At 33.7% G+C, this 72,089-nt stretch overlaps 6 protein-coding genes and 2 long non-coding RNA genes across 8 annotated transcripts in view; 3 read left to right on the forward strand and 5 right to left on the reverse strand.

Annotated features, from left to right (window-relative positions):
* Positions 1-8,934: 8,934 nt before the first annotated feature.
* On the reverse strand, positions 8,935-18,018 carry LOC148309946 (cytochrome P450 6j1-like). Its single transcript, XM_088259265.1, has 9 exons — positions 17,834-18,018; positions 15,678-15,842; positions 15,022-15,158; positions 13,868-13,998; positions 12,533-12,767; positions 10,478-10,699; positions 10,268-10,386; positions 10,052-10,178; positions 8,935-9,494 (listed from the first exon to the last, which is right to left on the reverse strand). The coding sequence occupies exons 1-9, from the start codon at positions 18,016-18,018 to the stop codon at positions 9,313-9,315; spliced, it is 1,503 nt and encodes a 500-aa protein (XP_088115391.1). The 3' UTR covers positions 8,935-9,312.
* A 5,580-nt stretch (positions 18,019-23,598) lies between these two features.
* On the reverse strand, positions 23,599-26,431 carry LOC148309947 (dolichyl-phosphate beta-glucosyltransferase-like). The gene is made up of 6 exons (XM_088259285.1): positions 26,298-26,431; positions 26,037-26,211; positions 25,746-25,954; positions 25,038-25,252; positions 24,450-24,587; positions 23,599-24,091 (listed from the first exon to the last, which is right to left on the reverse strand). The coding sequence occupies exons 1-6, from the start codon at positions 26,364-26,366 to the stop codon at positions 23,899-23,901; spliced, it is 999 nt and encodes a 332-aa protein (XP_088115411.1). The 5' UTR covers positions 26,367-26,431; the 3' UTR covers positions 23,599-23,898.
* Positions 26,432-27,750: 1,319 nt separating this feature from the next.
* On the forward strand, positions 27,751-30,082 carry LOC148309948 (uncharacterized). The gene is made up of 3 exons (XR_015837462.1): positions 27,751-27,911; positions 28,080-28,180; positions 29,700-30,082. It is a non-coding gene; the product is annotated as an uncharacterized LOC148309948 (long non-coding RNA).
* A 1,252-nt stretch (positions 30,083-31,334) lies between these two features.
* On the reverse strand, positions 31,335-33,305 carry LOC148309949 (small ribosomal subunit protein uS5-like). Its single transcript, XM_088259251.1, has 3 exons — positions 33,267-33,305; positions 32,423-32,945; positions 31,335-31,687 (listed from the first exon to the last, which is right to left on the reverse strand). The coding sequence occupies exons 2-3, from the start codon at positions 32,942-32,944 to the stop codon at positions 31,379-31,381; spliced, it is 831 nt and encodes a 276-aa protein (XP_088115377.1). The 5' UTR covers position 32,945; positions 33,267-33,305; the 3' UTR covers positions 31,335-31,378.
* A 1,275-nt stretch (positions 33,306-34,580) lies between these two features.
* Positions 34,581-37,298, forward strand: LOC148309950 (uncharacterized). Its single transcript, XR_015837460.1, has 3 exons — positions 34,581-34,943; positions 35,025-35,250; positions 35,953-37,298. It is a non-coding gene; the product is annotated as an uncharacterized LOC148309950 (long non-coding RNA).
* A 1,586-nt stretch (positions 37,299-38,884) lies between these two features.
* Positions 38,885-51,030, forward strand: LOC148309951 (leucine--tRNA ligase, cytoplasmic-like). The gene is made up of 12 exons (XM_088259281.1): positions 38,885-39,002; positions 40,078-40,290; positions 42,117-42,491; positions 43,495-43,739; positions 43,834-44,732; positions 45,363-45,621; positions 45,697-46,061; positions 46,762-47,033; positions 47,609-47,869; positions 48,440-48,652; positions 49,467-49,695; positions 50,682-51,030. Exons 1-12 carry the CDS (start codon positions 39,000-39,002, stop codon positions 50,885-50,887), a joined length of 3,540 nt encoding a protein of 1,179 aa, XP_088115407.1. The 5' UTR covers positions 38,885-38,999; the 3' UTR covers positions 50,888-51,030.
* Positions 51,031-51,195: 165 nt separating this feature from the next.
* On the reverse strand, positions 51,196-58,259 carry LOC148309952 (uncharacterized). The gene is made up of 5 exons (XM_088259291.1): positions 58,018-58,259; positions 57,235-57,931; positions 53,033-53,620; positions 52,760-52,940; positions 51,196-52,132 (listed from the first exon to the last, which is right to left on the reverse strand). Exons 1-5 carry the CDS (start codon positions 58,042-58,044, stop codon positions 51,985-51,987), a joined length of 1,641 nt encoding a protein of 546 aa, XP_088115417.1. The 5' UTR covers positions 58,045-58,259; the 3' UTR covers positions 51,196-51,984.
* Positions 58,260-63,732: 5,473 nt separating this feature from the next.
* The window catches only part of LOC148309953 (uncharacterized), a 72,926-nt gene continuing 64,569 nt past the window's right edge, over positions 63,733-72,089 (reverse strand). Inside the window, exon 3 of the mRNA XM_088259290.1 lies at positions 63,733-66,057. Coding sequence (XP_088115416.1) covers positions 64,618-66,036 — 1,419 coding nt within the window. The 5' untranslated portion in view covers positions 66,037-66,057 and the 3' untranslated portion in view covers positions 63,733-64,617. The remainder of the gene's footprint in view (positions 66,058-72,089) is intronic.

A 72,089-nucleotide genomic window follows, 5' to 3' on the forward strand; every position in this document is an offset into this window, starting at 1 on the left:
CGGGAGGGGATATATGATGCGTCGGTCCAAATTCCAATATTATTGGGCCATGAGATTTTTTAAAGCACTGTTTTTGTACTTTTGCTTCAACTATTTATTCATTGCTTCAAAACGATCCAAGGACAGAATGAAAATTATTTTAAAGAACCTAGCAAATTCGAAAATGCGTTGATCAATCTAGAAGAAGAAAAATGTTTGGAATGAAAATTAATCATCATTTGAGGTAGGTATTGGAGTCTAAATGAAATACTAAAGAATACACTGAGAAAATAATATTACAATCTAATTGTGAAAAAATAATGTAAGCCTAAGCTAGATAGAGTTGAAAAGATTAATAAAAGTTTTTAAAGGTGATTTGAATATGTTGAGAGAAAGGATAGCGAGAGAATGACTATGAAAGTATTTTTTGGCTAATGTGGTTAGGAGAACAGAACGAAGACGGTGGTAAGACTAGATCAAGTCGAAAGTCTACGTAATCTGAAGGGAAACGATAACGTGCTAATAGTAGCTGTAAAAATAGTATTTTCCCATTTGCGAAAATACCGTTTAAAAAACGTAAATATGTTTATGTACCATATGAAAAATATGAATAAATCATGGAACTAAACATTCGAATCCGGGATCCCGGGATCAATAATTAGCAGTGCCCAAATCCCGGGTCTAAAAAATGTGTTAATATAAAGCCCTGGCTGCAAGTGCCTGTCTCTAGCGGAATTAAGATTTCTCTAGCACCCGCCCACCGCCTAGCGTCTAGCGCCTAACGCCCAGCGCCGGCTCCAAGCACAGCATACCATGCCACCTAAGACCGCCGATTATCTCGCCTGAATACCATCCGTGATTGCTTCTGCATTATACCGCGGTGACCATGCGTTTGAAATTTGCCAAAATTTACATTACAATGTTTAAATGCGTCCAAATATTTGTTCACAAATCTGAATTATTTACAACATTTGGAGTTTGTCTAAATACTTGTTCACAAATCTGGATTATCTCCCATTAAAGGAGTTATTTTCATATTACTTTTTGACATCTCATCAAAGATGAAGAAGAATATGGAAGTCTGGGCATTAATCCAGGATTCGGATCTCACATACAAATATAAGAGTTTCTGCTCAATAAAAAGCTTCTCTTCATCTCACCAATAGATGTTTCTAGTGTAGCTCTAGTAATTCAAGAACAAGGTTTTTAAATTGGTTCATATATATATATATAGAACTTCCAAGAATTTGAGTAGTGTGGTTGTCAATAATGGGTAGAATTGGTGAATGTTACACGTATGTAAAGTGATCACTTAAACCAGCCTATGATGGTCGTCAGCCCCGTAAATGCCTGGGCATAGAATTCCAGAATATGGAAGTCTGGGACTTCCATATTCTTCTTCATGTTTGATGAGATGTCAAAAAATAATCTGAATTATCTCCACTAAGGAGTTATTTGTTACATTTTTTGGTATCTTAACAGATGAATAAGAATAAAGAAGTCTGGGGATTGACAGGGCATACGACCTTTCATAGGCTGGTTATGTGATCACTTTACACTCGTGTAACATTCACCATTCTACACATGATTGACAATCACATTACTCAAATTTTTGAACTCCTAGAAATATTGATCAATTTCGTAATACAGTACATGAGTTCACAGCATCCATCGATGTTCGATTGAGGGAAGCTTTTATTTAGCAGAGACCCTTTTATTTGTAGGCAAGATCCAAACCCCTGATTATTTTGTAATTATATAAAAACATTTGCGTTTTCGTATAGATTTTAGGCATTAAGCACAATGTATGTACAATGAAAGTGAGATTGTTATTGAGTAAGGAAAAGTCTTTAAAAAAAATATATTTTCATTAGTTAATTCGGTAGTCATTTCGTGGTAATATCTATCCATTTTTACGGTGTTTAAAAATGATGGGGGATGCATCGAAACACGTGTCACAATAGATTTTAAGAAATAGTGGTGTTTACCAAGTAAAAACTCAATTAAAAAATTATGGTCACTATCCCGATGCGGTGCAAGCCTCCACAAGGAGAAAGGTCTAAATTCAGAATAAATAAAAAAGTGCAAATACTTTCCTTGATTGAATTGAGATTCAACGGACTGCATAATGCATACAGTATCAGTGATTGGAATTCATGCTGGAACAACCGAAAAGGTTTGCATAGAAAATACACCTAAAAAAATGTAAATCTATACTTAGATGCTTTTTTTAAAAGATAAATATTTGTAATTTTACTATATCCAAAATACTTTCTTTTCATACTATTTAATACTACTATTAGAAATAGGTATCAAATTGTGGTAAAGTGGGTTCGAACCGAGAAGCTCTGACTCAAGAGTCTTCCATAGACTTCCATATTCCTCTTCATCTATGTTGAGATGTCAAAAAATAAATAATAAATATGATTTTATTTAATTATTTTATATTTTTTGCATTGCTTAAAAGTTTAAAATTATTTTCTATGATTCTATTTCATAAGTCAAAAAATTGTAAAAACTTGGGACAGTTTAATCGTAATCATGATTTATAAATGATTTTTGATTCCATTATCTTTATCGCAATTGTTTCCTTCGGCTGGGTGAACTGAACGTGTTCCAATTATTCTGTGGACGTTGATCATGGGCATCATTGTACTAGCTTGACTTTACTTTGTATGATATAATTAGTGTGTACGTGCACTCTGAATGCGCTTCCACATACATTGTCCCAATAACTATGCAAATGTTTGCAAATAATAATTGGTGCCATCACGCTTCGTCGTTAGATGCGGCAACCTTTGGTAGGTTGCATCTATTATTTACAAGCTAATAGGAGCTTTGAACTACCCATTCAATTCCTATAGGGTGTTTTTGATGATGGCTCCCGCCGTGTGGCATGTTGCGCCATCTTATTGAAATCACAGCTCTGTCACATCAATGCTATTCAACTAAGGTATAAAGAAGTCAGTAATCGTGGTACTTTAGTGCTCTCCATTGACCGTAACATCCTGGCCGGCATCGTCTTTAAAAAATATAGGCAAATTATTTCACCTGCTTATAAAACACACCAAACAGTGACTTGCAATGAATGCGGGGCATCTTAACAAAGGCTTCTGGGTTTTCTTCACTCCAAATTCGCCAATTCTGCTTATTGACATACTCATATATCCAAAAATGTGCCTCATCGGTGAACAAAATTTTGCGTTGAAAAAGAGAATTTGAGTAGTGTGGTTGTCAATAATGGGTAGAATTAGTGAACGTTACACGTGTGTAAAGTGATCACTCAAATGCCCGGACTTCCATATTCTACTTCATCTTTGATGAGATGTCAAAAAATAAAAGAAAATGTCTATGTAATCGATAGTCCATCATTCTTACATACCTGTATATTAAATGTGATTTCTAGAAGAGGATTGTGATCGGAATATATCAATCTTCTACGCCAGTCAATGTCATAGTAGTGTAGCATGTCAATATTAAACTAGTGGCATGTTGTTATTAAACTTACAATACCTCAATGTTCAGTAAGCTAGTATGTACTCGTACATATGTATGGTATGAATATGTCAAAGATAAACTAGCAACATGTCAATGTGTCTCCGAGTATTACACTACACAGTAAGATGTAAATTCATGTGAATAGGTATTTCTCGATTTACGAACAAGTTTGATATTTTTGCTCGTTTTTCGTCTACCATCAAAATCAAATTTATATATTTTTTATAATTAAAAAGCACCAATATTTTTTGTTATCTTAACATTTTTGTGGAAAAATTTTCCCATTTTTATTTTTATAATTTCAAATCGTTAAATGTTTTAAAATATTATTTTTGATAAAAAGCATATATATATACATATTATGTACAGCAGCCATCCATCGCGTCATTTTTAAGAAGCGAAAATGTATTTTTACTTCTTATTTTACATGCAAAAGTTTCTAATAAAAAGCTTCACGACGCTCGTTGACAAAGTTTTTATTTTCTTTCTTGGTGCGAATAAATTTTAATTTTAATTTACATTTTTTACAAGCTGGCTCTGACCACTCGCTTAGTAATTTATTTATGTATAAATTATTCATATAATTTTATATAGGTACTTGACGGTGTAGTTGTTCGCTCGTTGGGTAAAACGTAAAATATCTCACATGAAAATAAGTACGGTCAATTCTGCTTAATTTGACCACCGCACGTGTTAATTGTGGCAGCCGCTAATTTGGGCCAATTCTCAAATATATTTGAATACCAAATCTTAAGTACAATTTTCATAAAACACATATTCCTTCTTCTTCTTATTTTAACACTTATTCGCACTCAATGGTGCATAAGGCACTGCATAGTAATGACGCAATGTTTTCTTGATCCTACGCTTTAGGTACCAGTCCAGGGGAATAAATATTAAATAAATGTTAGAGTCTTATATCAGTAATATTTATTTATACCCATCCTGAGAATCGAAACGTATAAAATATGAAAGAAGTTAATATTATTAATATTTATAGCATTTAGGGGTTAAAATATAATGAATTCTTTTATATCAGGAAATTGGTTATACATATTAAAACGTTCAATTTGTCGCAAATAATCGCGAGATGCTGGCAAAACATAAATTTTCAAAATAATAAAACTACATTAAAAATATGAAGTTAATTTTTGTACATACTAGTGCACACTATTCTTTGTGTGCAGCATTCACTCGTGGTTCAGGTTTATACTGCCTTTGAGAAAAGCGAGTATAAAGAGGGTATACTTTCTATTACGAAATGATATCAATTCGAATCTCAGAATCAATTATCAGTCGAATCTTGATCTTTATAAGTCAAATCTCGTTATCAGCCATACGCGGCTAGCGCGTATTCCACACCAGGGGAAATGTGAGATGAACGCGCCTGGCATGTACGCCGCACCCAACGTGTCGAAATACGGGTTCGAGTTGAGTATCGGTTTGTGTGCACAGTTCAGTTCTTCTTGTATTATTTAGGTTCGAGATACATTTGAAGATATTTAGTGTGCCATTTTAGAAACTTCCTAGTTGTTTTAGCCCACAACTGCTAAAGTTTGGACAGATCATATTAATATAATGGCTCCAAGTTTAAGAAGCTTCGGCCATTCATCATTCGTTTAGTAAGTTCGATATTAATACAATAAATAAGAATAATGTTATTTAGGAATATTCTCACTTTATAAATGTTAGCGGCTTCGAAACAAAAGTAATTTAAAAGGCATTAATGAAAGTTTTCAAAGGGAGACAATTCTAAAGGGAAAATAATTGTTACGACGATGGTGGCTATATATTTTAACCGCCGCATCGAATATCGACATCGCTTTGGCTTTAAGTTACATCGAGTAGTCGTCACTTCTCGCAGAGGGAAGGACCAACTTTGCTCCTTATTAAAGGGGAAACCTGTCACCGTCGGAATAGAGTAATTACTTCAGTCAAGAAATAATAATAATTAAATTAAAAACATATTTGAGAGTACTTTATTCATCTCTAGCTATCGAATTTCGTGTATTAATACTATTATTCATTGCGTGATAAATTTACACACTCGTCAATTTACAATACAGTAAACATAAAAAGTAAACTTTACTTTCGACTAATTATGACAAATATAAAAACCTATAAATGTTTGCGGAATGAGATAGTTTCTCGTATTTTTTCAACATTATTATACCTTTTTTACTTGGGAAATGCCAGTATCTCTTAAAATCTATCGCGACACGTGTTTCGATGCATTCAGCATCATTTTCAAATACCATGTTTGCATTCAAACAATAAGAATGCATCGAAACTATGAAAAATCAAGGGAAAAATAATGTAATGAAAACATTTCAAATACTAAATGACAGCATCTGCAAAGAAGTTCGCTTTGTAAGCTTATCCATGAGCAATGTTTAGTATTGCGTATGTTGCTGTTACGTTCAGCAGATGGAGCTGCCATGGGGGTAAAAAACGTGTCATCTACTCTTCTGCCGTTATTAAGGATTTGCACAGTTTTTTTTTGTCATCACAAAGTATGCCGAAATTTCAGATTCAATCATCCGTCAGTCGATAATCCCATCCATTTTAAATTGATAAACTTTATTTTTAATAAAACATAATGAGTATCCATCGATAATAATCCTTTTTTAATTAAATTTCACTAGATAAATATCACCATTTCTTAAAATATACTATGACACGTATTTCGATACATTCCGCATTATTTTCAAACACCGTACAATGATGCAGAACGCAACAAAACACGTGTCACAAATAGATTTGAAGAAATTGTAGTGTTTACCAAGTAAAACTTAAAATAATAAATAGGGTTATTACCACTATGTGACTGTGGTATCAATTAATCCTACCTACGTTACGGTCACTGAAAAGTCTGTTAAGTTAAAATTTCTACATGTGTAGGTACCTAATGGTACATAGTAGGTACGTTGTTCAGGAATGAGGTTCCCCATCTCTATTCGGCTGACGATTTCATTTGAATTGTAAATTTCGAACAAGAGAATGCTTTCAAGAACTTTTTATTCGACCGCGCGAGCTTTTTGGTAGTCATTGCAACTGATGCATACAAAGAAACCACGTACTTTCCTATGTACATTCTGCAATCTCTAGGGGTCGGTATATAAATATGCTTCTTATGCCTATTTATTATACCTGTTTATTGTTTGCCATGTATTAGTTTTTGTTATTTTTTTTAAATCTTTTTTGTAACTTTATTATTTGTGTTCCAGTCTTGTTAACCTTTATTCCATGTCCCAAAATGAAAAAAAAGAAATCAATAATCGGGAATATTATATATATGACTTATGTACGTAATATATTTTGAAAAATAAATAAATAAAAGAATCTAGAGTAAATGCATTATTTGCTTATACCACCATTCGAAAATCTATGCATTATTATAGATAAAATTAAAAAAATGTGTGTTGAGATGGTTCGGACATGTGGAACAAATGAGTGTGGAAAGAACGGTAAAATAAATTTATCAGGCGAATGTATTTGGAAATAGAATAAGAGGAGACCGAGGAAAATTTGGCATGATCGGGCATGTCAAATACTTGAACACTTGGTCAGTAGTCGAGATGCATGAATGTGGAAGAGGCGAAGAAAATTTGCAAAGACAGAGTATTATCTCTGCCTACACCTACGGGGAAGCGGCGTGATGGTTAGTTAGTTAGTTAGCAAACATTTACTATACATTGTTTTGCCGCACATTAGTCTGAGAGATCGCATTTCGATCGCATTCCGTCTGCTTTCATCTTTAGATTAGATTCAGAAGAGTCTGCCTAGGGTTGCAGGGTCAAATCCTCTTGTTTTAATGTTGACAGTTTAATTTCGAAGAATGACCGCCGCGCGTTGATGTAAGGTATGTTCGTTCGGCCAAGATGAAATACGATACAGTCCGTTGTATGAAGCGAGGTTCGTTGTATGAGTTCAGAATGTTCGTTGTGCGCAGCGTTCGTTATGCGAGGCATCACTGTATTTGCAGTGTGGTTCCCCAATTGCATACAACTTACATTTAGACCGCAACAGTCGCATGCTGGTGACGTTCTGACGTTCATGCTGCCCGCCTACCTCATAAAGGTGAATTATTTTGGTAACACAACCGCAATTGCCAAAACCACAGAATACGAACAGCCCTTAATGAATGTTTAAATAAGTAGAAATTGTGAATATTTTACAATACAGCCTAGCAGAATAATTACACAAAATTACAGGGAACACTTCTCTGACGGTAAGAAACGATCTACAAACTAAATTTACTGCGTGTTTGATACCTTAATTTTTGAGTTTATACAAATTTTATAGAAAAAATATAATAAAAAGCCTTATCCGCACCCCAATGGTGCATAGGGCACTGCATCATATAAACGCAGTGTTATCTTGATCGTTTACACATGAAGGAAAGGTGATCAGCCCTCCGCTTCAGGTACCAGTCCAGGGTAATATTGAATAAATATTACAGTGAAAAAATCACTCATATTTATTTTAACCCCCCTGGGAATCGAACCCGGGTCCTCCAGAACGGTAGCCGAGAGTGCTGACCATTACACTACGGAGGCGGACAAAAAAAATAAGAATCATAATAATTATAATAATTTTGGATAATTCATATAGCGCCATTTTCGTAAAATACTACCTCAAAGGCGCTAACACATACGTGAATTATGATATGAAAATGATAATAATAGAGAAAAAAAAATTAAAAAAACGTCGTATCAGTTAAGTCTGGGGTGGGAAATTAGAGTCGCCATTTTATTAAGCCTTCTTCTTGGTCTTCGTGACCTGGAGCTTGGCCAAGATGCTGGACAGGGATAATACAAGTAATTAAAAATACTTATGCGTGGAAGTGAAGCAAAGATTTGACAAAATAATGATGAAAGTAGACTGAATACAGCCGGAATGCGACCACTTCTGCAACAAAACGATGTATGATGTTTGACAGATCAGCTTCGATCAGGTTCACACCGCACGAATCCAGTACAGTGCCCGATTAACCATCTTGATGTATAATGGGGGGTTAAAGAAGAAGTTTTTTTATCGAATATAATTCTTTCATTTAACGTAAGGAAAAGTACTCGAAATTTGTCAATTTTTCGTTTGTCCAGATTAAACCCCTATGTCATAACCACACATCCCAACAAAATCAAGCATAATAGTCGAGTTGAAGATTCGAATGCATTAAATTTGTACAAGCAATTCACAGTTTTTTTAAATTTTTATTATGGTCACATCCTTGTTCATAAATACAGGATTTCCTCCACTTTGGTTATATATTATTCCAATATATCGTATATTAAGGCAATTTATCAATGATTTTCTCAACATATATAAATAATTTTTTATTGAATATGAAATAAGCCAATAATTACAACTCTTACATTGACTAGTTAAAGTGAACATTTTATACAATGTGTAATATTCACCATTTATTCATGATTGGCCACCATATTACTCAAATTTCGGAATGACGCTTCATGTGACGAAACGATTCACATTTTCTTAAAATCCATTGTGATACATGTTTCGATAAATACAGTGTTGAAAATTAATGCTGAACGCATCGAAAACGTGCCTCAATGGATTTTAAGAAATAGTAGTATTTACCAAGTAAAATTCTAATTTTAAAAAATATTTTAGTTATTATTCTTATTATTAAAATTTCGTATAATTTGATTAGTTGTCAAGACCGACGCCGAATGGATTTGCGCCGCCTCATACCGAAGCGAAAATCAGAAAGCCTAAACACAAACTGTCCACACAATGTATTGGGATACGTAAGGCATATTTCTTGGTAATTGTGGATGCGACATTGAATTTTTAACTGAATATTTGTTTTCAATTCCAATTATTATCAACGTCAAGATGAACGTCCAAAAGTACATCTGGTAAGGGGGTAGAACCAAATCTTCGAGGACTATTCTTTAGTTTCAATGGTGTTTTGTTATTCAACGTAAGGGTGTGATTTCTTAAACACCCTATCAGGGATAGTTTTAGTACTAACAAAGCGAACCGCATACCTGAAATGAAAAACGACGTTTAGAACATATTCGTTGTTTTATAATATTATTTATTTTATATCGCACTTGTGGAATAAAGACCATAAAAGTTTTGACTAAACAAGCATTTAAAAAAGAAATAAAACTTTTTACTGCCTCACTACATTAATATGGGGAAAATTGAAAGATGGGAGGAGGAAAATGTGAATCAGCATCACATGGAAAGGCTAAAAAATGCAGATGTGTCGTATTCAAATCTTAAATATTTTGCTTCGGACAGAGAGCAGTAAAAACTCCTACATAGAAAACCGTTTACTTCTTAAACATAATATAGAGGTGGTACACACTATTAGACAAGCACCCATGTTCACACTAATAGCAAGGAAAATGACCTGATCAAGGTAAATTTTTGATCACACCACCCCAAAAGCACCAACTTAAAGCATGCAAGCAAGACCAGAAAAGAGTGAAAATAAACTTATTTTACAAAAAGTAAAAATACATTTTGATTCTCTATCATGCAATTTTAAGCAAAAGAAAAATAATTACCAAACTTTTTTTCTCAAATGTGAACGTACCCAAACATTGGCGAGGTCCATTTCCAAATGGTAAATATGGTGTTTCAGTTTCTTTTTTTATATCATCGAATCTTTCCGGAATAATTTTATCAGGTTCTTCGTAGTATTTACTGTCGTTTTGTAATCCCTGTGGACGAAGAAGGCGAAATTACATATCCAATCAATCAATCCATTTATTTATTAAATAGTTATTAAGTTCTTCCAGAAAATACGTACCAACATAGGAATCATAAGTTTGGTTCCTTTTTGGATAACAACATTAGATCCGGGAATTGTGTAATCCATCGAACAGACTCGGTCTATAAATGGGAAAGGAGGGTGTTTCCTCAGGCATTCTAGAAATTGAAAACGACAAATAACAATGAATATCATCATTTTTTATGTCACATTCATAACAAAATATTACTGATATTCAGTTATATTTACCATCTATAAATTTTGTGATGAAAGTCATCTCATTTAGGGCTTCAAAGGTAAGATTTCCGTCACATTTGGCATAAGCATTTTTGATCTCATATTTTAATTTTATTTGTAAATCCATGTTTTTGGCAGCTTCAAAGAGGCAGAAAGTTATTCCACTTCCAGCGGTTTCAAATCCAGCCGTGTAAAACATAAACACTTGTCCAATTAATACCTCGTCATTGGGAACTAAACAAAACAAAGGTAACATTTTGAGTGTGTCCAAATACTTGTTCACAAAATCTGGATTATCTCCAATTACAGGAGTTATTTTCATATTATTTTTGACATCTCATCAAAGATGAAGAAGAATATGGAAGTCTGGGCAGAATTTGAGAATTTGAATAGTGTGGTTGTCAATAATGGGTAGAATTGGTGAATGTTACACGTGTGTAAATTGATCACTTAAACCAGCCTATGACGGTCGTCAGCCCCGTAAATGCCCAGACTTCCATATTCTTCTTCATCTTTGATGAGATGTCAAAAATAATATAAAACAAAGGTATATTAGCGCTGTGCATAAGTGTAAGTTCTCGCGTTTCCTGATGATAGCATTGGTTAGAGTGTTATATTGATTATTTCGACGGCCCCTACGTAAAATACTCTATCTGCAAATCTGTTACTTTAAAGGAGAGAATTAAGAAGATTTTTTCAACATATTTTTTTTATTAACTAACGGTTTTATCTGAAAATCTAAACTAGTATTATACATTAAAAACACGATAAAATAATGTATTAAATCGTTTTAAAACTTTATGCTTTGTCAAAATTAAGTAGTTAGCGTTTTAGGAGTTCAGTTCATTTCGAAAATTCGATGTGGATATCGACTTATACTCCTGAAAATTAGGCGTATTTTTTTTTGTTTGTTCATATTTGTAGATTTACGGTCAGTTGATAACATAAAATGTGGTTAGAGAACTTTACGTAGGGCACGTCGATTTCTTTAGGAGTGACTCAAGAATTAGTTCTTGGACCGACCTTATTTATTTATCGAACCTATTGCGTACGATTCAATATGCTGACATACTCTTTTCCCCACTGCTCTAGGCTTGCAGAGAATATAATATTTCAAGTCTTATGTACCTTGAATTACGTAAGTGAACTGTGGTATAAGTTCACATAGAGAAGTGCAAGAAATATAAACACAAATACAGGGCCCCAATGAAGTAATGCTGAAACTGTAGCGCGAGTGGTATATTTGCTTCAGCAAACATATACTATTCTGGGATAGGTTAACAAGGCATAGATTGGTAGACTCCCAAAAGAGGCAGACGAAGAACTCCAACCTCATCATAAACCTACTTGTGGAGCATAGATGGGCTGGACAAGTCGCTCACTCCTTTCAAGAACGTCATAAATCAAAAATCGTTAATTTTTAGTTGTGCATGTTTTCGGAATGCCCAGAAAATGTACTATATCCCAGCAAAAGAGGCATATTTTTGACTTAATATTTACCCGATACAGGGCAGAAAGTGTTGTTTTTGCATTTTGAAGAAAAGATATTATTTAATAATTTTTTTAAATACACTAAATATTTTTTGAATGTACAAAAAACCTTCAGGTTTTGCCTAAAAAGATCTGTAGCATATGAAAAAGTTTAATAAGTGGCTTGATATTTATTTTTAACACATTGTATTATATTTTGAAACTTTAAAAACGTTCTCCTGAAAAATCAAGTTTTTTGATTTATGACGTTCTTGAAAGGAGTGGGCGAAGTGGCAGCACTCGAGCGCCATGTTGCGATTGCCAATGAAACAGTCTTCTCACATCATCTCACCAGAATCACTTATTATTTTATATTATGTTATTTGCAATATTTCTCTCTTTTATATAATAATATACCATTTAGTTTTAAACCAAATATGGCTGACCACTTTAATTATGATTTTTCACCATTCCCGACCTTCACATTATTTACGATTACAATCGAATTTTCAAATGTCCTCATCTCTGAAAACAGTCGCTTGTAAATTCGCGGTTGAATAATCTGCGAAGATTTAGAAAATTTAGAATTTTCCTTACCAATAACTTCACCGTCATTCCCTTCCCAGGATCCCTTGTTCCTTAAATCCAAGAGAGAGTCCAAATAGTCTCCCGGCCTTTCGTTTGACCCCTTCTCAACGGCTTCCGTCACCTGTTTCGTGACGTACTTGTACACACTCTCCGGGAAGAGAGAAATATTGAGGGCATTCATTGCTTCGGGTGCCAAGAAGAGCATGTTGCTCCGTAATCCCTGGTTTATTGACTCTTCGAAAAGCTGAAAATATTTTTTAAATATATTCAAATTCTCAATATTATCTCAAAGTCTGGGTATTCACAGGGCTTACGACATGTCATAAGTTGGTTTAATTGTTCACTTTATACACGTGTAACATTCACCATTCTACCCATTATTGAGAACCACACTACTCAAAATTTCAAACATTCAAAGCTGATGAAACAACAACGTTCACGACAACGCTCTAGCCTATTCAGGTTTTAAAAAATTAAATATTGTAAAAAATAACTCCTGATTGGAGATAATCCAGATTTGTAAACAAGTATTTGGACACACTCAAAATGTAGTAAATTAATTAACTGGTCAAATTACAAGCTTAAATATTTTTTTAAAAAAAACGTAGATGTCTCTCACGAAGTCTATCGAATTCAAGAACTGTGTTATCTAGAAGTAAGTACCTAGAAGTTCCAAGAATTTGTATAGTATGATTGTCAATTGTGGGTAGAATTGGTGAATGTTACACGTGTGTAAAGTGATGCTTACACTTAAACCAGCCTATGACGGCCGTAAGTCCTGTCAATGCCCAGACTCCATATTTCTCTTCATCTTTGTTGAGATGTCAAATATTAATGTAAAAAATAATATTAATATTGTTAAACAATATTTTACTTTATGACAGAGGTTCCCAACCCCGTGCCCACGGGCACCATAGCGCCCGTGGAATTGAAATTGGTATGCGCCCGCCACTATTCGACAGGGACAGAGTTTTTTCCTAGACCTTTATGAAAAATGTTAATTATTTTTATTTATTTCTTAGTTTTAATTTTTTGAGTGCCTAGGTTTATAAAATACGTTTGTAGGTTTGCGATATTGTATGTATGAGTGGATCCTTTGCTGACTTGTCGCAACTTGTCTAGCTGCGAGCCAGACTGTCGATCAAAAATAGGTGATGCCCGCCAACCTACCGATATTTTATAATGTGCTCTAGAGTACAAAAAGGTTGGAAACCCCTGCTTTATGACGTCAGCCTATGTATTAATTGAACAGCCCTCGTATAGTGTTAAAGCATTATCAGTTTATTTGAATATCTGATATATCTGCCGGTTTTGAAAACTCTGAATATCCGTATTATTACTCACTCGGTTTCCCAGTTTCCGCATGGGATCTGTCATAGGTTCCGCAATGGCCTTCCCATCCATCCTGAACACTGCGTCAGATATCATATCCGACGCGATACAACTGGACAATTCTTTTATTTCAATCGTATTTTCTGAAAACCATGAAACACATCATTACAATTTCAACTGAAAATTAAATTTTCATTTGAAAATCAAATCAATAAATTTGAAAGTCATGGAGCATCAGAAATTCAACAAATGAGAACATATGAGCCACTTCAGTGTGAATACAGTCCCTAATGTGCACCCAGTAGACGCGAGAACCTCAAAACCATCTTGACTTCTGATTGCAGTCGAAATGCGAAGAAGAGAAACAAGAGATTTAGATAAAGAAAGAAAAAGGAGAGTGAATGCCGGGAACAAAGTAAATGGTGTAATAAAATCAGTAATAGCAAATAAAAACCTTTAACCGAAACCTAAACTGGCAGTACAAAACCTGTACTGTCTTGGTTCCAACTCTAATGTATGGAAGTGCAAAAGAAGGATGAAAGTAGACTGAATGCAGTCGAAATTCGATCTCTCAGACGATTTTTCGGAAAAACGATGTTTGATGTTCGAACAGTGATGGAAGGAAATAATTCAAGGCTGAAATAAGCATTATCGATAAAATTAAGAAAAATCTGTTTAGAAGATGTGGGCATGTAAATCCAACGAGTAAAGAAAGAACGGTAAAACAAATTTAAAAGACGGATGTACTTGGAAATAGAAGCGGAAGAGACCGAGGAAATTGGGCATGATCAAGTATTTCAAATAGCTGATGGTGGTAAGGTCAGCAGTTGGAATAATCGTCAGGCATGTATGATGAAATGTATAATGGTGGAAAAGGCGAAGATAGTTTGTAAAGACAGATTGGTGTGATAGATTTATATTATCCACTGACACTTCGTATTTATTTTCGACACTTTTAATCTAATAATAAATTAAGATTGGTGTGACATTCTATTCTTTCTGCCTACCCCTGCGAAGAAGCGGCATGATAATGAGTTAGAGTATTGAAAGAAAATATTAGCCATAATTTCTTCATCCACGTGAAGTATTGTTTTTTTTTTTTGAGAGTAAAAACAAAATTAGAGTAAGTTTTGCATAGTAATTTTATTTGAAATGATTTTTCATACCTTTGCCAACTTTATTTTCCAGTTTTTGAACCACGCCCAACATAGCGTCGAACACATTTTTTTGCTTTTTTGACGTAAATATCGGAGAAAGTTTCGCTCTCGTGTTTTTCCACTCTTTCCCGTGAATAGAAAACAAACTATAAAAATAATAAGACTGCATTATGATCAATGTAATCATTTTTAATTTAAGTTTTACTTGGTAAATACCACCATTTCATAAAATCTTTTGTGACACGTGTTTCGATCCATTCCGCATCATTTTCAAACACCGTAAATGGTGCGGAATGCATCAAAATACGCATATCAACAGATTTTAAGAAATTGTGGTATTTACTAAGTAAATTTTAAATTTAAAATGGATAGATATTATCACAAAGTGACTGCCGAATCAATTAATGAAATCAATGGCCTTCTCCATATATTTATATACAATATCATCTGTGGGGAGAATAAATCCGGTGTCATTTGTAAAAACGTATAGAGTACAAATGTATGAATTTTCTTAAAATTAAGACTCTTTAAACAACATTCTCTTATTCTCTTATTTTCTCATTCAAGATTCAGCATTCTCTTATTTTTTAATGGTAAATTATTTGGGAGAATCACAGATGAATTCAAATTTATAAACATTTTCTTTATATATATAATTGTGTTACCTTTTTGCTCCCAAGGGATCTGTCTTTTTGGATATGTTAACTATTCTGTTATTAAAATAGTTAAAATCTTGCTTCAAAATTCTGCTAACCAAATTGAAATCCCTCACGACCAAGCAGGGCTTATCAGCCAAAAATATCCCTACATACGGTTCACCCTCGTGATCTCTACAAAATGAAAATAAATTAAATTTACATGACGATTTACTGTATCACGATTACATTGATTTCTTCTTCTTCGTGGGTTCTCTTTTTAAAAAGAAAAAAAATTGTGTTTTAATTATTCTCACAAATATTTCAATTTCATAATATATGATTATCTTATATTATGGTCTATCCATTTGGTTCGCTTATGTGTTTCTTTATTTAGTAAGCATCTAGACTCCCCAGCCCTGCTTAGTACCTCGTTTTTCCCTATTTCTTCTGACCGATGAATCCCCAACATGCGCCAGTAGTACCACATCTCAAACACCTCTGACTACCTGCCCGATAGTCCACGTTTCCCTTCCATACAACTGTATGCTCCGGACTAAAGTTTTGATTAAGTTTTTTTCTTATTTTCAAACTTATATTGTTAGATTTTAAAAGTATATATTTCTTATTAATTTATTAATTCGACAGAGTATTTTTTTAAATAAGTATTTCGACCAGGGTTCGAAGTAACATTGCTCTTTACACTTGTATTAATTTTGGTAAGTGTAATAAATATAGAGCAAAACTGATAATGCAGGCAGGAATTATATATGTATATTCAATTAAATCTGTAATTATCTTCAAGGTTCTATTAGAATATTAGTATATATTATCAGTACACGGCAGTGTTTCCCAATTAGTGGCACGCGTATCCCCAGAGGTACCTACTACATACTAGTACGGGTATCGGTAGTACGAGTAGTACAGGTAGTACGAGTACGGGTATCACTGACGTTTACGGGGAAACACTGATGTTTATTTGGACTTCCTGGTAATAGAACCCCAGATATGGAATTTTGCACGAAAGCCAATCGTACCAACCACTTCTCTACGAGTGCGGAAGATACTGTTTTGTATACTGCGTTTTATAAAACTTTTTTAATTAATACATACTCTGATTTGTTTATGGTATGTACATGAATAATATTGACCTTTGAGATTATATTTATAAACATTGTTTGAGTATCCATCAGTATGACGTTAGATGACATTGATAAGATTTTCAATGGCGCAATAATATTAATTATAAAATAGATGTGGTAAATAGAGCATTGTTATTGACATCGTAAGGTGTTTTTTTGGGTTAAAAGTTATATATGTTATGTTTTACGCAATCCTACAGATATATTACGAAACTTATTGGCACATAAAAATGTACATTTTTTTTTAAATAAAACAAAAACTTTGTTTTTAACCACTTTAATTAGGTACTGTTTTTCCAACCTGTTTCGGGAAATACTTTGTCTTTTTCGGGTATTGATAGACACGTTATCCATATCCACAGCGTTTTCCATAACATGTAAACGGTTGGAAAAATAGTACCAAAGAGTTAAGTTATTAAAAACAAATATTGTGTTTAAACTTTGTAAAATATAAACCATTTTAAATTTTTTTTAAATATAAGTTACATTATTTAACAAAGTTAGAAAAAATACACGAAATCATTTTTCCTAATTTTTTTAATTGCTACACTGTTACTAATATGTTTTCATGACTAAAAAAAATACAATACTTAATTTGAGTAGTCCACTTGCAAACCACGTTATGTTGAAAAATTAAGTTTTTTGGCTAATGGCGCCTAATAAATTAAAAAATAACAACGTCCATATTTAACATAATCTGCCAAAACTCGTTAAGTTAGGTATAAAATGGTGTAGAAAAATCAATACTCTTTCAAAACTCCCTATGCCAATCGACAGTTCACTTTCTAAAATCTCTAAAAAAAAGCGCAAATCGGTAGAAGGTTAAATATTCTACCGATATCCGCCATTGGCTAAAAAGCTTGATTTTTGGCATAACGTGGTTTGCAACTGGAATACTCATATATTTTTTTTTTGAATTATAACATTCTCTCATTTAAATGTTACTGTTTATATACGAAATCAGTAGCGCCAACTATACGGTGTCAACAACATTCTTTTTTTTACCCTATTTATGTAGGTAGGTACTTAAATAAAAATACTTACTCGTATATTTTCCTCAAATAATCCCCGATGGAATATTTCAACGTTAATAACGGTCCCAGGTTTCCAATAAACGGAGTTGGCGTCAGGTACTTTATTCCACGATCTTTCCAATGATTAAAATGTCTCGTGACATACAAGTAGGCAGTGAAAAAGCACGACAAACTCAATATTATAAAAACGAACATTTTGAAATACAACGGTAGGGTTTTAGAGCATACGTATTTACTGTTACTGTTATTGAAAAGGAATGATCAAGATAGACTGAAGAATAAGGAAGAAACTCGATAAATATAAACCTATTTAAATATAAAATCATGTCATTGTTTATATTGCATGTGAGTTTAACAAAATACGTAGTTGATTGATACGGTTACCATAAATCTGAGAGTTGTGCGGAAACGGTCACTTCTGTATAAAAGTTGGATTCAATTCCAATACCGGAAGTAACTAACAAGCTAAAACTGCTGAAAGCATAGATTTTGGAAACCTTTTAATATAAAATAGTATTACTAAAGAAATTGTCCTTATCATATAAGTTAGTACGGTTTTATTATTAATCAAACAATATTGAGCGCCAAAATCTTCAATACATTAGTATTGAAGTCCTTTATGACTTTATGTTAGTTTATATTGATTTCCAGCTTAAGTTTTTGACATTAAATTATCAAATATATAGAAGCCAGAAACACTTGATACGGTACCAAATTTGTGCACTTATTGACGTGATTACATTTCTTCTCCGAACCCTTATCCGCACCCAAAGGTACAGAGGGCATTGCATCGTATTGAGTCAGTGTTCTCTTGATCACTACTTACACGAAGGCAAGATGATGACTCTTGCACTTCATGGACTAATCCAGGGTAATATTAAATAAATATTACAGTGAAAAATCAGAAATATTTAATTTCACCCCCCCCCCCCCTCACTGTTACACAACGGAGGCGGACTTTAAATTTGCTAGATTTAAGTGATCAAATCCAAAAACGAAATTAACTAACAACTTTTTTTAAAGAAGACGTTATTAGACTCTTTTTTTGTTATATAATTAATGTATGAAAACGGTGTCATAAATTTTTTTTAAATAACCTTATATTTCTGTTAAAAAAGCTATGAAAAAATCCAAAATTCAAGTAATTACTAATTTCATTACATTTAATTACATGTCATATTTTATTATGTTTTTTATTATTATTTATTTACACTATATATTTATTGTATTCAAATCCTAGATTTAACTCGTGGGAGCGAAATATATAGACGTCTTAACATGAAACACCTTTTTACAATAAGCGAATATAAAATCTGGTCATTCGCATGCCTTATGACCTGACGTTGACCGTCTTAAGTGATCACTTTACACACATTTTAACTGTATCCATTTCTAAAAAAAAGTCGTTGATATTTGACCCTTACAAAGTTTATACACTTTGTAAGGGTCAATTATCAACAATATTCAGTACTTTTTTTACAAAATGTTCACAGTTACAATCTCCTATGGTAGAGATTTTTATTTTGTTATGTGTGCACTCAATGTAAACGTCAAATAGGTTATAGAAATAAACTACACTCCATCCAATATTAAAATAAATATTAATATCGCACCCGTAGTCATAACGCTTGGTCACCCTGATAAACAGGAAACTTAAGAAGGTAAATAACAATATGTAATCAATGTAATCGTCGTTCTCTAGACAAACTATTGTATCTGCATTTTGCACAAACATTACATGAGGGCACTTTTATGTTTATATACAACAACAAAATCCCATATACGCATAGCCTATGCGTGAAATTTTGGTTGGTTGGAAGATATTGTTTTTTAGCAATAAGCCCGCCAATGTACTTATTTCTTTTCTGTACATGAAGTTTAAATAAATAAATAAATGAATATAAAATATATCGAAAATACAATTATCGTACGAAGATGATCGTAATAATTTTTTTCATAATATTTTGAGTGTGTCCAAATACTTGTTCAAAATTAATTCGGGTTACTAAAAAAAATTGTCAAAGTATAAACTGCATTAAAAAAAACAATGAAAATGAGGTTTTCAGGCATTTCCCAGTATGTGAAATAATCCATCCAAATAAATGGTTCTCTGCAAAATAAAACCTTTAACAAACCAACCATTAATGGCTGCTATGAACTCGAACATGAGAGCGTCATGAGAGCGTCATGAGATTTATGATATATGTATGAGTTCCAAAATATTGAGTAACGTGGTTGTCAATCACAAGTAGAATAGTGAATGTTACACGTGTGTAAAGTGATCACTTAACCAGCCTATGACAGGTCGTAAACCGTGTAAATGCCCAGACTTCGATATTCTTCTTCATGTTTGTTGAGATGTCACAAATGTTATACATTTAAACCAGAAAAAATGTTAATTTTTACTGAAATACAAAATAATAAACAAACTGTTAAATAGTGTAAGGTATGATACTTAAAAGCTTAGAAAATCTACATAAACAAACCATCTTAACTGAAATCACTTGTCAATGTCAGTAAATAGTAATAAACCTCCTCATGTAAAAACACACCATCTCCGATGCCTTTCAAGAAATGCCTGAAACATTACTAACTATCCTTGGGACCCTAACTGTCCCTCATATCGTTCTTCATTAAATTCCTCTACCTCACCCCCCTCAACTCATTACCTGTTTGTACTTCCTTTACCTTTCTTAATTTCATCAATTTACAGTTACAGTAATATAAAATATTGTAATTATTTGTTCATTCATACTGCGATATATTTTTTACGTTTATACATATAAATAGGGTCTTTTTTAGAGGTATTCAAATCAAATTTCCTACAATAAATTTATTGTGGCACCCGCCGTGTGGCATTTTGCGTGTTGCGCCAATGATTCCACCTGCCCATAAAGCACACCAAATAGTGACTTTTAATGGATGCAAGGGCGTCTCGACAAAGGCTTCTATACAAGCACTATCTGCCCTCTCATTTTGACCCGTATCACTAGTTTATTTTAGGTTGGTTGGAATATATTACGTCTCAGCAATTAGCCCGCCAATTGAAATATATTCTTTTACTACATTTTGAGTGTGTCCAAATACTTGTTCACAAAATCTGGATTATCTCTAATCATAGGAGTTATTTTCATATTATTTTTTGACATCTCATCAAAGATGAAGAAGAACATGGAAGTCTGGGCATTTACACCAAAATAATAAAAATGAGAATGATATTTTCTGGCGTTTCTCATGTATGTGATTATAATCCAGGGTTCGGATCTCACATAGGTACTAATAAAAGAGTTTCTGCTCAATAAAAAAGCTTCTTTTCATCTCACCAATAGATGTCTCTAGTGAAGTTCGGATGATTTAAGAACAACGTTTCGAAATTGGTTCATGTATATAGAACTTCCAAGAATTTGAGTAGTGTTGTTTTCAATAATGGGTGAATGTTACACGTGTGTAAAGTGATGACTTAAACCTGCCTATGACGGTCGTCAGCCCAGATCTCCAGGTTCTTCATCTTTGATGAGATGCCAAAAAATAATACGAAATATATTTTGTACAAGAAGTTTAAATAAGTAAATAAAATCAAGAAATGAGATCAATATAATTATGTACGATAATATGATAATAGATATTATTATATCTCTAATAGTATTTAGACATTGAAAACATTATATGACAATAAAAATCATTTGCATATTGCACGTAAGCAGATAATGCAAGTCATATAATTTATTTCATGTCATTAATGTATAATATTGACATTATAGTAAACATGTCTAACAGAAACATTTATTACAAGGACATGGAAATTAACTCTATTACCTTGCATCATTTATGAGTGGCATCTTAAGAAGTAAGGGGTAAAAACTGAGAATATTATTTGTTTTATAAATTTAATGATAATTGATACCTACCTACTTACAAGTAATGAACAGATCCAGCATTAGAGATATAACTATATTGTACATTCTTCTTCTGGTGTCATTATCAATAGTTAACAAAAATAGAAATAGTTAGCAATCCCATATGTTGCGGAATTGCTTTTGCAATATAGATGCTTTTTCGAAAACTACATCTCAGGATCTACAAGATATCACTACAACACTCGAAACGCACAAGCAAAAAAGATCACCTTTGTACAAGGGTTGGAATCGATTCTAACACCAGAATCCACCTAAGTAACTAACAAGCTTAAAATGCTGAAAGCGTGGATTTTAAAAACCTTTTAACACATACTTTGCAGGAGGTTTTCCCATGAACCCCGACCCTAACTATACTCAGACAGTTTGCCGTCCGACCCTCAGTATACTAATGACAAGTAACCTCAAACCCAATTTCCATCTGTACAATGTATTTTGTTGTCTCTCGCGCTCTACCAAGAGTAAGCAAATAAAACGCTTACAAGCGTCTCCCCCTTTTTACCAACAGTATGTAAAAGACGCTTTTAAGTGCATCCCGCAAACAATGTGTTAATATAAAACGGCATTGCTAAAGAAACTATCCTCATCATATAAGTTAGTACATTTTTTATTTTATTTAAACAATAAAATCTTCTAACACTAAAGGACAAATCTCCTGGCTCTGGAAAATATCAGGACAGTCGAGGCGCTATTTAGAGCTGCCCAAGACGAGGACAATTACTCTCAAGTGATAGTCAAAGTCAGGGGGACCCAATCGGGATAGTATTCGTAATTTGTTCTCAATTTATATGTATTTCATTCCAGCTTAAGTTTTTGATGTCAAATTGTCAAAAAATCATACATCCATATCCGCTCTCTACGTCGAGCATATAGTCTACAAACTGCCTCCAGTCTCTTCCGCTGACTGCCAGCTCTTTTGCATCCTCCCAAGTCAGGTCTGCATCACGAGGTTCAGACAGAACTGCTGACACACTGTCACTGGTGGACTGTCCTGGGCAGAAGGAATCAAGTTTGCCTCTTTTATATTTGCCTCTTTTATGCCTTATAAAAGAAGCAAACTTGATATCATAGTGTCATGGCCTAGCCAACCAAATTGTCTTTTTTTTATGACAGTTGTGAACATGAGTTGCTGCGTACTGCGCCGTTTTTCCTCGTTCCTCACAAAGTCAAACCACCACACTAAAAAACATTTCCAGCTCATGTTTTCAATGCCAAATTGTCAGATATGGAATACGCAATCAAATTTGTGCACTGATTGATTGTATTAAGATAATGATTGCTTTAAGTAATGATCAAATCAAAAAACTGACAGTCACTCACTGTTATAGATATGCCTTATAGCATATTATATATCAAATTGACAATCACTATACTGTCCAAATTATCCCAAAAGTACTTTTTATAATGACTTACTTATGGTGTACTTATAGTTTAGACCTTAACAAAAAAATTGGTAGATAATATTCATATGAAAACATAATATAATTCCTTCTTTTCTGACTTTGAAATGAGGCCGGCGCAGAAAGTAAAAATACCCTACGCATCCTTATGCATCAATCGATCTAACGGGTAGAAATACCTTTCCCTTAGTATGTTAATACAGCCATATTATTTAATTGAGTGGGCCTTATTGAAATGAGTTTAAGGGATGTAAAATGGGTGAAACATTAATAAAGTTGACAATTCATTTGTAATATATTTTAATATTTGGATATAAAGCATTTCCATCTACAATATTACAAAATTTTACCATAAACAGATCAACAAAAAAATATTGAAGTAAACTGTCATCAAAATATGATTTGTGCAATTATGTATTTATATCACAAACTACCTAGTTTTAAAAAAATCACGGTTAATAATTATTATATTCGTATTAAGCTAAGAAATGCATATTTTAAAAGAAATATAATACGTAGTATAGTATAATTATAAAAATTAATGTTGTAAAAATTTTCGAGACAATGTCTTTATTAATGTATTTTTTCTTATTCTTTGTTTCAAGTGGCTATTGTACTACTAATAGTTTATTTAGAACAAAAGCAACCAAAACCATTACTCTTACTAAGATAGTGCAAAAACACAGGAATGATGTGCGAAAAGAATATATGGAAAGCCACTAAATTTGACTGGATCACAATTTAGAATTGACTAATCTAATCTATTCAGCCTTTCGGAGTTTCCACGCTCCTATTCGGTAGCGCAGCCAGATGAGGCCCAAATCCATTCCCATTTGAAGCCAGGACCATATGGGAGTTACTTTAGATCCCTCAATTTCGGTCCAGTAAACTGCTTCCTCCGCTATAAGGATATCAAACTGCTGGGCAATATATAGCAGTTCAACATCAAATGCCCTACAACCAAAAGGATTATTACAAGCAATCAAATATATGATAATATTATAAACAAACAGGTGTTCAATTGCCAGAACTTAACTCCGATAGTTTAAAGTCTAAACAGCTCAAAATCACAATACCTTAAAATCTCAATGGCTCCCAAATCAAACATTGTCAAAAACAGATTACATCCCAAAACGTAATGCCATAATACCAAATATGAAAATTGATTTCTCCCCAATGTTTTTATATAAGTATTCTGTTCTCTAAGCAGCATAAAAATTCAGGACTTATTTGCTTGACAATTCACACTCGTGAAAATAATTTAAATGAAATCGGAAACAAGTATTTAGTAGCGTAAATTAACATTACTTACCATCGCTCGACATGCATGTTCATAAAACAGACCCTCGCTGCTTGTCTAGTCAGAACTTTAAATCCACATTGCGTATCTTTAATTCCGCGTACAGCAAAAAGCCAGACCAAAAAGTGGAAACCGTACATCAAAACAGTCCTGTAAAAAATAAAACAAACTTTTATTTAACTACTTAATTACATTTCAACAAATTCTTGCGAGTGGTTCAAGGGACAAGTGGATTACGCAAATGTCCAGAGAGAGCTGATTTGCAAGAAAAATCATATTTCTAACTGGCATAACAATGAAATCTGTTGGTGTGCTTTGATAAAACTATCAGGGACACAGAGATATTGTCTCACGCATTTCCCACAGACTAATGCATCCATTTAGTAATTTTTAGGTGCAAGACAGCGATGTGATGTTGCAACTCGATTCAAGTCTGGTCATATCTATCATTTCGTTTAGAAAATCAGCCGTATTCTCTGAAGTAAAGATATCTGAAGAAAATTATTTTGTATCTTTCCTATACTTAAAACATGAAATATGTCAGTCAACCCACATATTATGGAAAGGTATAAATCAACAATATATCTCGATAAAACCCACCTAAACATACTCCTCGAGGCAATAGATTCATCCTCTAAATGTGCTCGTGATCCGATAGCAATTGCTGACTTTTCAGCAACAGTTTCTGGTTCAGAGATATAATTTTTGCCAAAATATTTTGTCAAGCTTCCTTCCAATTTTGTAAATTCTGAAAATTTTGTGGCTCCATCAGCATCCGCGAAGAGAATCAAAGCACCTCTGGAACTCATGACGCCCTGGAAAATGGCAGATATCAAGTTGACAGTGTATTTGTTAACTTTGATTAATTAAATATAGATTAACTTTTCCTATGAATTTTGTATTTAAAACCTCTATGTTAAACTACTGTTTTTTGTCTAAGAAATCTTTTGCTTAAAAGTTAAAGCACTCACATTCACCTAAGTCGAAGGGTATATATACCTCACAGAGTAAGTAAAATTGTCCATTTTTACATCATTTATGCGACCAATTGATCGTTTATAGAGGCTATGCCTGAGAGTTTGTAGATTTACTCTTACTTACTATTCTTCTCTTTCAGAATGTCTAAAACATCTTCCAGGAGAACTCTATCAAAAGCTTTAGTTAGGTCAACAAAACACAGTTATTTTATTACATAAAATGCAGTTCCACTATATGTCAGTACAAAACTTAAATCTAGCTTAAATTACACATCATGGTGATGCCTAACATCTCAAATCGACATTTTATTATTACAAATTAAATACTAACCAACTTAACAGCGCCACCTTTTCCTCGGTTTTCGATTAAATCCAAAACACGAACTTTCTCAACTCCATACTTCTTGGAAAAACGACTCGCGACAGAAACTGTATTATCACGACTTCCATCGCTCACAACAATAATTTCGTATTTATATTTAGGATTTTCTTTAACCCTAAGTTCCAAAAACTGTATGCATTCATCAAGCATTGGGGGTACTGAAAAAGAAGGAGAAGAAATGAAATAAATACCACAAATCCGAAGCGTGGATTAAAAACCACTTTATAACTTTCAACTTACATCGCACTTCTTCATCATAGGCAGGAACTACCACACTTAAATTTATCGATGGCGGGTCTGATAATGAAGGAAATTCTATATTTTCTCCTGAATCATGATCTTTGAAATATTTCTCGTCCTTATACCTTTTCACACTCGGATATGGTTTAGTAAATACTAGAATTATTAAGCACATCTAAAAAAAACAAGAGACAGAAATATCAACAAGTTTACATATTTATAAAAGATATTCATAGCATTTAAAATAGATAAAAATCGAACCAGTAGAAATCCGGAGATCGCCAAACATCCTCCATAAATAAACACTGTCGTTAGTTGCAAATAAAACATTTTAAAACTGCCTTAAATTACACATTACAAACATAACCTAACGCGGCGAAAGTACAACAAACGTCAAAAGAAAAATGTCAAAATGTATAGTTATAGCCACGTCCGAAACATTGCAACAAAAAAATATGCTCCCCATACACATTATATCATTCTATTCAAATACCTATTCCGCCATACATCCACTAAACCGCAGAAGTTACATAAATATATTGGCGAAATGCAGGCTAATAAATATATGCACTTGGATAAATATCTAAATCGATGATATAAAAATAAAAAATTGTTTTATATGCTACCGTAATGCGTAAGATGAAGTTTCATTTTTCATTTTTTTAACCTTATGCATGTTTTTAATTCTCATATTTGTGAAATTACATCATTAAAATAATGCTGCATTAAAAATTATTTTTATTCACATGTGAACGTTTTCTTCTGCTTTGTGTATTTATGGTAAATACTATTAAAAATAATACGACCTGAACAAATATGTTTTCAAAGTAATGACCAAAAAATAATAGATCGCGAAAAGTAGATTAAGCTTAGAAACGCTAAAAACTCAATTTCTCTGTTTTTTTTTATTTATTTATTAAGTCAATAATAAATAGTTGATATCAAATATAATACAAAGTAGTATGTAATGTTCATCAGGAATAAAAGTGGCATTTGGATTATTACTTTCATAATTGCGAAAATATTGAAATACACCGCAATTATACGTCACACTCATCTTTTTTTTAGATTTTTTTCTCTTAAAAACCATGATTGGAATTATTTTTTTCCATACAAAACCCGTATTATTTGTAAAAAAAAAAGATTAAAATAAAAAAAAATCAGCACCATGACCAAATTTAGTTATTGCTGTGATTTTTACGAATTGTAAAGCCGTTTGAATATATCATGACTATTTTATTCGGGTATTTTCTTGTTGACCATTACACTACGGAGGCGGACAACCGTTCTGGAGGTCCCGGGTTCGATTCCCAGGGGGGTTTAATAAATATAAGTGATTTTTTCACTATTATTCAATATTACACTGGAGTGGTACCTGAAGTGGAGGGCTGACCTTTCCTTCATGTGTAATCGATCGAGATAACACTGCGTTTATATGAAGCAGTGCCCTATGCACTATTGGGGTACGGTAAGGGATTTATTATTATTATTATTTTCTTGTTTATTTGTTAATTATAGATGTTTTTATTCTAGAAACGATATAACCAAAATATTATTTATTTATATCTAATAAACATTTCAATCTTCCTTAGTCGCTTTTTATGGACTGTATATGTGTGCCTATCCTTACAGTTGGGAATGCGTCGGTGGGTACTGTGTAGGCATTATTTTTTCTAAATTCTAACTACACTAAAACTCTATAATTTAATAGTCTGTGGCTAAAACCATGTGTCAAAAACTGTCAACAAAAAATAACCTGCACATTATTTTAATTTTGTATTTTTGAAATAAGTTCACTAGAAGTAGAACAAATCTCGCGAAATATATATAAAATAACTTCTTGTATTTTATTTGAATCATAAAATGATTTCAGAAGCAAGTATCCATTTTATATTCTGTATAAATTTTGTCAATAAAACTCATGTTTTAAATCAATTTGTTGAGTATTTTTTTTCACAGTCGATAGGGAAACATTTTACAAACCGAACTATTTTAAATCGATGTGTATTATATTGACATAAAAATAATTATCTTTTTTTCTAGTTACCGGGAGACGAAGATGGTGGGCATACCTGCCGAACATTTGTTTTTCAAGATGAAGGACATACTCTTGGGAATGCCTTAAAATGCATTATTTCCAGATAGTAAGTTCACACTCGTCTTACAAACCTATTTATACTGATAATCTATTCAGGGGTTTCCTTTACTGTGTTTCACGGGTTAAAACAGTTTCAAGTGTTCAATTTAAATGTCAGAGACCAGGTATATTTTCTGCTTTTGAATGGAATTTAGTAAAAGCATAATATTGTTGGCTTTCGAGGGTAATTTCACATCATTAAAACAAATAAGTGATTAATAATGAATGAAGTTAATAATAAGTGTCGGGTTGTGGTCCCGTGGTTAGTGTCGCGGACTCTTAAGTCAGTTTCTCGGTTCGAACCCACTCTACCACAATTTAATACCTATTTCTAACAATGAGCCGCTTAGGCTTACAGCAATAGTATGAAATTGAAATGTTTGTGTAAATAATTAAAGCACAAATATTTCTCTTTTTAAAAAAAAAAGATACATCATAATACTTATGTTTGTGACCCTCTTTCGCACCCAATGGTATTTCGGTCACTTCACCGATTTGGTATAATGTTAACTTGATCATTATGGATGATAATGAGAAGGTCATTCCTACACTTAAGAAAAATAGTTCTTTTTAATTCCATAATTGCCATTCTTACTTCTTCTTCTACTCGGTGTAGACATTGTGAACTGTTTTAAAGAAGGATTAGCCTCCTGCGATATTGATTCTCAGCTGTCTGTCTATCTCTTTGGTGGTCTGCCTGGGAATCGTCTACCTTGAGGTTGGCCGTGCTGTGCAATGTAGGGGAGTCTGAATGGTTCCATTCTCCTCACATGTGCATGCTTATTACTAGTCCAGGGTATATTTAATGAATATTACCGTGAAAAAATCATTTACATTCATTTCGACCCCAGGACTTCTTAAACGTTAGCCAATAGTGATAATCACTACATTACAGAAGAGGATCATAATACAAAAATAAGTCAAAACTAAAGATTATCCTACACTTATCACCTCAATGCCACATCGGCATCTTCACCACTTAATAATGCCTTGAACCTGCTCTCATAAATACAGTGTAAGCTTCACATCTCTTTGTTAGGGCACACCATCAATAAATATGCATTGAATTAATTTTTATTTGCAGTTGCTCAGAAAGGAGAGCACTCTTTTTTGTTTTGCCTCAATTTGCCATTTGGTTAGCTATGGAACTTGATAAAAAGAAAGAGAATGGGAAGACCAGAGGGAAATGAGATATTCAAAGCTCAGGGACCATAGACTGGCAACACCGCATCAACCTGTCTACACACTGCATGCAGTTCACTAGCTTTTTGCAAGGCAAATGTTGGGATATGGAACTCTAAATAAAGAAGTCAAATTGAGGCGATGCTGATACATTGCTAAGAAAACTATTGTGTGGCAACCTCTTTTAAAAAGTTTTATAAGTTTTATATTTAAAAAAAAGAAATGAAGAGAGAGGATGGAGTATTGAACCTTAGATTTTAAGTCCCTGGCACTAACTAAACCACAACTTGACTCATTACTAATGGAGATATGAAAAATGAACATACATGTATTTCTTTTTTCAGTCCCGAGGTCCAGTTTTGTGGCTACACAGTCCCTCATCCTGCCGAAACTAAAATGAATTTCAGAATACAAACATTCAATGTAAGCGCTGTAGAAATATTAAAGAAAGGCCTCGAAGATTTAGAAGATGTGTGTGATCACACTATATCACTTTTTGAAAAGGAACTTAAAGATTTTAATGCCTAAGTATACAAATCTGACAAACCTAATTACTGTCTATGGAGGTGAATATTATAAAAACTTATCTCTTAATGCACTCTAAACGTGGAATACAAAAAATAATGAGATTGATATGTGTATAAAGCGTGAAAAACAAATTTCGAGAACTAAACAACTCTGTTACAGTTTCATACTATTTTTTATAAAAATATATGTTACAAATATTTATCTTTCATTTATTTTGTGAAACTGACACCCCTACATAATCCATAATAATGCTTGATATGGATAGATAATGTCTGCTGGTTCTCAAACTTTTATATGGCAGCAATGGCTGGCACATGAAGCGGTGAGTTATCAGTGCCCTTGAGTTTCGATGGACTTAATTTCCTAGATAAAAAATTATTCAAGCCGCATTACTGAGAAACATCAGACCTTCAGTCCACTAGCATTAATGCTTGAATTAGAGCTGGTTATTCAAAAGATCCGCACCAATGTATCCGTATCATTAAGAACGGATCAATTGAATGACAGATCTTGCATCGGACAAGTCACACCAGTAAGGGGGAAGAGAATGCAATGGAAATTTTTGGATACGGTTTAGTAAGATCATTCCTGTTCATTTCCAGTTTTGCATAAAATTTTTGCTTCTAGATCAGGGCTGTCTAAAGCACAGCCCGCAGTATGTTTTTGATCCTTTAAATATAAACCACCTGTAATCTTATGCACCACAAAAAGTGACCTGATACAAATGTTTTATTTTTATATTTAAATCATGTTATTCCACAGTTGAAATAACAAATGCCAAATAACAATAATGTTTATGATCTATCACAATGAAAATTTTCATCCTAAAAAGTTTATTAAATTTTGAAAACACCCAATAAATAAAGGTGGGAACTGACCAAAGTATTTTGGTAACGTAACATTCGCAGCGAGCATCTGAACATCTCACGGAGCACTCGGAACGAGCTCAGCTCACTGTATTGACTACGAATGCTCGCATCATGTGTTATGTCACAATAAAATAAAAAAACTTCAGATAGTCCCCACCATAAATGTTTATTCCTGCAGCAACAAGTTGCCACTATTATCAGGGGAATTCCCGAAATGTGCATTTTTTTTAAAGTATTAATTTCTGCAGCCCTCCAATCCATTGTAATTTGGATTGGCCCAGAACTGTAACCAGTTTGGACAGCCCCGTTCTAGATTGCAAATCAAATTACATTTGCTAGTCCATCTCACTCACACTTGAAGAAAATAATGGAAAACATATCGGGCATTTTGTCACCGATATTTTTAACAAAAAAATGGCAAAAAAACTTTCAAATAAAATAATCAATTCCTTTTAGTAAGGAAATGTATTTATAAATTAATAGTTATCTTTGCAATATAATATTGGGTTATTGATTAGTTATCCAAAACGTGGGAAACTTGATTATGAAAAGAAACATGGTAAGTAAATAATAAAAACAAAGTTTCAGGTTCTCAATTCAGTTTATTTACTGTTTGCAGTCAAATTCTAGACATTCTCAGCAAAGCGAACTTTGACAGGCTTAGCCAAGTACTCTGCAAACTCTTGGTAAGGTGTCTTGCCAAGGGGAAGGTCTCTCCACAGGTCGGGGGTGAGGAAGGCGTAGGTCTTGGCGATAGCAGCGTATGTGGCCTTGGCGAAGTTGCCCAGAGTGGCGGTGGAGCCGCGGGCCGACGTGTAGCAGTCCTCGATACCCGACATCTGCAGCAGCTTCTTGGGAACGGGACCGGACACGATCCCGGTACCGCGGGGAGCCGGGATCAGACGCACCGACACAGAGCCGCACTTGCCAGTCACCTGCGACAAGGAGGAAGGAAAAACTTGTCAGAATATAATATAAGCCGAGGAATCAAATGCTGATAATTGAGAAGATCAGACGCATTGCAGCTGACATCGAGCTTTTGCTCTCCAGTGGAAACCACGAATGAATAAAAATTTGTATCATCATATAAAACATTTCAAATACACAAATCAAATCTTTGAATTGAACATTACAAAAAAAATGTACTTGAATTAGATACCAAATTGGGTTGGTGCAACGTTACCTTATTCTAGATGCAGGTAAGATCTTACTATTTAGAGTAATTTCAGTAACCTGGGTAAGAATAAAGTATCATAGCACCAACCCAATTTCTTGCCAAATCCCACATTTGAAAGTGAAAACAAAACCAGATCTTACGTACGGCATAAATGTGGGTATATAACATAAAATTATTTACATAATCATATAACATTTAAAAAAATGGCATAAAAGTGGGTATATAATTGAAGGTGAGAATACCATGTTTAAAAAAAATTATATACATTTATAATAAAAGCAAGAGTATTCAAAATAGGTACAGATATTTTTTCCTTAAGATTGTTTATTATTAGATATAAAAATATTTTTTACTATTCCTTAGCATTCTAGGGTTGATACAAAAGAACGATATGAAAAATGAATAATCAGCATAGTTCAATTCAAAGTACTTAAAATATATTTTATTTAATAAAATTAGTTTGTATAGGAACCGAAGGAGAAATTTAAGTTACCTTGCAAGGTACGGTGTGAGGCTTTCCGATCTTGTTACCCCAGTAGCCTCGTCGGACGGGTACGACAGACAGCTTGGCGAGGATGATAGCACCCCGGATAGCGGTGGCAACTTCCTTGCTGCACTTCACTCCCAGACCGATGTGTCCCTTGCTGTCTCCGATGGCGACGAAAGCCTTGAAGCGAGTGCGCTGACCGGCACGCGTCTGCTTCTGGACAGGCATGATCTTCAAGACCTCGTCCTTCAGATCAGTGCCGCCGATGAAAAAATCGATGATCTCTGACTCTTTGATGGGAAGGGAGAAAAGATAGATCTCTTCTAACTTCAGGATCTTGCCGTCGCGGACTAAGCGTCCTAGCTTGGTCACGGGCACCCATTCCTTCTGGTCTTCCTTTCCTCGACCGCGTCCACGCCCTCGCCCGCGGCCGCGACCTCTCGGCCCCCCGCGACCACGATCTCCCCCACGGGAGCCGAACCCTCCACGGAATCCACCACGTCCAGCGGCAGGAGCTGCGTCCGCCATTCTGCAAGAACATCCATCACATTAGAGTACTCCCGACTACAAATAAAAGATAATTTTACGAGAAAACTATAAGATCAGACGTAAACGACCGTCACTGAAGACTCTCCGGTGGAAACCGCGAATGTTTTTAAAAAGTTATCATCATATGGAAACACGTGGCGAACACCAAACGACTTATTGATGCCGAAACCGCCATTGAAAACTATTCTGTGTGCTACGTAAATACGAGTAATATTAAACGTATACAAATACATACAAGTAGCTCTCGCAAATAGAAAAATATTGTATTAATTTATAGATATGGGGGTCAAGGAATACTCACGTAGAACAAGGTGTTTACTGCGCGAACCGGAAATACAATGAGGCAGTCTGCGATGCTCCAAGTCGTTTTATAAACATTTTTTGGCTGCGTTTGATCATTCATCTTTGCTTATTCTCTGGTTCCGTAAACTAAGTTCTTACGTACACAAAAAAACTAGTAAAATTTGTTCACATAAAAGTATGATAAATCTTTTTCTACCAACTTTTTTCAATTTAAATACAAATAATTGTGAAATAATCTTTTAATTTCGGCTTTACGTGAACGTTTTTCTCTTCTTAATTAAAAGTTCCAATTAATCTTCCTCTATTTACTTTTCATATAGCAATATATGAATGACATTACCATTCATCCTAAATTCCTTCACTTGTGTCATCGAATTTAACAAACCCCTAGATCCAATAAGCTGTTGTGTAAGTAAAAGTTTAAAAATGTTGTCTCCATCGAGACGTGGACAATCGAAAAATAAATTACTTCGGGGGTAATTAGCTAATAAATAGATTTAATCTTCCCCTCCCGTTGATTTGTATTTACCACAACTCGAATTCCAAAATGAAAATATCAATATAAAATGTAATAGATACGGGCTCAGAATTTTTATATTCCTCCATAATATAATTATGTATTAGATAAAAGTATTTTAATATACAGTTATTCATTTGCAACGAATATAAAAGAAATAAATAATTTATGAAAAATCGGAAATAAAATCACCAGTACACAAAAGTTTCTGTGTATGCGCGTGTGGCGTGCTTTGTAAATATACGATCATGTCGTAACATGTGTGTTTATTCCGCCAGCATTTCGCAGATCGTCTCACTTATCAGTTGTGTCGCTACGCTAGCTATTGCGGCCTCTTGCGATGTTTTTTCCCCTTTTTTTGAGATAAATACCAGAGCTAACAAAACAAAATTATTACATTTCAACTTCAACATTAGTCAATAAAAGCAACATTTAGGAATATACACATTTTTCCCGTTTTTAAATCACATTTACTTATGGTGTACAAAATACATTTCACCGGTACACGCAAAAGTTTTTAGCACCATAAGGATTAAAAAAAATTGTTATTTGTGACCTATGTAGGTAAATGTACAGTCTGTTTTTCGTTATTTTACCTCTATTTTTTTAAAATTATTTATACTGCCAAATAAATAATAATAATAAAACTAGAGGTAAAATAACTGTGAATAGACTGTAGGAAGGTATACAGCTTACCTTCGCAATTTAGTAGGCACTGATTTATTTCTATTAAAAAAAAAACACAACAAACCATAGATGGAGAAAGCAACAAACAAACCATCAACAATCTTTTTTGACAGTTATATATTAGGGTTATCGTTTGAGTCATCATAACATTTAATTAAAAGTCAAAACTTTGTATAAGTAAACGATCATCACATTAAATAAAATGTTGCAAACGATAGGAAAAACTTCAATTGTGAGATTACTTTGCAACAATTGCGCTGTCTTTTCCACTAAAACACAGCTACCTGGTTTTGGGCTTACAAATCCTAAGAAAAAAGTTGGTGATGAAAATGTAAAAATTACTTTAATTGGTCAGGATGAAGGAATATCAATTGTCAATTTATCAGAGGCAGTTAAAATATCCAAACGACGAGAATTAAAGCTAGTTAAGATTGTAGACTTGGACACAAAAACATTGAGACCAGTATACAAGCAAGTTATATTTGATTTATCTTATTAATATATTATTAAATTATCATTATCAAGTTTAATTTTATTTTTTTATTATTGAAGGTTGATGACCGGTCAAGAGTATCATTTAGAGGATTTTAAAAGGCGAGAAGAAAAACGTGAAGCACGTAAAGAGCCATCTATTAAAGGAGAAAAGTTTCTCCCTGTGTCTCCCAATATTGGACGTCATGATTTACAAACTCACATGAAGAAAATGTCTAAATGGCTGCAAAAGTTTTACGAAATTAGAGTTGTTATCAATGGTGATGAAAAGAACTCGGAACTCTCTGTAAGTTTACACATCACCATATATTTATTCTCAAGAGACTCATACACTTTATCTTACACAAGTCATTACTTCTTGAACTCCACTAATTATGCTTTCTCAAAAGGATAGAACACAAATTCTGACTGTAAGAAATCAATGCATAATATAACTCTAGAGCAGGGGTGTCAAACTCAATAGGCACCAAGGGTCGCATAAGGTAATTTGGGTACGCTGGCGGGCCACATCAAAAAATTCAAATATCTTTTTTTCATTTTCATCTAACTTTAAGTGAATAATTTATTATCAAAGACAGTCACACGAGGTGCAGTAGATCCAACTTAATGATTTTGTAATAGAATATCATATGCTCCCATACAAAACAATGATTCCATGAAGAATTTAAATGAAAAATATAGCCGCGGGTATCCGTGGACCCCAAAAAAATACTCGCGGCCTGCATGCGACCTGCAGGCTGCGAGTTTGACATGCCTGCTTAGAGTATACATAAAAAGGTACGCATCCTAGACTAATTAAGTGACAGCTTGCACTTGGATCAACTATAACAATTGGCATAGGCAAAGTGATCTTACTCATGATCAATGCACTAAATTTGCTGTTGCAGACCCCAATCCCAATGCATATGCAATGCCACCAGGATTTTTTTGGACTTATTGTTACTGTGATTTTTTTAAACTTATCTTTAAATACATTTTTTTATTTCAGGCAAAAATTTTCACCGATATTCAAACGGAGATGTCTGAATTTGGTGAAATAAAACAGAAGCATGTAAAACGTGGGAATATAAAGTTTCAAATTGTACCATTTTTGAATGCTGCAGGGGATGAAAAATTAAAATCACCTAAATCAGACTCCACGAGTGCGGACAACGAAACTCTTAAATCAGAGTCCGAGTCGATGAATTCAGACAGTGAAACTCATAACTCGGACTCGTTAAGTGCAGATAACAAAGCTGCCAAGTCGTTGTGACTAGAAAAAAACATATTTACTGCATTTTCTAGTGTATTAGTATTTTTTCTTCTCACGAAATATGGCTACTTTTACTATTATCGTGGAAGAAAATAATTTAGTTTTAGGGATTATTTTGCTGTAATACTTGTACTACTACTACTACTGCTACTACTTGTACATACTTAATAATTTAATATGTTCATATGTAAAATGTATATGGTTTTGTATGAAATACATAGCGAAACTGGCAGACTGCTATTTTTTACTAAGAAAAAAATATTGCAAAGTTTTTCATTTTGACATTACAATTTAATTTTGTTATGTTGTATAATTAAGTATTTCATGTTTGATTTTCATTTTGAATAGTTTATTTTTATACTGAGGTACTAAAATACAGTAAGACGCTGTTTAAGTATTACGTTATGGTATTCCCTAAAATATGTAGGTTTGATATTTGCACGCAGTCTCGCGACGCATTTCATAGCATTACAGTATGTGATATAAGTATTTTTGTTGAGAAGACCTTGTTTATCACTAAACTTGTTGAAACATCTGCGCATTTAACAAGGTCTTACTGTTTATCATGAATTAATGTGAAAAGTAGAATACAATTTTTTAAATTCACATGCAATGCTAGATTAATCTCTTTAAAGTGCTTAACAGTGTTATTTTCAATTCTAAGCAGAATAAATATTAAATCATTTAAATGTGAACTGATCCAGAAAACCTCTTTCTAATTCTCTCTGTGTGTATATATCTATAATAAAAATGTTTTCCCAACTGTCGCCTGTGTTTTTTGTAGAATTTTGCACATATACAATATTAAAGTATTTGCTTGTGCTTACCATTCATATTTTAAATAATGTTAAACGCGATTATTTTAACTATGCATTTCATGATGAAAGAAAATAAATATAAATTTACATTTCTTTTATGCTTTGTATTTTCTTAGCTCATTTATTATTTGGAAATAATCTATTGTAAATGCAATTTTTGTTGAATGATATTAAAGGTTTTATGTTTTATCTTGATATTTATAGCATTTATTTTATATATTTTTCAATACAAAAAGTTTAAAAAAATATATGTAATGAAGAAAATAATGACTTTTTTACCTTTTTACCCTTGTGATTGAAATGCCTTTTTTACCCTTGTGATTGAAATCGAAAATATTTTACCCAGAAATTAACAAGCAGTAAAACATTTCTTTTAGTCCAGAAAACATAACAATGGTTATTTATTCACTTCATTTTGAGTGTGTCCAAATACTTGTTTACAAATCTGGATTATCTCCAATTCTTCTTTCACATTATTTTTTGACATCTCATCAAAGATGAAAAAGAATATGGAAGTCTGGGCATTTACGGGCTGACGACCGTCATGGGCTGGTTTAAGTGATCACTTTACACACATGCGACATTCACCAATTCTACCCATTATTGACAACCACACTACTTAAATTCTTGGAAGTTCTATATATATTTGAACCAATTTTGAAACATTGTTCTTAAATCACTAAGACTTCACTACAGATGAAAAGAAGCTTTTTATTGAGATACAGTTTTGGAGTTTTTTTTAAAAACGGTTTTATGAGTTATCCAATGCATTACAGCTAATATGAGTTATCCAGGGTATTGCAAACTTATCTAAGGCATTGCAGCCTTGTATGAGGATAGCACTGCATGCATTGGAGTGGTTTATTTTCATCCTGGTTTAACATCTCAAAAGATGTTAAACAGGGATGTGTAATGTAACCTTGACTGTTTAATCTATACATGGATAATTGCATGAAAGAACTGAAAAGTTTAAATGCCGGAGCTAGAATAAACAATTTGACTGTCTGTTGCCTTTTGTGTGCTGACAATGTTGTTCTTCTTGGATAGGAGAGAAGACATGAAGACATTGGTGACAAAAGTGCATAATGTGTGCAAGGAAAGTGATTACATTACTGATAGATGTTAGCAAATCCAAAATAGTGGTTTTTTAAAAGAGATTAATGTAGATTGATTATAAAATATTGGTAAATGGGGAAATCTTAGAATAGGTAGACTAAATAATATATTTGGGTATTATGTTTTTTTACGGATGGAAAGAAAGATATAAAAAAGAAAATGAATGCTGGGAACAGAATGAATGGTGCGCTGAAATCAGTTGTGGCAAATAAAACCTATCAGGGAAAGCTAAACTAGCAGCACACAACGGAGGCCTGTTTCCAACCCTAATGTATGAAAGTGGTAAAAGAAAGATGAAAGTAGATTGAATGCAGTCAAAATGCGGCAAATCGTTATAAGATAGTTGTTCGAATGGTGAAATAAGGATGGAAGGCTGAGATAAGCATTATTGTTAAAATTCAAAAATGTGTGTTGGGATGGTTTAGACATATGAAATGAGTGGCAGCACTGAACAATTGTCTTCAATTAAAATTTGAACCATTGTCCTGGTAAAAGACGTCCCGGTATAGCACTCCAGCTGATAATTTTTAGGGTGGTGATAAGTACCTAAGCAACAACCAAACCTACGTACAGATAGACAGGAATTCCTAGGGGCGCCATTTTTCTATACAAAACTGATTTTGACCACACAAAACTGTCATTCATTTCAATTATATTTTTTTCCGTTCTACAGATAAGTTTAAATAGTTTATAAAAGGATATCTTTGTATCTGTTGTCAAGTATCTATGGTATCGGTGCTTCGCTGTCACTAGCTGTCACCGGTGTCTGATTTTGGTTATTTTAGACTTCACACGTGTGAAAATATTGTTTTTTTAAGTTTATTTTTTTTATATTAAACTCTGCGAAAAATGGTAAGTGACCTCCTTAAAAAAATTATTCACATAATTTTTAAAGATGTGATGTCTGTAATAGGTTTAAAACCCTCAAGTATTGCATCAGATTCTTAGTAATTTTTTGTACATTTCAACAATGCGGCATGTGTATTAGATCCCCTCCCATAATAATGCGCCGATTATTTATTATTCCTTGAATTTTATATTTATTTATTTGGATACCAAAAATCTCCTTCATAATAGATGTTTTAGTTTAGGCCATTCAAGCTTTCCTTGATATCGCCAAATTATCTATCTTGGATCATGGTAATTTTAAGTTAAAAATAACTTTTTAGAAAGGAAAAGAAATCTGGATGACATAGGGTAGATGTGAAATTTTATCATTCGCTGCAAACTGTGGAAAAGAATTCCCTCCCAAATTCTTCTGTGTTTTGATTCCCACATGGGCATATAAAATTTAAGAAACACCTATTATCTATATAGGCTGAGTTAGTAAAAAAGCCATTAAAATAATCATTATTTTAATATGATTAAATTAAAATTTTAAGAAACTCAAATTTCCAGAATTGAAAATATTTTATTGATAAACACAGTCTTACACAAGCTTATACAATTATGAGAATGGATCGCTTCAGCCATCATTCTATTCTCCTTTCTTCTAACCCTTATCCGCACCCAATGGTGCATAAGGCACTGAATCATTTAAACACAGTGTTATCTTGATCGTTAATACATGAAGGAAAGGTGATCAGCCCTCCGCTTCAGGTACCAGTCCAGGGTAATATTAAATAAATATTAGAGTGAAAACATCACTTTTATTTATTTGACCCCTCCCCCCTCCCGGGAATCGTACCCCGGACCTTCAGTACGGTAGCCGAGCATGCTGACCCATTACACTACGGAGGCGGACAAATTCTATTAAGGCTATTCTCGTTTACCTCTTCTAAATTACTAGTACCAACTGTTCCTCCCCCATTTCTATTCCCATATAGCAGTACCACTTAATGCTCAGGTTTTTTTTTGGAGTGAAGAGAATGTTTTATTGCAGTGAAATAATAATTGTGTAAATAAATGCATTTTTTCTATTTCTCAGGCCGCCCTGGATAGGAAAGGCACATTCAAAGTGGAGTACTTGCAAAAGATAGAAAAAGAGGTCCAGAAGAGGTGGGTGGATGAGAAAGTTTATCATGAGGATGCTCCACAAACTGCGGATAAGAATGTTTCCAAGTTCTTTTGTACATTTCCATTTCCCTATATGAATGGAAGATTACATTTGGGGCACACCTTTTCTCTTTCCAAATGCGAAGTAAGTATGAACTGTATTTTTTAATTTGCAGGTTAGTTTCTTCTTATTAATCCTTCCCTTACGATGATAAAAACTTCTGCGCGTTCCGGTGATATGTATTTTGTATGCCATATGAAAATGTGATTAAAAATGGAAAAAATGTGAATATTCCTAAATGTTGCTTTTATGGACTATAGTTGAAGTTGAAATATATCTAAAAATATAAGATAAGTACCTAAAAAATAAATACATCGTAAGTATCCGCCTCAGCTAGTGTAGCGATACATCCATCACAGACGAAGTCTTGCACGCAACTAAAATGAGGTCATCCGAAACATTATGAAGCCGCGTGCGCGTGTACGTAAAGTGCGGCACGCACACATACTCTAAGAAACGTCTGTGTATTGGTGGTTCTATCCCCGATTTATTGTACAATTTATTTATTTCCGTCGCTGCAAATAAATAACTTCATATTATAATACTTTTATGTAACACGTAATAGTATTACGGAGGAGTGCAAAATATTCTGAGCCCGTATTGATTATATTTTATATTGATATTCTATTTTAAACTCTTGTAGTAATAAATACATATCACCGGGAGGGTAAGGTTAATGACTACTTACGATAAAACACGAAACACCCCCAGAGATTCTGTAGATGTTGCTTTTTACAGGAAATGCTTAAACGCGTCGTTTACATATTGTTAGTAGAGAGCGGTAGATGCTTATAAGCATTCTATTTGCTTACTTTTGGTAGAGCGCGAGAGATGCAAAAAACATTGTACAGATTGAAATTGGGATTGCGGTCACTTGTGATTAGTATACTGAGAGTCGGGCGGCAGACTGTCTGAGTATAATTAGGGTCGATGTTGAAAACACCGCCCAACAACGAAGCGTTAATAGCCTCGTATGATGACTAAAAGGCCCTGAAAATGATAAATATAATGGACAATTTCAATGTCACTTTTATGTTTTTAAAGTGACCAATTGAACATTTACACAGGCAATTGAAGCAACAGTTATTTGCTGTTTATTGACGGCGAATGGTGAGAATTTACAGCGATATTTATATTGTTAATATAAATATAGCGTTTTCTCAATATTATTAATATTTAAAGCATTTACTTTGTGGTCATTTTTACTTATTTATTTTTTTACAAAAATGTTAATAAAATTAGTATATAACCATTATTAATTTTACATATAGTCCATTGTTTGATTCGACATCGATTAAACACGATTCGTCAATATCCAATTCGAACCCCCCCCACTCCTCTCATCCTACAAGTATATAAGTAGATTCGATTCCTAGTCTAATTCTAATATACGTTTAACCTCGGCTCGTAACGCATGTCTGTATTGAAAACTATAGTGCATGTTGGTCTTCGGGTCGACCAAAAATCGCATGTGTTAGACATTTTGTGTAGTTTTGAGTGTGTAAATGGTGCTATGGTGGTGAAGGGTAGTATTGTTTGCATGCTGTGTTAGTGATTGTCCTGACGAAGAGACGGGTACGTCTCGAAACCGGTAGACGTAAAAATCTCGGTGAGTGGTTATATACTAATTTTATTAACATTTTTGTAAAAAAATAAAAAAATAAATATAGCGCTTTATAACAATGCACAAATTGGTTACATGTAATAATTTTGATAAAAATACTTAGTAATAGTGATAGAAAAAAATATTGTTAATTTAGTTTTGTTGAAACCTTTCTATGATAACTTTAAATATTAAGATATATTTACTCTGATAAAATTGCTATATTGTAAAAAAGTTTATATATAACACTTTTTTTTAATAAAATACCATAAATATCTATGAAACAATGTACATTTTTTAATTTTAGTTTGGTGTTCGTTACAATCGGTTAAAAGGAAAGAAATGTTTGTTCCCTTTTGGGTTCCATTGCACCGGAATGCCCATAAAGGCTTGTGCCGACAAGCTGAAGAGGGAAATGGAGACCTTCGGATGCCCTCCGGTATTCCCTGATGAAGAGGAAAATGTCGACAGCGAGCAGGTTGACGATGTTGTCGTAAAGGATAAGAGTAAAGGGAAAAAGAGCAAAGCGGTTGCGAAAGCGGGCTCTGCCAAGTATCAGTGGCAGATCATGCAGAGTTTAGGACTGTCTGATGATGAAATTAAGCCTTTTGCTGATGCAGAGTATTGGCTTCATTACTTCCCGCCGTTAGCCGTTCAAGATCTGAATGAATTTGGTATTCATGTAAGTGGCAATCATCCCTTAAAACCGTTTTGTGTATGTGCTGAGAAGTTAGTATTAAAATAAATAAATAAAAAATTTATTCACCAGCGATAAACATTTTTTATTGTAAGTCTTTTGTTTTGTCACAATAGGTTGCACTATTTCGCAAGATTTGTTTGTACCACACTTCGGTGGTCTAATCTGGGAAAAACATGAGTTCATTATTTGTGTGTGCATATCATATATTAAGGATTTTGTTGAGGTTCGTTTAATTTAGTCGAGAAAGGTTTTCGATAGGAATGATAATACAATAATAAAATATGTAATAACTACAATTAACTTTATACCTAGGAGCTATTTCTTTGATCGTACAAAGCTTTTCACATTATTTTGATAAAGGTGAAAAATTATGGGAAATATTATATATTTTTTTGCCTTGTGACATTTATTGTTACCATTAGCTAAAATGGCAGGCTCCTATGGCTGGTAAATTTAAAGGGTATCATACAAAGTGTTATTAAATTTTAAGTACACACATACATTTATGTTTGTGTGTGTGTATAAGTTGCCTGTATAGAATCGCCTCCGTAGTATAATGGTCGGCTACCTCACTGGAGGTCCTGGGCTCGATTCCCAGGGTGGGGTAAAATAAATACAAGGGATTTTTGAACTCATATATTTATTCATTATTACCCTGGACTGGTACTTGAAGCGGAGGGTTGATCATTCTTCCTTCGTGTGTTAACAATCAAGATAACACTGCGTTTATATGATGCAGCGCGCAAACGGGTGCAGATAAAGTTTTGAAGACGAAGTATAGAATCAGATTATTCTGACTTACAACACTGAAAACCTTATAATTATTTTTACAATCACTTATTTATCATTACATATTTAGAACATGAGTCTAGTATGTTTCAAGATATGCAGCCGATATTGGTGGTTGTAGTATTAACATTATTTCATTTTATGCATTTTTTAGATCAACATGTTTCATTTACATCAATAATCTGTATTTTTGCAGACAGATTGGCGTCGCACATTTATAACAACTGATGCGAACCCATTTTTCGATTCGTTTGTGCGTTGGCAATTCCTTCACCTGAAAGCGAGAAATAAGGTCCAATATGGAAAACGACACACAATATTCTCACCTAAAGACGGCCAGCCTTGCATGGACCATGATCGTAGCTCGGGAGAAGGCGTCGGTCCCCAAGAATACACTTTAATCAAAATGCAGCTTCAAAAACCGTATCCTAAACTGCTGAGGTAATTCAAAATGATTCGTGATCTTAACTTTGAATTAGTGCATAGTGAAAACTAAAGTTTTTGCTTATATTAATAATTTTATGACTATTTTTAGTTCGGTAAGTGATAAGGATGTGTTCCTTGTGGCGGCAACACTCCGTCCAGAGACTATGTACGGACAAACCAACTGTTGGGTGAGACCCGACATGAAGTATATCGCATTCAAAACTATCACCAACCATATTTTTATCTGTACCGCACGTTCCGCTAGAAACATGTCCTATCAAGGGTTTACAGCGGAAGAGGGCAAGGTGGACATTATTGCTAACTTAATTGGTCAGGATATATTGGGATTACCGCTAAAGTCTCCATTGACACCTCATTCGGTTATATACACTTTGCCAATGTTGACAATCAAGGAGGATAAAGGAACCGGAGTAGTCACAAGTGTCCCGTCCGATTCCCCGGATGATTACGCCGCACTCGTAGATCTAAAGAAGAAGGAGCCATTTAGGCAAAAATACGGCATCAAAGATGAAATGGTTCTTCCGTTTAATCCCTTGCCTATAATAGACGTACCAGATTTCGGAGACTTATCAGCTGTTACCGTTTATGATAAACTTAAGATACAGAGCCAAAATGATAAAGAAAAACTCTTAGAAGCTAAAGAAATGGTTTATTTGAAAAGTTTCTACGATGGGGTGATGCTCGTAGGAGAATTCAAAGGAAAGAAAATCCAGGATGTTAAAAAAGACTTGCAGAAGAAGCTTTTAGATAGTTCCGAAGCTGTTATATACTTTGAGCCTGAAAAACGTATCGTTTCGAGGTCAGGAGATGAATGTGTGGTGGCTCTGTGTAATCAATGGTATTTGAATTACGGTGAACCGGACTGGAAGGCACAAGCCGAGAAATCTCTGGCTAATATGAACACTTTTCATGATGAAGTGAGAAGGAATTTTACCGCATCTCTGAATTGGTTACGTGAACATGCTTGTTCCAGGACATACGGACTAGGTAAATAAATATAACTTATATTTGAAGCACTAACATTGTGGTATCCAATTTTATGACACTATACCATGTGTATGCATAAGTTTTTGTGGTAAAGAAACTGACGTAGTGTCAAATTCATTCGCTGCATACTGTTCGGTGGCGTTATCTCTTAGTGAAACTGGAAAAGACTTATGAATTCACCTGGTATATCAGTATACGGCGATTTTAAAACAAAGTTGTTTTAAGTTATAGGTAAATAGGTACCGGGTTCGATTCTCAGAGGGGGGGGTCAAATAAATATAAGTGATTTTTTTCACTTTGATATTTATTCAATATTACCCTGGACTGGTACCTGAAGCGGAGGGCTGATCACCTTTTCTTTGTGTGTTTACAATCAAAATAACACTGTATTTATATGATGCAGTGCCCTATGCACCATCGGGTGTAGATAAGGGTTTAAAATTTAAAAAAAATTATAACATTATTTTGTAATTATAACATTATTAACATAATTTTTATTTTGTAGTCGAAGCGTATGTAAAAATATTATTTTTTCTATATTTCAAATTTTTATGAGAATTAATTTTAGGAAGTTTGAAATCTTGAATTTTTTTAGGCAGTAAATATTTGTGTACTTTTTATTTAAAACAGGTACCAAATTACCTTGGGATGAAATGTGGCTGATTGAGTCACTATCCGACTCTACGATATACATGGCTTATTACACGGTGGCTCACATGCTCCAAGGAAACACTTTCGATGGCAGCAAACCGAACCAATTCAATATCAAACCGGAGGAAATGACTCCTGAAGTTTGGGACTACATTTTCTTTAAAGACAGTAAATTCCCACCAAAGAGTAAAATTTCCAAAGAAGCTCTCAACATTATGAAGCGGGAATTTAACTTCTGGTAAGGCCAACATTATTAAATTTTTGTTATGTCTCTATGGTAAATGCATAGATAGTTAACCTTTTCTTTTTTAAGGTACCCGGTGGATTTGAGGGTGTCGGGGAAAGATTTAATACAAAACCATCTAACGTACTATATCTACAATCATTGCGCTATCTGGCCCGGTCAAGAGAACATGTGGCCCCAAGGGATAAGAGCAAATGGGCACTTGATGCTAAACTCCGCTAAGATGTCCAAGTCCGAAGGCAATTTCTTAACGCTCTATGAAGCCGTCAAGAAATTCAGCGCAGACGGCACGAGACTCAGTTTGGCCGATGCGGGAGATTCTGTCGAAGATGCCAATTTTGTCGAAAGCAATGCTGATGCCGGAATACTCAGACTTTATACCTTTATTGAGTGGGTCAAGGAGATGTTGGAGAATAAGAAGGCTCTTCGCAAAGGTGTGTAATTTTTTTTTTTTTTTAAACTTACTGTTGTCGAAAACACAAGTGGTAAAATTTTTAGATCATTAATTGATTCGGTAGACACCTTATTACCAAATATCTATCCATTTTTAATTTAAGGTTTACTTAGTAAATAAATACCACTATTTCTTAAAATCTATATTAGTAAATGTTTCGATGCATTCTGCATTATTTTTGTGTTTGAAAATGGTGCTGAATGCATCGAAACACGTGTCACAATCGATTTTAAGAAACAATAGTATTCACCAAGTAAAACTTAAATTAAAAATGGTGTTGCGAGCGAGTCCATTCTAAATTATACCCTAACATCTGGAGCAGTTCTTTGTGTTCAATATATGATATGTTGTCAAGGAAATATTTTTGAACAAATTCACAAACTAATGTTTAATCAAATGACTCTGCAATCAATGTTTTGATCACCCCTGGTTTATACAAGTCCTCGGTATATAATTTGCTATGTAAATATTTAAACTTCATTAATTGATTCGGCAGGCACTTAGTGGCAAAATCTATCCAATTTTAATTTTAAGTTTTACTTGGTAAATCCCACCATTTCTTAAATCTATTGTGACACGTCTTTTGATGCATTCCGCGGTGTTTGAAAATGATGCAGAATGCATCGAAACACAATAGAATAATAAAAATACAAAAGTAATATTTGACATTACCCTTTCAGGTCCTGCAAATACTTTCCATGATAAAGTGTTTATCAGCGAAATGAATATGAAAATAAAAGAGACTGAAGAAAATTATGAAAAAATGTTGTTCAAAGAGGCTCTGAAAACTGGATTCTTCGAGCTGCAGGCCACCAGAGATAAATACAGGGAGCTCTGTGGATCAGACGCAATGAATGTGGACCTCATTTTACAGTTCATCAGCGTGCAAGCATTATTGATGTCTCCAATCTGCCCACATGTTTCTGAACATGTTTGGGGTCTTCTAGGAAATGTTAGTAATAAACTATTTTCGTATAAATGATGACATTATAAGCCTCGGTTAGTTAGATAATAATAATACAGTTAAACCTCAATATAACGGATTAATTTGGGGGAGGGGTGGGGTTCCATTAAAACGAAAGCCTGTTATATAAAAAAAAGGTTTCAAATAAATCAAAAAACATTTTTGTCTTTCGCTCTAATAAATGTGGTACATAAAGAGAGCTAGACAACTAGACTAGTCTGCTTTCGTTTGATCCGATTTCTGGCCTCTCACTTATCGGATGGCCGCATTCAGTCGGTGCTTGACGGTCTGTTGCGACGGACGTGGCACCTATGACTCAGCTGGCGGCGAGTTGGTACTTGTTGCGAGCTGCGTACTACGATTTCCATGCAAATATGAACTGGGGTGTTTTGGCACCTTCCTTCGGATCTTGTGTAATTTTTGGACGATCAGTGCCGAAAAAGGTTAAACATGTATTGTGAAATATGCCCTCGGTACTGGAAAATACTGTGAGGACACAGGATTGTAAATTTTAAATTGTAATTATGTGTGATGAAATAAATAAATACTTGTTTGTATTACAGAAAACCAGTATTGTTAAAGCGAGCTGGCCAGTGGCTGGTGAGATATGCGAAATTGAAATGAAGGCGAGTAGTTATTTGATGGAAACAGCGCATTCATTCAGAGTCTTCTTGAAAAATTACATGGCCGTCAAAAAACCCAACAAATCCAAAGGGGAAGCTCCGCCTGTTCCTGAAAAACCAGACAGGGCAACTGTCTGGGTGGCAAAAACTTTCCCTCCATGGCAAGGCGCTGTACTTACTCTTATGAAGAAAATGTTTGATGTAAGTATTTTATGATACATATACAGTTCTCACTAGAGCTCGCATTACCAACGGTCAATGTTAAATTATTTGACAAACCTATAGCACTTTTTGTGACAAAATTTACAGAAAGGTAGCTTTGTTACTTTCAACATAAATACATATAAGAGATAAAATATTACAACATGATGAGTGTCCAAATACTTGGTCACAAATCTGGTTTTCTCCACTTATTTAACATTTTTGATATCTCAACATAGATGGAGAAGAATATGGAAGTCTGGGTATTTGCAGGGCTTTTAACAGTTCTAGCAAGAACATTGTACATACATAAAAATACTGGTTATAAAACTGAAACACACATGTTGGTAATTTTAATTGTGTAAGGACAAGTAGTGCATTACACATATGCATATATTGACAAACCGTTTGTGGCCGTGATATTTACTTTTTGAAACCTTTATAATTATCAGTGAACCGATATTATCTTCATATTTTTACCTATTTTCGGGTATTGCCATTTTCCCATCCTGGTTCTTACTTGAATAATTTTTACAAGACATCTGTAAAATGTTTGGAATTTTTTTTCAGGAAAATAAGGGCCTACCAGAAAATAAAGTGTTGTCGGCAGAATTGGGGAAGATAGAGATCCTTAAGAAGTATATGAAGAGAGTCATGCCATTTGTACAAGCGACAAGAGATAAAATGGCTGAAAAGGGTGTTCAGGCACTCTCTCTCACCATGGAATTTGACGAGGCCAAAATACTTAAAGAAAATGCAGGCTATTTGGCAAACACACTTGATGTAAGTTTCATAACATTTATTAACCTTTCCCTCCCGGTGATATGTATTTACTACAACTGGACTTTAAAAATGAGAATATCAATATCAAATGTAATAACTATGGGCTCAGAATTTTTATATGTCCATCGTATCATCCCTATCTTGGATCTTTAGTTTGCGTGCTGGTGCCCTTTAAATTTACCAGCCTTTGGAGCCGCAATTTTATTTTTAATAATATTTTGCGTAATGGTAACACTAATGTCACATGTTAAAAAAAAAAACTGATATCTCTCATAAAATATTTTCCACTTTCACCAAAACAATGTGCAAAAATCGGAGAAATAGCTTCTGATAGTTCCAAATAAATACACCGTGGCGTGAAAAACTAGAGATTTTGTGTTTAATTCTCTCTGCCTACCCCTGTAGTAGAATTAAAACACCACACCACTGTTTTTGCGAACATTCTTCGCCTCTTCCACATTCATGCATCTCCTCATACATACTCGCACATTATTTTGACTCCTGACCTAACTATATGCAATTTTTCCTCTGCTCCTATTTCCAACTACATTTGCCACATAAATTTGTTTTACGGTTCTCGCCTCATATGTCCAAACCATCTCAGCAGACCTTTCTTAATTTTATCGATAATGCTTTTCTCAGCCCTGGATTCTTTCCTTGTCTCACTTTATGAACACCTATCTTTCATACATTGTTTTGCCGCACGTTCATCTGAGAGATTGCATTCTGTCTTTCATCCTTCTTTTGGCGACTCCATATATTTAGTTGTAACTATTAGATTTTATACTATATACTTTTTTAAAATAAATTTTAGGTTGAAGAAGTTGATGTCAAGTATACTGATGAGGCTCCAGACAAGACTAAGGAAGATTGCTGTCCTGGCCTGCCTCACATAACCTTCTCGGTAACTCCCGGAATCAAAGTGGAATGCATCAACTCCACTCCTCTCAGCGGACTGTTCAGCAAAGAAATATTGGTTTCTAATGGAGACATCGCAAATAAGATCATGATCAAAATAGCCAAGGACTGCAAATCCATAAAAGGTAAATAAATTTACTAATTTGGATCTCAAAGTAAGAGAAAGACTTTTTTATTTTGAAACCAGCCTTTTGAGCCAGTTACTGCTTTTGTTAATTTTTTTGACTCTTATCAAGGTTCCCAAATTACTATTTTTGTGAGTGTTACAGTTCTTGCCATAGTTCCCAAATTACTGCTATTGTGAAGTACCGATTCTTGCTATAGTTCCCAAATTACTGTTTTGGTGAAGTACAACTCTTGCTGTAGTTCCCAAATTACTGTTTTTAATTCATTTATTTTCTATTATTGCCATAATTCTCCCTTTTTGAAATGATACAACTCTTGGCATAGTTCCCAAATTACTGTATTTGTGGATAATTAAAAAATTCTTGCCATGGCTTCTAAATTACTGCTTTTGTGATATATTACAATTCTTCCCTAGTTTTGAAATGATTGCTTTTGTGAAATATTACAATTCTTACCATGGTTTCTGTGTTATTGTTAAATATTATAATTCTTGCCATGGTTTCTAGATTACAGCTTTCGTGGAATATTGCAATTCTTGCCATAGTCTCTCTAAATCACTGCTTTTGTGAAATATTACAATTCTTGCCATGGTTTCTAAATTACTGCTTTTTTGAAATATTACAATTCTTGCCATGGTTTCTTAATTACTGCTTTTGTGAAATATTACAATTCTTGCCATGGTTTCTAAATCACTGCTTTTGTGAAATATTACAATTCTTGCCACGGTTTCTAGATTATCGCTTTTGTGAAATATTACAATTCTTGCCATGGTTTCTAGATTACTGCTTTTGTGAAATATTGCAATTCTTGCCAAATTACTGCTTTTGTTAAATGTCACCATTCTTTCCCTAGCTCCCAAATTAGATAACACAAATGTGTTATCTAATTTGTTTTATCTTCTCCAAGAAATAATGGTCCTTTTTTAAGATTCTTATAAAATGTTTTTATTTATGATTGGTCTCTTGATATAATTGTAAATTTTCAGATCCGAACAGCTTAAAGCTGTGGAGGTTTGATGATCCTATGGCTGGCCCGCGGAAGTTACCATCTTTTGAAAATCCTCTCAAAGGGAAAACAGTTATACCAGCCAATGCTGTCTTATCAGTGAACATCGAAAATAGCAAAATTACAATTCAAGATGGTAACAAACGTGTTGACTTAGGTTCAAAAATTGTGTATACCTATGGATAAGTACTATTTATTTTCCTATGCATAACTGAATTACATATTTATATTATATAGAAACAAAAACTGTTTATTGCCTTTATTTGGTAATATTCTCAAGTGGATTGAAATTATTTAATTAATTTATTATAATAAAAGAATTTAAAATATTTTTGTTTTTTTTTTCATTTGTGAAATTATAAATACCTACCCTATATAATTTTAATTATACCCTTACCTGTATTAAAACAAAAAGTAATAAATAATAAAGTGGAAACAATTGCATTTTTTTCTCAAGATACTTTTCAATCCCTATTAAAATAATTTATGAATACTTTTTTTTAAATAAATTTTATTTATTTCTTTTCAATAAAAAATGTGGTTATATTAATTACAATGTTTTAAAAAACAAAAATTATATTAATAGCAAAGAGCTTTGAGACAATGAAGTAAAAATCAATTAGTGATTTTTTTTCGAACATTACATTGTTGGCTTAATCCACAGTGTTGACTCCATCAGGGCTTAATGTGTGGAAGATAGCAAAATCATAATAATTTAACTAACAGATGACATTTGATGACTGCAAAAAACACTTTATCGTATTCCTACATATGTATGGAACATAAGAAAGTGTGATTTTCAAATTGATAAATTATGCTCAGTGGTTATATATAGAGGTGTCGGAAGAAGGCGGATCTCCAGGCTCCATAATATACACGAGTGTACAGGATTGTGGAGCTTCGAGGAACTGTTTCCGGACTGCCCAAAATAGGGGCACATTTTCACAAGTAATAGTCAACATCAGGAAACCCGATATGACACTTTGCCTCTGTGTGATGTAAGCTCCGCGGGGTTTTACATTTTACAGGTTCAGCCGATAACATGATATAATTTTTTTTAAGCAGTTACAAACAAAATTCAAAGTTCTTAAAAATTAAAATTATCATATTTCAACTCAACATTAATTATTTAGCAACATATCTTATTTAGTAATAGTTTTATTTTAATTTAAAATTGAATAGGAATGGTTTAAAAAGTGGCAGGAGAACCAGACTCCATGCAATACTAAATTTAGATTTAAACAATAAAAAAAAGAATGGAAACAAGTGATTTCCGAGTCAATTTAAGCATCATCAGATATTTTTTCCCGTCCATTCAGATGCAGAAACAATGTGATAGGGCAGTGGTCGCTTCCAAATACTTGGCTTCGAATAACATTGTCGCAGACTGCTGACATGAAGCGTTCAGAAACTATTGCGTAATCTAGTCTCCTGGAATGATAGAAAATATTAATTGATTTATCTTTATTCCAAATCATGAGGTGAAGTGTGCAAGCCTTAAGGTTCACATGGCATATAAATACATTACTATATAACATATAAAAAAAATACTTTGACTCTGAATATTGGATTGTTTTTTATATATTGCCATTTCACAACTAGATCAAAATATTCATCAAACAGAGCAAAAAAATCATACATTTTTTATTTTATATTTGATAATGTACAAAAGTCCAATTTAATGTTGTATACATTTCAAAGGCTGATAAGTTTTTTATTACATATTATGTATTTTTTACAAGAATTTTAGTCACGTGTTGAGAGTGAGTAAAAAGTGGTTAACTTTCATTTAGCACACTTCCAGTTTTTAATAATAAAGTGTATTTTTCAATATCCTTTATCGATAGATAAAATGTTTTATTTATAATTTGAATATTTAATTGTCTATAATATATTTTATATAAATTTTGTGAAGCAACATCACAATTTTTATGATATTCACGATACAATGCAGTGTCATATGCACCACTGAGGGCAGAGAAAGTCTTAGGGAGAAAAATATTTATATGAATACATATTACTTGGGAATTTTTTACAACTGTAATAAGTGCCACTTACCATCCAACATTTTTGGTTCGGCAGTTGCTCATGTAAGTCCAGAATGTATATGCCCCAGTTTGATCAGGGTATAATTTTCTGAAGGTGTCCACAAAACCATCGCCCAACAAATCAGTCATTCCTTCTCTTTCCTCTTTGGTAAAACCAGCATTTTTCTTGTTTGACTTAGGGTTTGCTAGATCTAAAACATCATTCAGATTGACAATACAGTAATAGGTACATAAATTTTGTACAAATCTGATACGAGAACAAAAACAATAACCGGTTACTTACCAATCTCAAGATGAGACACGTTCATGTCCCCGCATATAATTACAGGTTTCTTAGCATCGAGAGACTTCACATACTTTCTGAATATCTCGTTCCATTGAAGCCTCTTGGGCAAAGTGATCAACCCACGACCCGCGTTGGGAACATAGGTGCAAATCAAGTAGAACTGTTCGTATTCCGCAGTTATAATGCGACCCTCTTCATCTAAAGATGCATCACCGAGTCCGTACGTAACGGCCATTGCCATTTTCTTGGTGTAGATGCCGACGCCAGCGTAGCCCTCCTGCTGACCAGACAGCCAGTATGGATGGTACCCGGGCACCGAAGCCACTTCAGAAGGCAACTTGTCCCGAGAACACTTGGTTTCTTGCAGACACAGTATATCGGGTTTTTCGTGATTTATGTATTCCAATCCACCTTTGTTTGCCCAGGCCCGAATGCCGTCAACATTCCAACTGGAGATCTTAAAGTTCCACTCTTTTCCAGACTCTGTGGTTTTAGAACAACTAAAGTCGGTGTTGTGGAATTCTGTGGATGCCTTGTTTAAAAGTGGTTTGGCGGGCTTTCTTTTAGCAGCTGGCTCATTTTCCGCTACAAGTTTATGAACAAATTAATTAAATTAAAAATAAAATACTTGTTTTAAACCGCTTGTATTTTATTACGACTAGTTTCAGACGCTACAGATGCCCATCTGCAGGTATAAATATAAACTCTTAATAAATTCATAAAACATTTTATATTTATACCTGTTGATGAAAGCATGTGTAGCTTCTGAAACTAGTAATAAAATATAAAACTCAAGTGGTATAAAACAAGTGTTTTATTTTTAATTTAATCATGTTATACCACAATGAATGCCGAAACATTAAATTACAACAATTGAATTTGATATGATCTGTGAGTAACATTGTTATTGGAAATACTTTAAAAAAAAAGAAATTCAAGAACAATTATATGTATCATACATAATAATATTATTTACGATGTTGCTTCAGAAATGAAACATATTTTTATATGAAGAGAATATGGGAAATCTGGATATTCATTAGATACGCTTTATTTACAACTTCAAAGAATTCAGGCAATAAGCTAGCCAATGGGAGGTTGTAAGTTGTTGAATGCCCAAGTACTTCCATATTTCCTTCGTATAAGATGCTTTTTCCATTGAGACACTTAATATACCATGATATATCGCTCTCAGCTAATGAATATAGTTTATGTATAATCCAATAAATTAATTTAATCTACATATAGACAATTGCATGAAAAAACTGAAAGGTTGAACCTTTGGAGCTAAACGAATGATGACGATGCTGTGCTTCTTGCCGATAACAGAGAAGACCTGCAGGCACTGGCGACAGAGTGTATAAAAAGGAAAGTGATTTGCTGTCATCAGCATGTTGACTTGCAAAAAAAGAGGGTTAAAATAAAAAGCAAGCACTTTAAAACCAAAATCCAGCAACCTACCATGTTGACAACAAAAGCCACTTAAATAACTTATGCTGATGAGTTTTTTTCCGAGTATTATGCCATGCATCAACAGCGTTTTGTTCTTGGCAATGGTTCAGACCATATTGCAGCATTCATTACCACCCCAATATTTCAATGTGTTAAATTTTGCATAATAAATATAGGAATTAGTTTGCCATTTGTCATCCCAACAGTACACTAATACACTACCAGTTTTGAATGATTACTTAATCTTCAAACATGGATAAAATTAGGGCTTTAATGAGCTGTATATATATTTTATTTTTATTTTATGTCATTGATATGACACCCAAACAGTTATAGCTACATTCCTTGCAAGATTTGTCTAGGAAAGTGTAATTCCTGAAGCGTTACCACAACAAATTAAAAAGTCAACAGTGCTATTTTTTTAAATAAAATAAAAGAGGAAGATATATCGCTCACTCCTTTCAACAACATCACATCGCTCACTCCTTTCAAGAATGTCATAAATCAAAAAACTTGATTTTACAGGAGAACGTTTTTAAACTTTAAAAATATAATACAATATATTAAAAATAAATATCAAGTCACTTTTTGAACTTTTTACTGTGCAACAGATCTTTTTAGGTAAAACCGGAAGATTTTTTTCTCCATTTAAAAATATTTAGTTATTCTTAAAAAAAATAATAAAACAATACCTTTTCTTCAAAATGCAAAAACAGCCCTTTCTGCCCTGTAGCGGATAAATATTAAGTTAAAAATATACCTCTTTTGCTGGGATAAAGTACATTTTCTGGGCATTCCAAAAACATGCACAACTGAAAATAGACGATTTTTGATTTATGACGTTCTTGAAAGCAGTGAGCGACATATAAAAAATCGTAAATTTTCACATGTGCATGTTTTCGGAATGCCCAGAAAATGTACTATATCCCAGCAAAAGCGGCATTTTTAAACTTAATATTTACCCGATACAGGGCAGAAAGTGTTGTTTTTGCATTTTGAAGAAAAGGTGTTGTTTAATTTTTTTTGTAATATACAATATATTTTTCAAATGGAGAAAAAACCTTCAGGTGTTACCTAAAAAGATCTGTTGCACAGTAAAAAGTTCAATGAGTGGCTTGATATTTATTTTTAATACATTTAATTATATTCTTAAACTTTAAAAACGATCTCCTGAAAAATTAAGTTTTTGATATGTGACGTTGTTGAAAGGAGTGAGCGATTTCTGCTAAATGAGAAACAGTACAGTATTTTTAAAAATCATCTTTTTGCTATGGGCTTCTACTTTTTGTAAATGAAGACAATTGCTGCATAACAAAGTAATTATATCTCCATTTTAAGCACAACCAGATTCTGTTGGGGACAGCACATTGAATATTGAGCAATCGGCTGATATATTCCATTACCAAGATAAAATCAAGTCAGATGTCCTGATAAATTGTAAGCGTCAAATCTCGGTTATTTATTGCCCCTCCGGAGGGGTCTTTTACCAAGAAATATTTATTTTGATAAAAAACAGGAAAACTGTAAAAATATTATATCCGATACAATTGAGCAAATGTCCAAACAAAATTTATATACCTAGTCTATTATTTGTTTTCCTGTATTTAAACAAACTACATACTTCTTCTAGTAACATGTCACATAAGATTTATATCTGATGCGAAGTATGAGTAAATTCGCCATAGAACTTCTATGGATCAATAATCTTTATTTCTCTATTCTGAATACTATCTAAGTATTAACAGAATTTTTTTAAAGCGATAGATTTTTTTTTATTTAAGGTCAAATATGAGAAAAAAAATGTTTCCTAGAATACTTCTAGATAAGCAATAGAACGTGTATGTCAACCTTTTTCCCACAAAATTGTATACTCTGGTTGGGTAAAGATCATCTTATTTTAGTAAATCAGCTCAAATAAATATATGCTTGATCTAAAAAAAATCTTTGCAGTAAAACACGCCTTCTTAGATAATGCATATATTTATTTTGAGTAGATTAACAAAAACATAACGATCTTACCTAACAGGCGTTTTTTTCTGGAAAAGGGTCGACATATACGATACAAGTAATTTTTTTACCAATAATAAACTCAAATAAAAACAACTATTAGTAATACATAGCCGGTATATCTAATTTCATAGAGAGCAAACAAAAGTTATTTGTGAAGATGTTCTTCTAACCCTTATCCTCACCCAATGGTGTGTAGGGCATTGCATCGTATCGATGAAGCGTTATCCTGCACTTTAGGTACCAGTCCGGGCAATATTAAATAAATTTAATGAATCCGGGACGGAAGCCAAACACGCTAACTACTTTCTAATATATAACTATTTTTGAAAGTATTAAGCTTATGTCTATGTTCATAATAGTTTTAATTTAACTTTTTATATTCAACCCATATATCTGTAAATATATTGCTTTTCTACCTCCCGTAAAGTTGCACAATTAAAATAGGTAGATAAATCCAAACCAGCATCTGCCCGGGACTGTTAACATTAAAAATCCTCACACTTTGTAGATTTAAAAAATAATAATTTGAAAAGACGAAATAATGGTAAATTATTAATCGTTTATTCATTAAAAAATTCACACAAATTAATTTTTTGTCAACACAAAAAAAGATAGTTTAAATACTTTCTAAATTAAATAAAGAACTTATGAATACTTTGGAGCACAATTATACATTAGTGCTGAGATTAGATGGTTAAGTGTTTGTAACAAGAGAGCACTTCACGCTTTGGCAGTACCTTTGTTTGCTCCTCTCTTCTTGGCAGACACTTTCTCGACGGGTTCGCCCTCATTCTCCTCATCTTTGGATGGCGCCTTGTCCTTCTTGGGTGCTCCGCGCCCCCTCTTGGCCGGGGCCTTGGTTTCTGCCTCCTCCGCTTCCGGTTCCTGCTCTTCAGCGGGCTCCTCTACTTCGGCATCTTTTCCTTTCTTGGCTTTGGTATTCTTAGCTTTAGACTCGGCTTTGGTTTCCGGCTCTTTCTTCTCCGCGGGCTTCCTTCCCCTCTTGGATTTCGGCGCGACTTCGGGCTCGGCGACATCTCCGTCGCCGCCATTGGCAGCTTCTTCGGAATGATCTGTATCTGCATCTTCGGCCGGCTTCGTCTTTTTGGCGGCCGGCGCCTTGTCAGCCGGAGCGTCCTTGGGTTTCCGACCACGTTTTGCCGGCACTTTCTGTTCCTCTTCGTCGCTCTTAGATTCGGACGCTATTTCAGAATCTATATTGTCAACTTTGGCATCGGCGTTTCCTTTAGCTTTTCGACCACGCTTCGTATTCCCGTTCTTGGCAACTTCTTCGTCGCCATTCTTGTCATCTTCCTTATTTTCGATTGTCGGCTTCTCGTCGACAATTTTAGGTCCTTTGGCGCCTCTTTTCTTCGCCGGTGCGTCACCGACTTCGTCTTGGGCTAATTCCGCGACCACATTCTCGGCTTTTGGCTGAAATTAAAGAAATACACTAAAAAACGTCGAACAAGACAAACTCCGACACGAAAAAAACAGCGAACATGAAACAAAAACGTTACCTTGGCATTTCCACGTTTAGGCGGCATATTTATACGAAAACGTTTAACAAAAAATATAGTTGTATCACGAACTAAACGCCGGCGCCTAGCTTTATGGACTAGATATTAGCGCAGTAATTTTGCGTTTAAAGTGTTCAACACTTAAATTACTTTGCTAATGGTGCAAAACCGGCGCGATGCCTTTTCAGTTTCAGCCGAAGATTGTTTCAGCTTGCAAGTACGCAGATATAAAATAATGAAACACGGCACAAAATACAAGGCGGGAAAAGCCGGAACGGACGTGAAGCTAGCCACAGTCGTGAAAAATCAAATATCGAATGTTCTGGTACTAATAAGCCCTTACGTACATTTTTATCAAACGGGGCAGGTTGTTAAGTTTTTTATGCCAAATTTAAATTGTCAAATAAATTACGGTGGGGACTGACAGGAGCATTTTGTCGTAACGTAACGTTGTAACGTTGCTCGCGGCGAGCATCCGAGACTATGAATGGAACACTCGGCTCGCTGTACTGACTATACCGTTACTATAACGTGTTGCGTTACACAAAATGGCTCCGGTCAGTCCCTACTATTAGGAGCAAGAAATATGCCATACGCCCCTAAATTCATATACTGATTGATATGATTAGCGTCGAGCAATCGAATTACGTAAGGATAAGACTTCTTTAGAAAAAGTCGTAACTTAACTCGAGTTATATATATATATATATATATATATATATATATATATATATATATATATATATATATATATATATATATATATATATATATATATATATATAAATATATATGTATATATATAAATATATATATGTATATATATATATATATATATATATATATATATATATATATATATATATATATATATATATATATATATATATATATATATATATATATATATATATATATATATATATATTTATATATATATATATATATATATATATATATATATATATATATATATATATATATATATATATATATATATATATATATATATATATATATATATATATATATATATATATATATATATATATATATATATATATATATATATATATATATATATATATATATATATATATATATATATATATATATATATATATATATATATATATATATATATATATATATATATATATATATATATATATATATATATATATATATATATATATATATATATATATATATATATTTATATATATATATATATATATATATATATATATATATATATATATATATATATATATATATATATATATATATATATATATATATATATATATATATATATATAAAGAATTAATTAATGTCCAGGTGTAATGATCCTTTTGAAAAACCTTTAAACTGTAAATAATTTTTGTAAAATAAATAAATAACATAAAAAATATATAAATTTAATTAAATAACGTTTTGCAATGGGCAATGGTTTTGATGCATTCAATGAAAGACATTGTTTTATCAACATTTATTGCAATTAACATGTACAACATAATAGTCTTCTACAGAAATGAAGACTAGCTTTTGACAGTTGGTTGTGTAAAGTATATGTATCATCAGAAGGCAACTAAATTACAATATTACTAAAGGTAACTCAGATTTACTAACGTATTATTATATAAGTACATATTTTAATGAAAATAGACGTATAATTTTTAGGATGAAAAAATATTGTATTCATATAGTACAGTGAATCTACAGTTATTTTAGCTCCAGTTGTTGTTTTTTTGTAAATTTAAATCAGAGGTAAAATAAGTATGAACATAAATAAAATATGAATATAAATAAATCAGAGGTAAAAATATATGAACGGAGAGTAGAAGTGATTTCCTTTTACCAGTAAGAATGATATTCAGTATTGTTACCTATCTGTCACCGTGATAGGGCAACATTTTGGATTAACATAATTTTTAAATTCCCTTGGATTTTAATCATGATAATGTCGAAAAATATCAATTTAATAAATTAGGACAAACAAAGGTTAAAAAGCATTTGTTTATGCACAATGATATATTTTTGTCTATAAAATAAAATTTGCTAATTTTGTCAAGTATAACACAGAGTCTTTTTCTAATAAATGATTCTAATATCCACATAAGCACATTAAAAAAAGAATGATTCAAATTATATTATGGAACCATAGGTACTTAAATATATGTGACATGAAATATATTTTTTAATGATTTTAACAATTCAATCGTGTATTTTATTGAATAAGTTGTTTGGTATATTATATAATAAAGTAAAAATATAGGATTTATGTATTGCTGATGGGTTTTATAAATTTATTAATTTTCCATACAAAATATCAGTTTTGTGGTATATTTAATCCTCACTTTTCAAGGGGCTTTTACATACTAGCAGTGTACGACTTGCACAAGCTAGTATGATCACTGGTATGCTACCCCGAGTGCTCTTGCCATTACTGCTATTCTCTTGTCCCTTCCCCATAATATCTACTATCCTTTCCTCGTTTCATTTCCTTTATAGCAGTAATGTCCCTCACCTTAAGCTCCTTCACTTACATCATCAGCATCCCATCACACACACTTCACCCCTATATCCACGAATCTGGAGCGCAGGTCTGATCACCCTGCTTTAATATAATCAACACCTCGTCGAATCGAAGCGGTGCCCCATGCACCACTAGGGTGCGGATACGGGTAAGAATGTTAATACATTTCCATGTTTCCTAATAGGAAACGTAAAAATAAATAACGAAATGTAAGGGAAAACTCAGATTACGAAATAAAATACAAAGTTGAAACATACTATTTTGGCAATTTGGGTGGTTATCGATTCCAATTAGAAGTATAAGTTTTAACTACGTGGTGTAGATAACTTAAAAAAATAAACATTCATTATTTTTTTATAACTTTATGACTTCTTTCAGCATTTTGAAAGTGCCAGAGTCGTTAAATATTAAGGAAATTAAAATGTGTATTTAAAAATAATCTAACTTCTGGTTGTAAGATAGGATTTTTGAAATTAATTAAGTCAAAAATATTGAAACCATGAGTTTAGAACATTAAAGATGCAACAAATCAAAAATCAAATATTCATATGTACCCTTTCTAAATTAGAGGAACGTCTTAAAGAAAACTACTAATACTTTATGATAAACTTCATTATTCGCTCTGATATAACTAGATTTATATTGTAGACAATAATGTTTAGATAGTGTTGTCTTTTTCTCATTGTTTCCACACGGTTAAAAAAATATTACAACCAAATAAACCTTCATATCAATATTCATGTCCTATGTATACTTTTTCTGAGAGGCGGGTAAAAATAAATAAAATACAATCACCTAAAAACATGAAGAGGTTAAAAAAACATTTATCTCGAAACATTTAGTACAATATATGCTCATTTACCAACCACTCATACTTTTTATTACAAAAATCATTTTTAACACACCGTTCGTAGTTAGTATCATACAATACATCAGGCAAATTATTTGTTTACATTTCACATTCATCAATATGCGTCCATTGGTGGTCCCTCTTATGACAATCGATAAATTAATAAATAGACCCTAATAATATTTACACATTTGTCTACATGTAAAACCGTGTTCCAACTCTGATAATCTTCTAAATGTATACTATTGATGAGTGAGATAGCGAGACTGATAATGTCATCAAATCCGATTCGGTTTAACCACACGCTTTCCCAAAATGACCATTTTGTATTTTGATTCATTCTTTTCTGGACCCGACGTTGATAATGATAGCTTAGTATTTTTATTATAGAACCAGAGATCCATTTACAGTCACAGGGGTAGGGATTGACCTTTCCGGGAGTATGGACGTAAATAAACGTCTGTGCGAATTTTCCTCGAAGGAGTATTGACGTTAATGAACGTCCAAGTCCATCTGTCAGTTGGTATGATTTAACTTGTATAGCAATGACATCTGTAGATATTTGTATGTAATTTTGTCATAAAATAAAACCTAGAAACCTATAAAAAGGAACCCACTCCCCAGAGAAAGTCGGACATCAATTTTTGTACTCCCGGAAAAGTTAACTTTTAATACAGACGATAGAGCCTAACCAAAATGATACTCAGTTATTAATTATATATCTATATAACTATAATACAAAAATATTATTTGTATCTATGCAGATAAGTTCATTGACACCAACAGGTCTTATCCATTTATGATAATTTATTCGTTCAAGGTTATGAGTTCTTTTGGAAGAAAATATATTTCTTTATAAATTGTACCAACTTGATTTTTTTCAAACCCACATGACGTTTAACGTAATTGATTTTTTTTCTTAAAACACTGTTTTTGTACTGAAAAATAAAGTTTTTCTTTGAAATAAATACATGATTTTGAAAATATAAGAGTTATTGAAAGGAAAGGAGTTAAAAATGATAAACAATATTTTTTCAATAGTTATTTAAAAAAAAAAACAAATATATTACATATTCTTAAAAAAACGCGGAGACATGTCTGGTCCTTTACGCGAACGGTCGCTTTCTGAATAGGATGTTTGCAAGTTCAGCCTTAACGAAATAAAATATTTTAGCAAGCTAGCAATATATAAGATCATAACGCATAATAATAGTTTCGGAAAGTTGGTTTGTAAAAGGTTGCACAGGCGTCAGTTTCCCAATTGCAGTACAAAATTCATGCAAAATAAATAATGTCACGATTTTTTTTCTTACAGTTAAAAGAAAGATGGTTTAATAATTTATTTCCTTAAAGATTTCGACAAGAATAGTACCTAGTCATAGGTAGTCTCTAGAACTCTAGATTATAGTCTTGTGTAATAGTACATTTGTTAATAATAATAACACTAATAAAAATATCGTAATATATTTAAATAAATAAACCACCTAAAAACTCTTGTCATTATTAGGATGCTATTGAAGTGATGAAAATAACTGTTAAATAAAAACAAAACAAATTAATAAAGGCGAAATGTATGAAGGCGAGGTACACAACGGTAATTGGGGTATGAAGCAATAATTTTTAATAGTACGTTTGGGAGTTATTGGCATTAATAGCCAACGAATGTGAAAAAAACGCTTTTTACAGAGATGTGTTCTGTTGATTGGATCTGCTGGTTAACAGTTTATGGAATTTACTTATATATATATATATATATATATATATATATATATATATATATATATATATTTTTCTTTATGTGTATGTATATATATATATATATATATATATATATATATATATATATATATATATATACATACACATAAAGACTAGTAGTTTAAATAACATTAATATGTTAGTATAGATTTCAGCGATATAACTTTGGCAATATCTATCCATTTTTAATTTAAATTTAATTTGTAAAATTCTGCTACTTCTTAAAATCCGTTGTGACACATGTTCGGTATTCATACGTAGACCGTAGTATACGATATTTGATAATGATACTGGATTAACCGTAACACGTGTCACAATAGATTTTAAGAAGTAATGGTACCAAGTAAGAAATAATTTCAATAATATACACTGATAATAGACCTATAAAAAATATTCAAAACATATTTTTAGAGTTGTGCTATTGACTGATGTGGATACATATGTACTCGCATAGTGAAAACATGGGTGGTAAGTCTGTATTATCTGTTTTTACTTTAATTTTCAAATGAATAATGCGGATTCCTACATTAGTGATATTATTTTTAAATTTACCCATGTAAAAAGTCTCTTTTCTTTTCTTCTGTTAGAATAATTATCCTATTATAAGTAAAAGTTTTAATAACATAGAATTATAAAAAAAAACAAAGGATTTCAAAACTAGATAACAAAGTAATATATTATACAAAATGGAAATTAATTTGAAACAATGATCAACTTTCGAAAAATATATATTTGTAATACACATACTATTTGTATTTTATCACACCTCGGTGTAGGTATGCCTATGTATGTAAACAGATTAGATATATGTACCTACATATTATATGAATTAATTATTACAGTTTTGGCTAACGCAGGATTTGAGATTAAAATAAAGATTTGCAAAATATCAATAAATTACCCTGATAAGGAGTGAGAAAGTCCTCACAGACTACAATAAGAAATAATAGACGAGGTCATTTTCGTGTTGATATTCGGTGACCATTTCAGTTTTGCGGAGAAAGGTATTTATCGCTACTTCGTTACAATCGCAATGCTACATAATCGTATGTAGATACATTAATACTGGACATTTTGCGGAGACGCTATTTAAAGTATTATTTAGACACGAAGGTTGTTGCGGAAAATCATCGACGAGGGATAACACACGTATAACATTTGTATAACTTTACCTACGAACGACAAGCTAGTATATTATTTATTAAGTAATAGTTCGTTACACTTTACCCTAAACGACGTTTATTTTACACTTTAAATACAACATTTACAAACAGTTATTTCAAAATGTCATTAACTACATTTCTCTATCGTCGGTAAAAAAATATCTATATGTGCGCTATAGCAAATGCGATATGTGTACCCTCATGTTCCTCGCAGGTGCGGTTATTAAACGTAGTACATATAATAACAGTCACATTTATACAGTTTGAAACGATTCGATGCACTGACACGATTAGAACAAAGTCTCCCGCGACCACGAGCAGTGCTCCGGGTTGAGCGGAGAGGGGCTCCTGGCGGAGTAGTCCAGGCTGCCGGCGGGGGCCAGCGGTGGCGCGCCCACGGGCCGGCAGCCCAGCTCCACGTCCTGCGGGCGGCCCTCCCCCACGGCGCCGCTGATGGTGGCGCAGCCGCGGCGCGCGATCACGGTGGGGTGCGAGAGGCGCCGCAGCGTGGCGCGCGTGAGGGGCCTGCTCAGGAAGGAGCGGCGCTTCCTCGCGGCCGGCGACCCGCCGCCCGCGCTCGGCGGCGGAGAGGCCGCCACCGGCACGGACCTGCCCACGACGTGCCGGGAGCGCCGCCGCGGCCGCAGCTCCTTGGTCTCGTCCGCGGGATACCCTCCGCGGTGGAACGTCAAACTCTCGTCGCTGTCGGTAGAAAATTGTTCGATTTCGTCGTCCGTGTCTAGACACTCGTCCTCGTCGAAGAAAACCGAGTCGGACCCGACCGAGTGCAGGTCGTAGTCCTGGTAGTCCACGCTGAGCGACACTCCGCAACTGCCGAGAGACGCGAGGGGCGCCGGGCCGCGGACCGCGGGACACCCCGGGGGCGGCTCGGGGCGCTTCCCGGCAAAGGGCTCGCGCTCGAGAATAGTCCGTTCGCTCGCGCAGGGCGACAGCTCCGGGGTCGCCTGGATGACCTGGATGTCGATAGGGTTGAACACGTCGCGGCACTCGGGCTCGCGGAGCGTGTACCGCCGGCCGGGGCGCGGCCTCTGCGGACGGCAGTGCGACTGGGCGGGAGGCACGGCGGGCAGCGCGCACACGATGGAGGAGCCGCGCCTCTCCAGGTAGGAGCTGCCCGAGCTGGAGCACGTGATGCTGCTGTACCTGCGGGATCCGCCGGGGACGGCCAGGAACCGGTTGACGTACTCGGACGGGACGGTGCAAGACGAGTCGTCGACGGCTTCCGTCATTTCGATATCGTCCTCGTAGAAGGGCGGGCGGCAGTCGAACCGGAGCGCGGAGCCGGGCAGACTGTCGCCGCGCATCTTGGTGAGCCGGCGCGGCGGTGCCAGGAGGCTGCTGTACCCGCCGCCCACGGAAGAGAAGCGCGGACCGCGGTGCGGCCAGGGGGAAGATCCGCCGAGGGAGCCTAGAGCTTCCTCGAGGGCGTAAGCCAGTTGCCTCTCCTCTTCTTCCGCTTCCTCCTCGGCCACGGCCGCCGCGGCTATCTCCGCTATCTTGGGGTCTTTGAGAGCCTTGACCGATTTGCTTCTGCTCTTGTAAATGACCAAGAAGACCATCAGCCCGAAGAAGCCGCCCAGAGTGGCGGCTATGCGGATGCCGGTCATCACATCGTAGGTCGCGTAGAACTCGATCCGCAGCTGCTCCCTCTCGTCCGGTCCCTCCGTCTTATTGTGACCGGGCTCCATCGTGCTTTACGAAGTCATCCCCTGAAATTAGAAAAATAGAATTTAGGTTACATAAAATTGGTAATTGTGAAAATGAATGTCGCGGATTTGTCGTTACAAAAGATGATTTTATTCATTGATTTGATTAATTTCAATTAGTTCATGTGTTTTATAACATGATTTTCTTAAATTTATTGGTAGTTTTTCATCCGAATATACCTCAAAAATAAAACTACGGATTAATCTTGTAATTGTATTATTCTGCACGGAAAACATTCAGTGGGCGGAGAGCGCAATAATAATATAGTATTATGCGAAAGCGCTGTTGGAGTTGGCGAAGCACCCCCCGTAACAACTCCCGCGGGCATACCTAGTTTTCCAAGTCCGATGTAATATTCCATATATGCTTTCACCATCTCTGAGGTAGCCAGAACACGGGAGTTTTCAGCTGTCGTTGTCCGCTTTCGGAATTCCGAATACATTTATAAAACCTATATCTTCAAGCTGTCAATAGAAAACAAACAAAATATAAAATAAAACAAATGAAAGTAAGGCGACAACAAAAAAATATTCTCGGACTCTAATCTACGGGACACCTCTGACTTATTTTCCTTTTCAAATTTTCAGGGGGTTTTTCACCTGCTAATTGGAAGTTGCATTATATCGGTACACACATTTTAATACAGTCGCATAATTAAAATTTTCAAATAAAAACGATATTCATTTGATTATATTCAGTATACACGCGTCAATATTGCGATATATTGATTCGGTTAGCGTCGACCAACGAATCTTTACCATACCCAACACTTTAATTAAAATGGGATGTATAAATAAGTACCGATGATAGGCGGATTGTTGTGAGGTTCAAAGCGGTCGCCAAAAGTCAATGATGTGAGAATGTAATAAAAACGTGAGCATTCCGACACCACCGCAAAAATAATAATGGATTGAGGAAGAAAATAAAAGTGGGTAGAATGAAATGGTCATCACTTATATTTCACTCAATCTAACAATTTATCTTTATATTGCACAATTGTTTTTTGGATTCATGCTAATACGTGTTTAATAACGGGGAAAATATCCCTTTTTCTTACTCATGATTTAATATAATACATTTGCTTTTATTTTATTGTAGCTTTCATTTTTCACTCACATCTACTCGGTGCCAGAATGAATGTAGGATTCCCGAGCAGCAGCGAAGGTACCTCCCTGCAAATGACCTGTGTTGTTCAATGAATTGACTCTTAGCTGAATCGTTAGATTGGTCCAATAGTACTGATCTGCATTGAGAGCAGTGCAGCCTTAGCCATTTATGAGTGTAGCTATTTTGCATACGTTATTGTTACGTATTGAAGAAATCACTGTAATTTATTCATAGATGGGGTGCGTTAATGCGATGAGACGTCATCACAAAATGTCCCATATTTAGTGTGGGTTTGTCCAATTTTTGAAAAAGAAAGATTTAAATTGAAAACATAATGTGCAAAAAAAGGTATGCAATTGATACAAATTTATGAGGACATAAAGATCTATCAGATTTAGTGGTATCTTATGACAAGACGAATAAGACAAATAAATGAGCTATGTTACAAATCTTGATCGATATAAGATATTGAATCCATTGTGTCTATTATATTTTTGTATATATATTGTTTTAAGGGATCAACCTTTTTTATATATTATTAACTATACACATCCACTATCATTTTTAAGGCATATAAACTAAATATGATTCTGATCCTTGTACATAATAGGCTAAAAGAATTTTCTAAGGCAACTAATATATTTTTTTTAAATAGGGTGCGTCGATTGCTGCGATCGCCGCTTAGTAGGAATCTCCCCTTAGTATTTAGTAGGAATCTCCGCTTAGTATTTAGTATGTTTGTGTACCGTGAATGATTTATATTAGCAGTAAATATTTATGGTCACGGTGCTGAATTCCTGGTTATTTTTCTGGTTTTCTTAGTATATTTAGCTCGAGTACCTGTAATGATTAAGTACGTATCGTTTTCTTGAGAAATATTCCGAGAAAGTTATGAATAATTTTTACTCTCCCCAAAGGCAATTTTTGATCGTTAATATTCCCGTCTTCACTTTGTAAGAAGAGCTGCTAATACTCGCTTCGATTCGCCACTTTTTCAAGGCAGATACACCGGGTTCGTAAAATATTTCTACACTTTTTCTCTTACTGGAAATTGGATTCCAGACGCACGTGGTTTTTCCCTTTCCTCTCTGATTTTTCCGACCTTGTGAAGATCCCACGTTTGCAATTTGATTCTAACGAGACTATATAAATTCAACTATCCACATTTTCCGACTTTTGAATTTATTAAATTCAAATAATATTCAAATTACAGGTGAATTTAATAATATCAATGAGGAGTGACGACCACCCAACGAAAAGCAAGCTGCGAACGTAACTGGATCGGGATTAATATTTAGTTAACATAATATTATGATGGATCTATTCTAGGCTGTTCGAGATGAAAGCATTTTTGTTAATTTGAAAGCAGCTACAATAGACAATGTTTCTTTATGAAACGGTATTTGTGTTATATTTATTTCTAACTAATTGAGAGCATTTTTTGTTTAGCATACGTCCTTTGATTTTTTTCTTTGTATGCCAAGTTACATTGCGGTTTATCACCACGTGTGTGGTCTGGTCTCGCACGAGAACCAATACCTATAGAAACTAATATTTATGTTAGTGTTTCTACACTAACATAGGAATTTTCCTTATAAAGGGCTTGTCTTTTTTTTGCAAAGCACCCGGTATAGGGCTTGTCTTAATTTCTGTGAATTATATGACACTTTTACTCTGAATATTAGAGCGGTTTGGGAATATCAAATAATAACACAAAGTTATAATTACAATAAAAGATAAAGCTATAGTTATTATAGGTAAAGAAACCAAAATATGTTGGTTTAAAATCACAGGATAAATATACTCTAAATATTTAGACTTTTAAATCAGTGAATGAAATTTAAGGGTGTACTCGCAAGTAAACAATTCAGTACGAAACCGGCTGCAGGAAGAGCCAGACGTGTGTCCGACATTTTATTAAGAATATATATTTAAAAAATAATTTCATCATTTTTTTAACACCTTACCTTTCAATAACATTTCTTTTCCAAACCGTATGTTTATTTTAAAAAAAAAACTTATTTTTGCAATACAAAAAAACGTTTTGAGCAAAGAGTTCAATTACGTTAAGTGTTACCAGGGTTCAAAGAAAACTAAGTTGCGGGCTATCGATTATCCCGTCTTAACACCCAGCCGTTACAAAGTAACCTATATGTCGTCTCGTAACCACCCGGTACTTGACAACAATTGTAACTGGAGTAGATTCCAATTCAACTAAAATCTACGAGAAGTGAGACTTCGATTTTAAAAATCTAAAAGGACCGCGTAAATTTCAAAACAGAGGTTCTCAAACTTTATGCGGTCATTACCCCTAGCTGTACGCGTCAAATAACCTCTTCGAGATGGAGTCAATGTCGTTTTTCACTTTTTATTCCAAAACATAATTTTTTTAGCTCCAAATAATAAAAAAAAACTTTATCTTTGCCAAATCGATGGCTTCACTACGTATCTATCATACGCGATGTCAACATACATATTTTATGTATCAGAGAATTGAAATAACACACCCATTCACTAGGAAGAATGGAAAAATTGTGTCAACAGAATTTGTTCATTGAGAAAATCCGTCAGTCATGCAACCGCGAGATGACTGGGCAAATTTCTACGTTTTTACACGCTATTAAGTCAATTTATATCTGTCAAAATACAAAATGTCAAATAAATAATAACATAATTTTGGTTTGTTAAAGTTTATGATTTAGATACTGTGTTTTGGAAACGTCAAAAAGGCGAGCTTTTGATGACAATAAAATGAATTTTGAACCATTTTATAACTAACTAACTAACCATCATCCCGCTTCTCCGCAGGGATAGGCAGACAGAATAGAACGCCATACCACTTTGTCTTTGCAAATATTCTTCGCCTCATCCACATTCATGTATACCCGCCGATTATTTCGAATCCTGACCCGCTGCTTTCAAGTATTTGACATACTTGATTATGCCAAGATTTTCTCGGTATTCTTCTGCTTCTTTTTCCAACTACATTCGCTCCATAAATTCGTTTTACCTTTATTTCCTATCTTATTCGTTTCACATGTTCAAACTATCTCAATACCTTTCTTGATTTTATCGATATTGATTATCTCAGATTTGCATCTTTTTTTTTATTTCACCATTCGAATATCTATCATAAATCGTTTTGCCGGACATTCGTCTTAGGGCTCTGCATTCAATTTCTCTCATCCTTCTTTTGCCAACTCCATGTTTCGCTTCTATACATTAGATTTGGAAGCAGGACGTTGTGTATCGCCAGTTTAGCTTTCGCTGATAGGTTTTTATTTGATATAACTGATTTCAGTGCACCATTAACTCTGTTCCCAGCATTCACTCACCTATATTTATCTTTATCAACTATTTTGTTGTGACATCCATTAATATTTCATTTGGGTTCAAGTGATCTATTAATAAAATAACTTTAGTATCACGAAATAAAGTGATGAAACTTTGTATTTTGTCTTGAATGAATCTCAAATAATAAAATAATTGGATTATTTCTAAAACTTGGCAAACTCAGGCCAAACCGTCAAAAAGAAAATAAACCTTCCATGGCATTACCTTTCAACACATCGATGGCGTAAATCCATACAATAAAATAACACGTTTCGTGGCTCCAAATAAACTTTCAAAAGGAATGAAAGATATTTTCTACACAAATACACATAATAAATGTAAATAAAAAATGGCACAGAAGCATTTTTGCTTTATCGGGATTCAATACATTTTAGTATTTTAAATGGTAATTTTTTGTGTTTTTTTTGTTTTTATATTCTTAATTTACATTTATTCCCTACGTCGGTTTTGAAAGTTAAAAAATATTAATTTTTAATCTAAGTTTTACTTGGTAAATATCAATGTATCTAAAAATCTATTGTGACTGTTTAAACTTTTATACGACAATGACTACAGCCTCCCACTTATTGTTACATGTAATAAATGAATAAAAATAAGAAACAGCTCCTAATTCAACATCCTATGAACACGACTGTGAAATTTAGACTTAGCTCACATACGGTGTTTGAAAATGATGCGGAATGCGTTGAAACACGTGTCACAATAGAATTAAATAAATAGTGGTATTTACCAAGTAAAACTTAAATTAAAAGTCCATGGGTATTATCAGAACACGCCGGTTCAATTCATTTAATTATTTTATATTCGCATAATAATACCGTTCATTGTTTCGTGTTAATGAAGTTTTGTTAAGACTTAATAATGTTTTTAAAATATTTTATGACCCAAACAATTAAACACCTCATTCAACCTTAACTGTTTTAGAGTCTGTTTTCGTTTATTTTATTGGATGATACTTAAACTTCGAGTAGACGGAAAATATCGACAGTTTCCGGGTAAACGACGTGAGCGACAAATTTCTACGTTTCAGAAGACGCATTTTAAGAGCTAATACCCGTAAACTAAATATTTTAAAGGTGGAAAGGCAATTGATGGTTGTGATACATAAGACGCAGAGAACCTGATCATATTGTGAACCAGGAAATCGCCGTGGATCTTTCTTGAATAACATCTAGAGGAAGACCAAAGTTCTCTTGGAAGCTGCAGAAAGGAAACATAATTCAAATGCATTGCCTTGATGACGTTACCTAAGATAGAAGGACTTAACCTGAGGATGAGGAAAGCTCAGACCCAACACTGTTAAATCTACAAAGACGATAAGCCAGGAAACAGATATATATATATATATATATATATATATATATATATATATATATATATATATATATATATATATATATATATATATATATATATATATATATATATATATATAAATATATATATTAAACTATATAGGCAAATAAGTTATTGTGGATTTCTTTGAAAAATGTTGAATATTCACGTATACTTAAGCACTTTGCTTTTGTTAGAAAGTTGATATAATACGCAAACTTAGTTGGCTACCTATTAG

This window comes from Brachycentrus maculatus, unplaced genomic scaffold, assembly GCF_059751285.1.
Source record: "Brachycentrus maculatus isolate JH-2025_06_01 unplaced genomic scaffold, ASM5975128v1 h1tg000115l, whole genome shotgun sequence".
NCBI classification, from domain to species: domain Eukaryota; kingdom Metazoa; phylum Arthropoda; class Insecta; order Trichoptera; family Brachycentridae; genus Brachycentrus; species Brachycentrus maculatus.

What these genes read in the sequence shown, in the direction of transcription:
- LOC148309946 (XM_088259265.1), bottom strand. Translation starts at nt 18,018, where the DNA reads ATGTTCGTTTTTATAATATTGAGTTTGTCGTGCTTTTTCACTGCCTAC. An exon ending in GATCCCTTGGGAGCAAAAAG is followed by an intron (nt 15,159 to 15,677) that starts GTAACACAATTA and finishes TTATTTTTATAG; the next exon opens with TTTGTTTTCTATTCACGGGA. An exon ending in AACTTATGATTCCTATGTTG is followed by an intron (nt 10,179 to 10,267) that starts GTACGTATTTTC and finishes CTTCGTCCACAG; the next exon opens with GGATTACAAAACGACAGTAA.
- LOC148309952 (XM_088259291.1), bottom strand. Translation starts at nt 58,044, where the DNA reads ATGCCGCCTAAACGTGGAAATGCCAAG. An exon ending in GAAGAGAGGAGCAAACAAAG is followed by an intron (nt 53,621 to 57,234) that starts GTACTGCCAAAG and finishes ATAAACTTGTAG; the next exon opens with CGGAAAATGAGCCAGCTGCT. An exon ending in CGTGTCTCATCTTGAGATTG is followed by an intron (nt 52,941 to 53,032) that starts GTAAGTAACCGG and finishes ATGATGTTTTAG; the next exon opens with ATCTAGCAAACCCTAAGTCA.
- LOC148309949 (XM_088259251.1), bottom strand. Translation starts at nt 32,944, where the DNA reads ATGGCGGACGCAGCTCCTGCCGCTGGACGTGGTGGATTCCGTGGAGGG. An exon ending in CTCACACCGTACCTTGCAAG is followed by an intron (nt 31,688 to 32,422) that starts GTAACTTAAATT and finishes TCCTTGTCGCAG; the next exon opens with GTGACTGGCAAGTGCGGCTC.
- LOC148309947 (XM_088259285.1), bottom strand. Translation starts at nt 26,366, where the DNA reads ATGTTTTATTTGCAACTAACGACAGTGTTTATTTATGGAGGATGTTTG. An exon ending in CGATCTCCGGATTTCTACTG is followed by an intron (nt 26,212 to 26,297) that starts GTTCGATTTTTA and finishes TGTTTTTTTTAG; the next exon opens with ATGTGCTTAATAATTCTAGT. An exon ending in AAGGTGGCGCTGTTAAGTTG is followed by an intron (nt 25,253 to 25,745) that starts GTTAGTATTTAA and finishes GCCATTTTCCAG; the next exon opens with GGCGTCATGAGTTCCAGAGG.
- LOC148309951 (XM_088259281.1), top strand. An exon ending in TTTCTCTTTCCAAATGCGAA is followed by an intron (nt 40,291 to 42,116) that starts GTAAGTATGAAC and finishes TTTTAATTTTAG; the next exon opens with TTTGGTGTTCGTTACAATCG. An exon ending in AAGCGGGAATTTAACTTCTG is followed by an intron (nt 45,622 to 45,696) that starts GTAAGGCCAACA and finishes TTCTTTTTTAAG; the next exon opens with GTACCCGGTGGATTTGAGGG.